This window comes from Callithrix jacchus, chromosome 20, assembly GCF_049354715.1.
Source record: "Callithrix jacchus isolate 240 chromosome 20, calJac240_pri, whole genome shotgun sequence".
Lineage (NCBI taxonomy): Eukaryota > Metazoa > Chordata > Mammalia > Primates > Cebidae > Callithrix > Callithrix jacchus.
The window spans coordinates 420,516-492,604 of record NC_133521.1 but is presented as its reverse complement, the minus strand read 5'-3'; the positions used below and the strand labels follow the sequence as shown (position 1 = coordinate 492,604).

Genomic DNA, 72,089 nt, shown 5'->3' with positions numbered 1-72,089 from the left:
CCATTCGTCTGTGGATGGACACTTAGGTTGCTTCCAAATCTTAGCTATTGTGAATAGTGATGCAATAAGCATGAGAATGCAGATATCTCTTCCGTGTACTAATTTATTTCTTTTGGGTATATGCCTAGCAGTGGGATTGCTGGATCATATGGTAGTTCTATTTAGTTTTTGAGGTACATCCATATTGTTATCCATACTAATTCACATTCCCATCAGCAGTGTAAGAGGGTTCATTTTTTTTCTACATTCTCACCAGCATTTTTTATTGCTTGTCTTTTGGGTAAAAACCGCTTTAACTCAAGTGAGATAATATAACATTGTAGGTTTGATTGGAATTTCTTTAACAGTCAGTGGACGTTGAACACCTTTTTATGTAAATGCTTTCCGTTTGTATGTCTTCTTTTGGGAAGTGTCTATTCCAATCATGTGTCAGTTTTTAATTTGGATTATTAGATTTTTTTCTATTGAGCTATTTGAGCTTCTTACATATTCTGGTTATTAATCCCTATCATGTGGATAGTTTGCAAATATTTTCTCCTATTTAGTCAGTTTCTCCTCACTTTGTTGATTGCATTATTTACTGTGCAGAAGTTTTAAAATTTGATATGATCCTATTTGTCCATTTTTGCTTTGGTTTCCTGTGCTTGTGGGACATTATCCAAGAAATACTTGCCCAGGTCAATGTCCTGGAGAGTTTTCCTAAGGTTTCCTTTTAGTAAATTTATAGTTTCATGACTTAGGTTTATGTCTTTAATCAGTTTTATTAGATTTGTATACATGGTGAGAGATAGGAGTCTTTTCATTCTTCTACATATGGATATCCAGTTTTCCTAATACCATTTATCAAAGAGACTCTTCTTTCCCAAACTATATGCTCTGGGCCCCTTTGTGAAAAACGAGTTTACTGTACATCCCTGAATTTATTTCTGGGTTTTTTGGTCTGTTCCATTGGTCTGTGTGTCTGTTTTCATGCCAGTACCATGCTGTTTTGGTTCTTGTAGCTCTGTATTATAATTTGAAGTCAAGTAATGTGATTTCTTCAGAGTATCCAGAATACTCAGCATTTCTTAGAATAATCTGGGTCTCTTGTGAATACATGTAGATTTTAGAATATTGTTTCTGTTTCTGTGGAGAATATCATTGGTATTTTGATAGATATTGAGTTGAATACATAGATTGCTTTTGGTGGTATGAACATTTTAATGATATTGATTCTTTGAACTCATAAACATGGAATCTTTTTTTGCTGTCCTCTTCAATTTCTTGCATCAATATTTTATAGTTTATTATTTATTGGTTTTTAGTACTAAACTAACCTTGGATTTCTAGAATAAATGCCAATTATTTAAATCTATTATCTTTTTATATACAAATGAACTGTATTTGTCAAGATTAAAACAAAAACTTTATGCACTATGATTACTTCTAAATGAAATTCTAGAAAATGTACAACTATAGCAACTGAAAACAGATGAGAGGTTGCCAGGGCTGAGGGGTGAGGGTTATGAATGGACTTAATAGGGTTTAGAGGGAAAGCTTTAGAAATGTTCCATATGGTGATCATGATGGTGATTACATTACTATGCACATTTGTTAAGGTTCATCAAATTGTGCACATAAAATTGTTGACTTATTACATGTAAATATTCTTTCATAAAGCTTGCCAATTAACATATATAGATTTTTATTAGTAAAAAGCAAGTGGAGAATGTATTTTGTTTGTTTGTTTGTTTGCTTGCTTGCTTCTTTTTGAGATGGAGATTCACTCGTCACCCAGGCTGTTGTGCTATGGTGCAATCTTGGCTCACTGCAACCTCTGCCTCCCAGGTTCAAGTGATTCTCCTGCCTCAGCCTCTCGAGTGGCTGGGGTTACAGGCACCTGACACCATGCCCAGTTATTTTCTTTGTATTTTCAATACAGACAGGGTTTCACCATGTTGGCCAGGCTAGTCTAAAATTTCTTACCTCAGGTGATCTGTCCGCCTCAGCCTCCCAAAGTGCCGGGATTACAGGCATAAGCCACCACACCCAACCATGAATGTGTTTTTAAGTTTAATACCTCCACATTTGTATATATAAAATATTTTTTTAATGTTTGAAATCATAAAAATAGGGAAAAGAAAGAAAGGGGATGGGAAGTGGGTAATAGTCAAATGGAATACTATCTTTTATTTCAATAGTTCAGTTGTTAAGAAAAGTTTATTTGCACACTCACTAGTTGTACAATGAAAATTACATTTAATTATGGCAGTACAAAATAATTTATGCAGCTATGCACATGACAGAAACTAACGTATAATTTACTCTTTTTGTGTTGTCTTTGCCGGGTTTTTGTTGTTGTTGTTGGGTTGTTTGTTTGTTTGTTTGTTTGTTTGTTTTGAGACCATCTCACTCTGTCAACAGGGTGGAGTGCATAGTGCAATCATGGCTCACTGCAACCTCTGCCTTATGGGTTCAAGGGATTGTCTTGCTTCAGCCTCCCAAGTAGCTGAGGTTACAGGCCCATGCCACCAGGCCCAGCTAATTTTTTGTATTTAGTAGAGACGGGTTTTGCCATGTTGGTCAGGCTTTTCTCAAACTTCTGACCTCAGGTGGTCCACCTGCCTGGACCTCACAAAGTGCTGGGATTACAGGGGTGAGTCACCATGCCCGGCCTGTCAGGTGTTTATATTGACATTGTATCTGACGTCATAAAATACATTGGAAAAAAATTCCTCCCTCTTCTGTTTTGTAGAGAGTTTGTGTACATTTTCCTTTATCTACTTTTTGATAGAATTCAATAGTGAAATCAGCAGGGTCTGAAGATTTCTTCTTGAAAAAAATTTTTATTACAATTTCTTCAACAGATATATGACTATTTGGATTGCCTGTTTCCCATTGTGTCATTTTTATAATTTGTTTTTTACAATGAAATTTATCTATTTTCAAGTTTGTTGGCAAAAAAATTATTTCAAATTTATTGGCAAAATGTGTTTATTATAATTTTGATATCTGTGTGGGCTGCAGTAATATTCTTTCATTTCTGCTGGAAGTAATTTGTGTTTTGGGTGTTTTTATTAGTCTAGCTAGGTTTTAATTATCTTTGCAAAGCAGCAAATTTCAGCTGGAGTTTCTGCTTTTTTTTTTTTTGAAATGGATCCTCCTTCTGTCATACAGGCTGGAGGGCAGTGGCACGATTTCAGCTCACTGCAAACTCTCTCTCCCTGGTTCAAGGGATACTCCTGCCCCAACCTCATGAGTAGCTCTGATTACAGGCACCCACCCCTATGCCCGACTAATTTGAGTATATTTAGTAGAGACAGGGTTTCACTATGTTGGCCAGGCTGGTCTTGAACTCCTAATCTCAGGTGATCCACCTTCCTTGGTCTCAACGTGCTGGGATTACAGACATGAGCCAGCATGCCTGGCCACGTTTTCTGCTGCTATTTTCATTTTATAATTTTTGTTTGTCTCCTGAGATTTTTGTCTCTTTTACTTATTGTATATGCATATTTTCCTTTATGTCTCTGCACATTTATGATTGCTGTTTTAAAATTTTTTAGTAGATTGGGCTCAGTGGCTCACACCTGCAATCTCAGCCTTTTGGAGGCTAAGGCAGAATTATTTGAGCTCAGTAGTCCAACACCAGCCCAATCAACATGGTGCAACCCTGTCTCTACCAAAAATACAAAAATTAGCCAGCATGGTGGCTCATTCCTGTAATCCCAGCACATTAGGATGCCAAGGCAGACAGATTATCTGAGATTAGGAGTTTGAGACTAGCCTAGCCAACATTGTGAAAGCCCTTCTCTACAAAAAATACAAAAATTAGCCAGGCATCATGATGCATGCCTATAATCCTACCTACTCAGGAGTCTGAGGCTGGAGAACTGCTTGAGCCTGAGTTATGGAGGTTGCAGTGAGCTGAGATCTCTGCCTCCTGGATTCAAGTGATTCTCCTGCCTCAGCCTCCTGAGTAGCTGAAATTGCAGGCACCTGACACCATGCCCGGCTAGTATTTTTAGTAGAGACAGGGTTTCACCAAGTTGACTAGGTTGGTCTCGAACTCCTGACATCAAGTGCTTCTTTTGCCTTGGTCTCCCAAAGTGCTGGGATTACAGGTGTGAACCACTGTGCCTGGTGGGTTAGCATGCTCTTGTTTTATAAAGGTACAAAATAAACGTGGACAACATGTACTTAGCTGATTGTTGCTACTTCCACCTTAGCAACTTTCCTACTCATTCAGAATTTCTTTATTCTCACATATGCTAAAATATGTTTGAAGTGTGTTAATTTGGATAAAAAGGCATTTTGTATTCCTCATAGAATAGTGTTAAAAACTGTGAGGTATGCTAAGCTGTCATGGCAAAGTGGTATTTAATGTGCCTGTATGTGTGGAGGAGTTATATAATTCCCATTTTTAAAATAAAAGTGCTTAGAAATAAAAAACGAATTATCTTTTAACCTTTTGAAAATGATTAGTTGGTAACTTTGTGTATAATATTGATGGATTTCTAATTTTCCAGAATGGTGTCATAATAGTAGCTTTCTTTGATATAACACAAGTCCTCAGAGGGTATATAACCAATTTGAAGTCAGTCATTTGGTTTTTTTAAAATTTCAAATTGATTTAGGTTTCCTGATATATATATGTAGAGGATATTCAGCTTACAGTCATTCAACTTAAAGTTTTGACTCTGCGATTGTGCTGTTTTTCATTTTATTTGAGAAATTGCATGAGATATTCAACACTTTATCACAACATAAGCTTTGTCTTAGTTGATTTTGCCTAACAGTAAACTAATGTATTGTGAGAATATTTAAGGCAGGCAAGGCTGAACTATAATGTTCAGTTATGTTAGATGTATTAAATGCGTTTTTGACTTACAGTATGTTCAACCTATGATGGGTTTCCTGGGACATAGCCTCATCATAAGTTGCAAAGCATCTGGATTAACATGTGTGAGATTTTCTCAACATATTAACACGCAAGAGCACAATGAAAAAATGTTAAAATTCTTTTTTTCTTAGGGAAGAAATAAATTATTATGTTGGAGTAATACATTAGAGTTTCTTGTAGTATGTCATTAATTCCCTATTTATTTATCCAAGATGGAGTTTGACTTTTCACCCACGCTGGAGTTCAGTTGTGCAATTTCTGCTCATTGCAACCTCTGCCTCTCCGGTTCAAATGATTTTCATGCCTCAGCTTCCTGAGTTGCTGGGACTACAAGAGCGAACCACCATGCTCAGCTAAATTTTATATTTTTAGTAGGGACAGCGTTTCACTATGTTGGCCAGGCTGATCATGAACCCCTGTCCCCAAGCTATCCACCCACTTTGGCCTCCAAAAGTGCTGGGATTACAGGCGTAAGCAACCATGACTGGCCCCTATTTCTTTTAATATTTAGAAACAGAGCCTCTTTTTATTTAATGCATTTTAAATTTTGGGGTACATGTGAAGAACATGCAAGATTGTTGCATACACATACAAACATGGCACTGTGATTTTCTGCCTTCTTCCCCATCAACTATATCTGGTATTTCTACCCATGCCATTTCTCCCCAAATCCCCATCTGCCTCTATTTCCCCAAGACAAATCCCAGTGTGTGATGCTCCCCTCCCTGTGTCAATGTATTCTCATTGTTCAACACCCACCTATGAGTGAGAACATGTGGTGTTTGATTTTTTGTTCTTGTGTCAGTTTGCTGAGAATGATGGTTTCCGGGTTCATCCACGTTCCTGACAGATGAACAAAGGACACGAACTCATCGTTTTTTGTGGCTGCGTAGTATTCCATGTTGTATATGTGCCACATTTTTCCTGTCCAGTCTATCATCGATGGGCATTTGGGTTGGTTCCAGGTCTTTGCTATTGTAAACAGTGCTGCAGTGAACATATGTGTGCATGGGTTCTTATAGTAGAACGATTTATAATCCTTTGGATATATACCAAGTAATGGGATTGCTGGGTCAAATGGTATTTCTATTGCTATGTCCTTGAGAAATTGCCACACTGTGCTCCACAGTGGTTGACCTAATTTACACTCCCACCAACAGTGTAAAGGTGTTTCTAATTCTCTGCATTCTCTCAGGCATCTGTTGTCTCCAGATTTTTTAATGATCGCCATTCTAACTGGAGTGAGATGGTATCTCAATGTACTTTTGATTTGCATTTCTCTAATGACAAGTAATAATAAGCATTTTTTCATTTGTTTGTTGGCCTCATGTATGTCTTCTTTTGTAAAGTGTCTGTTCATATCCTTTGCCCACTTTCAAATAAGCTTATTTGTTTTGTTCTTGTAAATCTGTTTTAGTTCTTTGTAAATTCTGAATATCAGCCCCTTGTCAGACGGGTAAACTGCAAAAATTTTATCCCATTCTGTTGGTTGCTGATTCATTCTAATGACTGTTTCTTTTGCTCTGCAGAAGCTGTGGAGTTTGATGAGATCCCATTTGTCTAGTTTGGCTTTTGTTGCCAATACTTTTGGTGTTTTGGTCATGAAGTCCTTGCCTACTCCTATGTCCTGAATGGTTTTCCCTAGGTTTTCTTTTAGGGTTTTTATGGTGTTAGGTCTTATGTTTAAGTCTCCAATTTAGCTGGAGTTAATTTTAGTGTAAGGTGTCAGGAAGGGGTCCAGTTTCTGCTTTCTGCACATGGCTAGCCAGTTTTCTCAACACCATTTATTAAACAGGGAATCCTTTTCCCATTGCTTCTTTTTGTCAGGTTTGTCAAAGATTGGATGGTTGTAAATATGTTGTGTTGCCTTCCAGGCCTCTGTTTTGTTCCATTGGTCTATATCTCTGTTTTGGTACCAATATCATGCTGTTTTGATTACTGTAGCCTTGTAGTATAGTTTGAAGTCTGATTGTGTGATGCCTCCCGCTTTGTACTTTTTGCTTAGAATTGACTTGGCTATGTGGGCTCTCTTTTGGTTCCATATGAAGTTTAAGGTGTTTTTTTCCAGTTCTGTGAAGGTCATTGGTAGCTTGATGGAAATAGCGTTGAATCTGTAAATTACTTTGGGCAGTATGGCCATTTTCACGATATTGATTCTTCCAAACCATGAACATGGAATGTTTCTCCATCTGTTTGTGTCCTCTCTTATTTCGTTGAGCAGTGGTTTGTAGTTCTCCTTGAAGAGGTTTTTTACGTTCCTTGTTAGCTGTATTCCTAGGTATTTTATTCTCTTTGTAGCATTTGTGAATGGTAGTTCATTCTTGATTTGACTCTCTTTAAGTCTGTTATTGGTGTATAGAAATGCTTGTGGTTTTGCACATTGATTTTATATCCTGAGACTTTGCTGAAGTCGCTTATCAGTTTCAGCAGATTTTGGGTTGAGACGATGGGGTCTTTTAAATATACACTCATGTTGTCTGCAAATAGGGACAATTGGACTTTTTCCTTTCCTGTTTTAGTACCTTTATTTCTTTTTCTTGCATGATTGCTCTGGCTAGAACTTCCAACACTGTACTGAATAGAAGTGGTGAGAGAGGGCATCCTTGTTTAGTGCTAGATTTCAAAGGGAATGCTTGCAGTTTTTTGCCCATTCAGTATGATATTTGCTGTTGGTTTGTTGTAAATAGCTTTTATTATTTTGAGATATATTCTGTCAATCCCTAGTTTATTGAGGGTTTTAAGCATAAAGAGCTGTTGAATTTTGTCAAAAGTCTTCTCTGCATCAATTGAGCTAATCATATGGTTTTTGACGTTGGTTCTGTTTATGTGGTGAATTACGTTTGTAGATTTGTGTATGTTGAACCACCCTTGAATCCAGGGGATGAAGCCTATTTGATCATGGTGGATAAGCTTTTTGATGTGCTGCTGCAATCGGCTTGCCAGTATTTTATTGAAGGTTTTTGCATCTATGTTCATCATGGATATTGGCCTGAAGTTTTCGTTTTTTGCTGAGTCTCTGCCAGGTTTTGGTATCTTGATGATGTTGGGTTCATAAAATGATTTGGGAAGGATTCTCTCTTTTTGTATTATTTAGAATAGTTTCAGAAGGAAGGGTTCCAACTCCTCTTCATATGTCTCATCGAATTTGGCTGTGAACCCATCCGGACCTGGGCTTTTTTTAAGTGGTAGGCTCTTAATTTCTGCCTCAACTTCAGGCCTACTTATTGGTCTATTCAGCGTTTCGACTTCTTCCTGGTTTAGGTTTGGGAGGTTGCAAGTGTCCAGGAATTTATCCATTTCTTCTGGGTTTACTAGTTTATGTGCATAGAATTGTTTGTAATAATCTCTGATGGTGGTTTATATTTCTGTAAAATCTGTGGTGATATTCTCATTATTGTTTTTTACTGCATCTATTTGATTATGATGTCTTATCTTTTTTATTAATCTGGCTAGTGGTCTGTCTATTTTATTGATCTTTTTGAAGAACCAGCTCCTGAATTTATTGATTTTTGAAGGGTTTTTCTTGTCTCTATCTCCTTCAGTTCTGCTCTGATCTTAGCTACTTCTTGTCTTCTGCTAGGTTTTGAGTTTTTTGATCTTGCTCCTCTAGCTCTCAATTTTGATGATAGGGTGTCGATTTTAGATCTTTCCTTGCTTCTCGTGTGGACATTTATTGCTATATATTTTCCTCTAGCAACTGATTCAAATGTGTCCCAGAGATTCTGGTATGTTGTGTCTGTTCTCGTTGGTTTTGAAGAACATTTCTATTTCTGCCTTCATTTCATTGCTTATCCAGTCAACATTCAAGAGCCTGTTGTTCAATTTTCATGAAGCTGTGCGGTTCTGAGTTAGTTTCTGAATTCTGAGTTTTAACTTGATTGCACTGTTGTCTGACAGAGCATTTGTTATGATTTCTGTTCTTTTACCTTTGCTGAGGAGTGATTTACTTCCAATTGTGTGGTCAATTTTAGAATACGTGTAATGTAGTGCTGAGAAGAATGTATATTCTGTGGATTTGGCGTGGAGAATTTGGTAAGTGTCTGTTAGGTTTGATTGGTCTAGGTCTGAGTTCAAGTCCTGAATATGCTTGTCAATTTTCTGTCTTATTGATCTGTCTAATATTGACAATGGGGTGTTAGAGTCTCCCACTATTATTGTGTGGAAGTCAAAGTCTCTCTGTAAGTCATTAAGAATTTGCTTTACAGATCTTGCTTTATGTATTAGGGTGCTCCTATATTGGGCGCTTATATATTTAGGATCATTAGCTCTTCTTGTTGCATTTGACCCTTTTACCATTATGTAATGTCCTTCTTTGTCTCTTTTGATCTTCCTTGGTTTGAAATGTATTTTATCAGAGACGAGGATTGCAATATCTGCTTTTTTTTTTCTCTCTCCATTTGCTTGGTAAATCTTCCTCCATCTCTTTTGTTTTGAGCCTTTGTGTATCCTTACATGTGAGATGGGTTTCCTGGATACAGCACATCGATGGGTTCTGGGTTTTCATTCAATTTGCTCATCTGTGTTTTTTAATTGGGGTGTTTAGCCCATTTACGTTTAGAATTAATATTGTTATATATGAATATGATCCTGCTGTTTTGATGCTATCTGACTGTTTGGCCTGTTAGTTGATGCAGTTTTTTCATTGTGTCGATGCTCTTCACCATTTGGTATGTTTTTGGAGTGGCTGGTACTGGTTGTTTCTTTCTATGTTTAGTGCCTCTTTCAGGAGCTCTTTTAAAGCAGGCCTGGGGTGATAAAATCTCTGAGTACTTGCTTGTTCGTAAAGTATTGTATTTTTCCTTCACTTATGAAGCTTATTTTGACTGGATATGAAATTGTGGGTTGAAAGTTCTTTTCTTAAAGGATGTTGAATATTAGCCCCCACTCTTTTCTGGCTTTTAGGAATTCTGCTGAGAGATCTGCTGTGAGTCTAATGGGTTTCCCTTTGCAAATAACCTGACCTTTTCTCTCTGTCTGCCCTTAGCATTTTCTCTTTAATTTCAACCCTGGTGAATCTGACAATTATATGCCTTGGGGTTGCTCTTGAGGAATATGTTCGTGGTGTCCTCTGCATTTCCTGGACTTGAATATTAGCCTGCCTTTCTAGGTTGGAAAAGCGTCTCTAGGTAGTATCCTGAAGTGGGTTTTTCAGCTTGGATTTATTCTCTCTGTCACATTCAGGTACACCTAACAAACATAGATTAGGTCTTCACATAGTCCCATATTTCTTGAAGACTTTGTTCATTCCTTTTTTTTAATACCCTTTTTTCTGTAATCTTGCCTTCTCATTTTATTTCATTGAGTTGATCTTCGACCTCGATATCCTTTTTTCTGCTTGGTCAGTTCGGCTGTTGAAACTTGTGTATGCTTCGCGAAGTTCTTGTGTTGTGTTTTTCAGCTCCATCAGTTCACTTACATTCCTCTCTAAGTTGTTTATTCTTGCTAGCATTTCATCACATCTTTTTTCAAGGTTCTTAGTTTATTTGCATTGAGTTAGAACATTTTTTTTTATCTCACAGAAGTTTCTTATTATCCACCTTCTGAAGCCTGATTCTGTCAGTTCATCACACTCATTCTCCATCCAGCCTTGTTCCCTTGCTGGTGAGGAGTTGTGATTACTTGTAGGAGGAGAAGCGTTCTGGTTTTGGGTGTTTTCATCCGTTTTGCACTGGTTTTTTCCATATTTGTGGATTTATCCACCTGTCATCTTTGTAGTTGTTGACTGTCAGATTGGGTCTCGGAGTGGACATCCAGTTTGTTGATGATGAAGTTATTTTTTTCTGATTCTTATTTTGCCTTCTAACATTCAGGTCCCTCTGCTGTAGAACTGCTGAGGTCCACTCAAGGCCCTGCTTGCCTGGGAATAACCTGCAGTGGCTGCAGAACAGTAAGGGTTGCTGCCAGTTTCTTCTTCTATCTTTGTTTCAGAAGGACACCAGCTAGATGTCAGTCTGAGCTCTCCTTTATGAGGTGACTTTGGATATATGGGGGTCAGGGAGCTGCTTGAGAAAAGAGTCTGTTCTTTATAGGAGCTCAAGTGCTAAGCTGTGAGTTACATTGTTCATTCAGAGCTACTGGGCAGGTACATTTAAGTCTGCTGCAGTAGAACTCATAAACCCCCCTGTTTTCCCCCAGGTGCTCTGTCCTGGGAAGTTAGAGCTTTATTTATGAATTTATGTTGTGTTGCTGCCTTTTTTCAGTGCTGCCCTGCCCAGTGAGGAGGCAGCCTAGTCACTGTCTGCCTGCAGAGGCTTTGCTGAGCTGCTGTGGTCTCCACCCAGCTGCCCTGTAAACTTCCCTGCAGTCCTGTTTATATGGGTATAGTTAGAACTGCCTCAGCAATGGTGGCCCACCTGTGTAATGGTGGCCCACCTCTGAATGTCAGACTCTCTCTGTAATGGCAGGCTGCCTTGGCAATGGTGGACTTCCTTGGCAATGGTGGGCTGCCTCAGAAATGGCAGACTACCTCCAAAGTGGTGGACTGCCTCACTAATGTCAGATGCCCCTCCCCCACAGAGCTGTACCATCCTGGGTTCAGCTGTGCTTGCTGTGAAACTCTCAATCCAGAGCGTTTGAGATTGCTGTTTTTTTGTGGGGGTGGGACCAGCCTAGCCTGATCACCTGACTCCCTGTCTCAGAGCTTTTTTTTTTTAAATTTAGTTGAATGGGCAACTCTGTCTCCTTGGTGTTCCAGTCACCTGTTGAAAAGGCACCGGGATCTGTGTGATTTCCCATACGGTGACCCACTGCACCAGCTGAAACAGCTACACTGAGATTCATGGTGCTTTTTTGCCCAGGAATCTCCTGACCTGGCTCCCTGTTTTCATCCTCCTTTATATCAGTAAAATGGGCCAGTGAAAACTGCGCCCAGACCAGTGTATTTTGTGTGGAGAACTGCTGCACCTGGCCAAAACAGCCATGCTCGCAACCCATGGGGCTCTTCCACCTGGGAATCTCCTGGTCTGTGGGCCAGAAAAAGCCATCTGGAAATGTGGAGTCCACTCACCCTCAGCACTTTCGCTGGGAGCTGCAATCCTGAGCTGCTCCTAATCAGCCATCTGGAATCAGTCCCCTGGAAATTTATTTTTTCACAGTCTTGAAAGCTAGAAGTCCAAAACCAAAATGTCAGAAAATGTGGTTTCTACAAAAATCTTTCTTCTTGTCTGGCCTTACGTCTGTGTTCTCACATGGTGTTTTTCCTGGTGTCTCCTGTGTGTTCACATTTTATCTTCTAATAAGGGTGCCAGTGAATTTGGATTGAGCTGCACTATAACAGTCTCACTTTTCTTTCTTTTTTTTTTTAATGCCCAGGCTGTAGTGTCATGGCATGATCTTGGCTCACTGCAACCTCTGCCTCCCAGGTTTAAGTGATTCTCCTGTCTCAGCCTCCTGAGTAGCTGGGATTACAGGAATGCACCAACACACCCAGCTAATTTTTGTATTTTTAGTAGAGACAAGGTTTCACCATTTGGGCAAGGTTGGTCTTGAACTCTTGACCTCAAGTGATCTGCCCTAATCGGCCTCCCAATGTGCTGAGATTACAAGTGTGAGCCATTACACCTGACCCAGTCTCACATTTTAATCATCTCTTTAAAGGCTTAATCTCAGTTAAAGTCACACTCTGAGGTACTGGGGGTTAGGGTTTCAACATAAATTTTTTGGTTGTGGGAGGAGGAGGTTTACATTTGATAGATTTCAACCTTGACTTACCTTCCAGATTATGGCCATTTGCCTATGGTAGTAGTTGTCTTGGGGGTAAGTTCCAAGACCCCCAGTGGATGTCTGAAACCCTGCATGATGCAGAGCCTGGTATGTACAATGTTTTTTCTATGCATACTTACCTATGATAAAGTTTTATTAATAAATGAGATGCAGTTCTCTTTTATTATAAGTTACTATTGTTAGCTTCTTAGCTGCAAACTGAAGATAACAATAGTAACTAATAACAAAGTAACAATTATAAAAATACACTATACTAAAAGTTATGTAAATGTTGTCAGCGTCTCTCAAAATATTTTTTTTAAGACAGAGTTTTGCCCTAGTTGCCCAGACTAGAGTACAGTTGTGTGATCTCAGCTCACTGCAACCTCTGCTTCTTGGGTTCAAGTGATTCTCCTGCCTCAGCCTCCCTAGTAGCTGGGATTACAGGTGCTCTCTGCCATGCCTGGCTAATTTTTTGTATTTTTAGTAGAGACAGATTTTCACCATGTTGGCCAGGCTGGTCTTGAACTCTTAACCTCAGGTGATCCAACTGCCTCGGCTTCACAAAATGCTGGGATCACAGTCTGGAGCTGCCATGCCTGGCCTCAAAATATCTTATTGTACTGTGCTCACTCTTCTTATGATTATGCGAGATAACACAATGCCTATGAGATAAAATGAAGGGAATAGTGTGATAATTCATATCCAGGCTGCGATGGGGTGACATGACATGACATCACCATACTTAGAATAGCATACAATTTAAAACTTTTACATTGTGTATTTCTAGAATTTTTTATTTAATATTTTTGAACTGCTGTTGATTATGGGAAATTGTGAAAAGTAAAAGTGGGCTGGGCTCTGTGGCTCATGCGTATAATCTCAGCACCTTTGGAGGCCAAGGCAGGAGGATTGCTTGAGCTTAGGAGTTCAAGACCAGCCTGGGAAATGTAGCGAGACCCCATCTCTAAAAAAAAATACAAAAATTAGCAGGGATGGTGGTGTGCACCTGTAGTCCCAGCTACTGGGAAGGCTGAAGTGGGAGGATCACTTGAGCTCAGGAGTTCGAGGCTGCTGCGACTCAACATCATGTCAGCCTGGGAAATACAGCAAGTCCCTGCCAAAAGAAAGAAAGAGAGAGGAAAAAGAAGGAAGGAAAGGAGAGATGGGCAGGAAGGGAAGGGAAGAGAGGAAGAAAGAAAGGGAAGGAAGAGAGGGAGGGAAGGAAGGAGGAAGGATAGAAGGAGGGAAGAAGGGATGGAAGGGAGGAAGGGAGGGAGGAACAGAGGGTGGGAGGAAGGAAAGAAAGAAGGAGGGAGGGAAGGAAGGGAGATAGGGAAGGGAAGAAAGAAAAGGGAAGGAAAGGAAGGAAGGGAGGAGGGGAGGAGGAAGGGAGTGAGGGAGAGAGGGAAGTAAGGCAGGAATAAAGAAGAAGGAAAGAAAAATAAAGGGAAACTTAATAATGGGGGATGCCTGTATTTTTAAAATAAAATTTACTATATGATGCTATAAAATAATCTCACTGACGTTTGACTATTACCACTGATGATGTGAAACAGAAGGTGTTTATGGTCCTGGATGCAGATCCTATCAGAGAAGATTCAAAATTCAAGAGCCTGCAGGCAGCTACATCTTGTTACATAGAAATAGATAAGAAAAGCATAAAACTTGGGACACATGAGGACTTCCTTTCAATAGGCTGCTTAAGCCCCATGGTTTCAGCAAAATCTTAAAACTGATATGAGACTCTGTTCATTTTATTAATTTTTCTAATTATTCAGCAGTTTTTTGTAGTTCAGTTTAATTGTACATAATATGTCTGTTGAATGTCTATGAAATCCAGAACATGCAATATTGTAGTTTTGTCTTTACAGAAAGAATTTTAATTTTTTTATATATAAAGGTCACAGGACTTATCAGTGGAAGTGGCTTTTAAATATTTGCTGTATCACTTGCTAGGTGTCTGTGACCTTGGGATAAATGTCTAGAACCGTCTGCGATTAAAAGCATGGGCAGGGCCAGGCACAGTGGCTCACACCTGTAATCCCAGCAATTTGGGAGGCTGTGGTGGGTGAATCATCTGAGGTCAGGAGTTTGAGAACAGCCAGATCAACATGGTGAAACCCCATCTCTACTAAAAAAAATACAAAATTATCCAGGTGTGGCGACAGATGCCTGTAATCCCAACTACTCTGGAGGCTGAGGCAGGGGAATTGCTTAAACACAGGAGTCAGAGGTTCCTGTGAGCCAATATCACGCCATTGCCATCAAGCCTGGGCAACAAGAGCAAAACTCCATCTCAAAAAAATAATTAGCAGTGGGTTCAAGCTGCCTGCTTTCACAAACCTGACCCTATTACTTGCTAGCTGTGTGTCCTTGGGAATTTTATCATGCTTCAATTTTTTTTCTGTAATCTTCATGCAAGTCTTCCATAAGTCTAAAATTATTTTTTATAAAAAATTTAGAAAGGCCAGACATGGTGGCTCATGCCTGTAATCCCAGCATTTTGGAAAGCTGAGGAGGAAGGATTGCCTGAGCCTGGAAGTTGGAGACCAGCTTGAACAGCATAGTGAGGCCCTGTCTCTACAAAAAAATAAAAAACAAATGGCTGGGCATGGCAGCATGTGCCTGTAGTCCCAGCTACTGAGGAGAATGATGTTGGAGGATCGCTTCAGTCTGGGAGGTTGAAGCTGCAGTGAGCTGTGACCACACGCCACACCACAGACAGGGCCACAGAGCAAGACCATCTCTCTAAAAAAAAGGTTAAAAGTGTATCTTTTTTTTTTAAACTAGAGGGCCAAGATGCATATAAAGAAAATTGTTATATTATCAGATTCTATTCTGCACTCATCCCTAATAAAACATGCTGTCTTCAGCTTTACGTAGTTGAAGACAACTTCATTTAGTCTTTAAATTTATTTAATTAAAGAGAGAATATGTTCCAAGTGGGGCTCCCTTTATCCAAGGAGTCTCGAATTTTACTATGTATTGTTCAAACTGAAAAGAGACTTTGTACATGATCTCAGATGTCATGAAGTAGTTGAAATAAGTTATATTTCTAGTTAAATTAAATTAAGAGTTGCTTCAAGTACTTAATTAGCAGTACATTCAATAGTCAAGGATATACACTCCTAATTTTATGGCCATCTATTATTATCAAGCCATTTTCCTGAAATATAAAATCTCTAATTTTCATAAAGACCATTATATAAAGATGTAGGCAAGAGTATGTAGCTACTGTCTTTTTCTCTTTTCTTTTTTTGAAACAAGGTTTCACTCTGTTGCCCAGGCTGGAGTGTAGTGGCATGAACAAGGCTCATGGCAGCCTCAACCATCCTGGCTCAAGGGATCCTCCCGCCTTAGCCTCAAGTAGCTGGGACCACAGTGTGTGGGACTATGGGTCTGTGACCACATGCCTGGCTAATTTTTAACTTTTTGTAAAGATGGGGGTCTTGCCAAATGGTCATGGTGGGTCTGAAATTCCTGGGCTCAAGTGATCTTCTGGAATTAGCCTTTAAAATGCTGTGATTACAGGCATGATCCACTATGCCCTGCTTGTATTCTTTTTCTTTTTTTGAGATGGAGTTTTACTCTTGTTGCCCAGGCTGTGGTGCAATGATGCCATCTTGGCTCACTGCAGCCTCTGCCTTTTGGGTTCAAGTGAGTCTCCTTCTGCAGCCTCCTGAGTAGCTGGAATTACAGGCACCTGCCAACACACCTGACTAATTTTGTATTTTTAGTAGACATGAGATTTCACCATGTTGGTTGGGCTGGTCTCGAGCTCCTGACTTCAGGCAATCTGCCTGCCATGGCCTTCCAAAGTGCTTGAATTACAGGTGTGAGCCACTGCACCTGGTTGTCTTCTTCTTCTTTTTTTTTTAATTTTTTATTGCATTTTAGGTTTGGGGGTACATGTGCAGAACATGCAAGAGAGTTGCATAGGTACACACACGGAAGTGTGTTTTGCTTCCTTTCTCCCCTTCACCCACATTTGGCATTTCTCCCCAGGCTATCCCTCCCCACCTCCCCCTCTCGCTGGCCCTCCCTCTTCCCCCCAATAGACCCCAGTGTTTAGTACTCCCCTCCCTGTGACCATGTGTTCTCATTTTTCATCACCCGCCTATGAGTGAGAATATGCGGTGTTTCATTTTTCGTTCTTGTGTCAGTTTGCTGAGAATGATGTTCTCCAGATCCATACATGTCCCTACAAACGACACGAACTCATTATTTCTGATTGCTGCATAATATTCCATAGTGTATATGTGCCACATTTTTCCAATCCAGTCTATCATCGATGGGCATTTTGGTTGATTCCAGGTCTTTTCTATTGTAAACAGTGCTGCAATGAACATTCTTGTGCATGTGTCCTTATAGTAGAACGATTTATAGTCCTTTGGATATATACCCAGTAATGGGATTGCTGGGTCCAATGGAATTTCTATTTCTAAGGCCTTGAGGAATTGCCACACTGTCTTCCACAATGGTTGAACTAATTTACACTCCTTGTCTTCTTTTTCAAGTTGATCAGTTCTTGCTATGATTGCCTTCCCCTTAAATCTGAACATCTGAGGAATTATTGACATAGGAAGTTTCAATTTCTTTCGTTTTTTTTTTTTTTTAAGACAGAGTCTCTCTCTGTCAACCAAGCTGAAGTGCAGTTATGTTGTTCAGGCAAAATCTTGGCTCATTGCAACCTTCACCTCCTGGGTTCAAGCAATTCTCCCGCCTCAGCCTCCTGAGTAGCTGGAATTACAGGCATGAGCCACCATTCCCTGCTAGTTTTTGTACTTTTAGTAGAGATGGGGTTTTATTATGTTGGAGAGGCTGGTCTCAAATCCTGATCTCAGGTGATCCACCCACCTCGGCCTCCCAAGGTTTTGGGATTCTAGGTTTGAGGCACTGTGCCAAGCCAGCCAAAAGTTTCCATTTCTGTTTGCGAATGATTTACCATCACTATGTTATGTCATATCAACTTCAAGCCTGGCTGGAGCTGCCCCAAAAGTGGCAGCAGGGGAATTCCCACAGGGTAATATTTCAAATGGTCCTGAGATGAGGCTTGTTGGAATTGAACAGGCCAAAGTACTAAAATGTAAGGGTAATCATTCCAAGGTGTTTATGAGGGAGTTAACAAGTGTTGCTCAGTCCTCGTGATGGACAGTGGGAGAAAAGAGGTTTCCTATCAAGCTTTGTTCACAGCGAGTTCAAATTATGGAGTTTTTTGTTGTTCTTTGGTTTTTGTTTGTTTTTGTTTTTCATCAGATCATGGCTCACTGCAGCCTCGACTTCCTGGGCTCAAGTGATCCTCCCACCTAAGCACCTGGGTAGCTGGGGCTGCAGGTGCTGCCACCACACTTGTCTAATTATTTTTTTCAGATGGAGTTTTGCTCTTGTTGCCCAGGCTGGAGTGCACTGGCATGATTATGGCTCACTGCAACCTCCACCTCCAGGATGCAAGTGATTCTCCTGCCTCAGCCTCCCAAGTAGCTAAAATTACAGGCACCCATAACCATACCTAGCTAATTTTTATATTTTTTGTGGAGACAGGGTTTCACCATGTTTGCCTGGCTGATATTAAACTCCTGAACTCAGGTGACCCACTTGCCTTTGCTTCCCAAAGTGCTGGGATTACAGGCATGAGTCACCATGCTTGGCCCTAAACCTGGCTAATTTAAAAAAATTTTTTGAAGAGACAAGGTCTATGCTGCCAGGCTGATATTACACTCCTAGCCTGAAGCAATCCTCCTTGGCTTTCCAAAATTCAGGTTATGGAGTTTTTATGAGGGTTTAAGAAATTTGGCTCAGGGCTGGGGACCAGTCTCTTGCAGTGTTTTTGGAACAATCTAGATACGTTGGTTAGTGGCTGGCAATGTTCAATAACCTGGTTTTGGTTCAAGCCTGCTGGGAAAACTCTGCAGCTGGCTGGGTCACAGAGAGGCCAAGGCGCTCTGTGATTTTTGGTCAGGAAAAGAAAGAAGGCAGGGGGAGCTGAAAGGGACCCAACACACTGGAGTATGTCTTTTCCAGCTTTCTAATTAATATCACCCCAAACATTTATGTTAGGCCTGAATCTACTTTAGCAGTTGTCTGATCCTTACTGGAGAAGCTTTTAGTTTTGGATATTAAAGCTTTCACAATTTTGAACGCCTATGCTATAATATTACAGCCCTGGATTTGTCCATGGATTTTTTTTTTTTAGATGAAATTTTGCTCTTCTTGCTCAGGCTGAAGTGCAGTGGTGTGATCTTGGCTCACTGCAACCTCTGCCTCCCAGGTTCAAGCAATTCTTTTGCCTCTGCCTCCTGAGTAGCTGAAATTAAAAGCACCTGCCACCAAACCTGACTAATTTTTGTATTAGCAGAGACGTAGTTTCATCATTTTGGCCAGGCTGGTCTTAAACTCCTGACCTCAGGCGATCCACCCACCTTGGCCTCTGAAAGTGCTGGGATTACAGACATGAGACACCACTCAAGGCCTGTTCATGAATTTTTTTTTAAAGATGTGCTTTGAGCAATCTAAAACAAAAGCACTCTGCCTAACATTTGTATTTATGTATTTCTACTATATTGGAGCTTTAATTAAGATATTTTAAATAATAAAACACTTTTAAATCTTGTATATTGTTATTTTTCTACAAAGTTTATATTTAAGTTCAAATGCAAAAGATAGGAGTAACCATATCAAAGAACTAAGAAAAAATTTTGTGGGTAAAAGTTCGACCTCAAATATGCAAATACTCAACTCCCAATGTGGAAATAATGTCTTTTTACAAAAGAAAAATAAAATATTTGTTTGAAAGGTGCTCTTACACACACACACACACACAGACACGCACACACACGACCTTTAGAATAAAGTAACCAGGCTGGGTGCAGTGTCTCACCCCATAATCCCATCACCTTTGTAGGCCTAGGTGGGCTGATCACCAGAGGCCAGGAGTTTGAAACCAGCCTGGCCAACATGGTAAAACCCCGTCTCTACTAAAAACACAAAAATTAGGTGGGGGTTATGGCAGGTGCCTGTTAATTCCAGATACATGGGAGGCTAAGGCAGGGTACTTGCTTTAACCCATGAAGTGAAGGTTGTAGTGAGCCTAGATTGTGCCATTGCATTCCAGTGTGGGTGATGGAGCAAGACTCTGTCTTAAAAAAAGAAAAGAATATGGTCCCACTGAACCAGCTGAAAGGGCCATGCTGAGATTTGTGGCACCTTTTTGCCCAGGAATCTTCTGGCCTGGCTCTCTGCTTCAGTCCCCTTTTTTATCAGTTGAATGAGTGACCTTGTCTCTCAGAAGCTCCAATCACCAGCTAAAATGGCTCCCAGACCCGTGTATTTTGTGTGGAGACCTGCAGTGCTGGGGTGCCAGCAAAAACAGAGATGCCAGCCAAAACAGCTGTGTGGACCAAAACAGCCATGCTGGCAACCCGTGGGGCTCCTCCACCTGGGAATCTCCTGGTCTGTGGGCAATAAAAATCCATCTGGAAATGCAATATTTACTCACCCTCTGTGCTTTCACTGGGAGCTGCAAGTCTGAGCTGCTCCTAATCAGCCATCTTGGATCCCAGAATTTTTGGATTGAAAGAATCAGTATTATTTCAAAGACCATACTAACCAAAGGAGTCTACATATTTAACACAATTCCAATCAAATTACCAATGTCATTTTTCATAAAATTAGAAAAAAAAATGATCCTAAATATCATATGGAACCTAAAAAGCATCCAAAAATTAGCTGGACGTGGTGGTGGGCACTTGTAATCATAGCTACTCAGGAGGTTCAGGGAGGAGAATCACCTGAACCCAGGAGGCAGAGATTAGGTTCAGAGAATCACTTGAACCCAGTGAGCCAAAATCATACCACTGCACTCCAGCGTGAGGGACAGAATGAGATTCCATCTCAAAAACAAACAAACTGCAATAAGATATCATCTTACACAGAATGGCTAGTACTACAAATACAACAGATGTTTTTGAGGATGCAGAGAAAAATGAATGCCTATTCACTGGTGGTGGGAACATGAGTGAGCACAACCGCTATAAAAAACAATATAGAGATTTCTCAAAGCATTAAAAATAGAGCTACTATTTAACCCAATCATAAAACTACTGGGCATCTACCTGAAAGAAAAAATAAATAATTATATTAAAAAGTCACTTTCACTCATATGTGTATTACATTCCTACTCATAATAGTAAAGTCTTGGAATTAACCTAAATGTCAATTAGCAGTGGACTGGATTTATATGTGTGGTGTATGTACACCATGGAATACTATGAAGCCATAAAAAATGAAACCATGCTCTATGCAGTAACATGGATGGATCTGGGGGCCATTATTCTAAGTGAAATAACTCAGAAACAGAAAATCAAATACCACATGTTCTCACTTACAAGCGAAAGCTAAACAATGAGCACAACAGAATATAAAAATGGAAACAATAGATAGTGGGACTCCAAAAGGAGAGATTGGCAAAAGGTTGATGGTCAAAAAATTACCTATTGGTAGTGAGCTGTGATCATGCCACCACACAACAGCTAGGGTGACAAAGCAAGAAAATGTCTCAAAAAGAAATCTGTTGAGCACAATGTTTACTGTTTCAGGGACAGGTTCACTAGAAGCCAAACCTCACCAGTATGCAATATATTTATTTGACAAATGTGTACATATACCCTCTGAATCTAAAATAAAAAACAGGAAGTTTATAGTAGTAAACACATACATCTTAGAAAAAAAATCTCAGCCAGGTGATGGCTCATGCCTGTAATCCCAGCACTTTGGGAAACTGAGGTGGGCAGATTGCTTGAGGTTGGGAGTTAAAGACCAGCCTGGATAACATGGCGAAACCCCATCTCTACTAAAAATACAAAAAAGTTAGCCAGGTGTGATGGCGCATGCTTGTAGTCCCAGCTATTCTGGACTGACACTGAGGCTGAGACAGGAGAATTGCTTCAACCCAGGAGGTCGAAGTTGCAGTGAGCCAAGATTACAATGCTGCACTCCAGCCTGGTGGACAAAGGAAGATTCCCCCTCATAGAACAAACAAACAAAAAATGTCAAATAAACAACCTAACTTTATACCTGAAAAAATGAGGCGGGGGGCTAAACCAATAATTAGCATAAGGAAAGAAACAACAAAGATTAGAGAATAAATAATGAAATACAGAATAAAAAACATTTTAATTGGCTGGGCCCACTGGCTCATGCCTGGAATACCAGCACTTTGGGAAGCAAAGGCAGTTGGATCTCTTGAGGTCAGGAGTTTGAGACCAGCCTGACCAAAATGGTGAAACCCTGTTTCTACTAAAAATACAAAAATTAGATGGGTGTGGTGGCCAGCACCTGTAATTCCAGCTACTTGGGAGCTTGAGGCAGGAGAATTGCTTGAACCTGGGAGGTAGAGGTCACAGTGAGCCAAAATATTTCCACTGCACTCCAGCCTGAGTGACAAAGTGAGGCTCTGTCTCAAAACAAAACAAAATTTAATCAATGAAGCTAAGAGCTGATTTTGAAAAAAATCAAAGTCAAAGCCCTTACCTAGACTAACAACAGAAAAAGAGAATATGTTACTAATATAAGAAATGAAAGAGACAACATTACAACTTGTCTTACAGAAATAAACAGAATTACAAGAAACTATTAAGAACAGTTATACACTAACAAATTCGACAATTTAGAAGAAATGAGAAAAGTAGTAGAAACATATAACCTACCAAGATTGAATGAATAATAAATGGGGAGCTTAAGGAGACCAATAACAAATAGAGGACCTGAAGAAGTAATGTTTCAAACTCCAAAATATAGCCTAGGACCAGATTACTTCATGGGTAAATTCTACCAAACATTCAAAGAAAATTTAATATAAAACATACTCAACATCTTTGAAAAAATAGAAAAAAGAGGTAACACTTTCAGAGTCATTTTATAAGGCCAGCTTCCCCTTGATATCAAAGCAAGAAAATATACTTCTGAGAAGAAACTTATAGGCCAATATCCTTAAGAAATATGGTGTATAAATTTAATCTAAATAAATCTGTATACAAAGTGTCAATTCTCAGCAAAAGTTTTTTGAAATCAACAAATGAAACTTCTTTCATACTGGATTTTAGTTAAAACTCATCTATACCATCTGTCAGATATTGTTACTGAAGCTTATCATAATTGGAGTTCACTCGAGCAGTAGTTTGTTCATCCGTTGGGAACTGATATATCTGAATGCCAATGCTAATCAACTCACTCGTTACTTCCCCTTAAACGTCTGGAAATCGTTTAAGAAACCGTGTCTCCTTTGGCAATCAGTGGTATAATGTTCACCTATTAAGAAAGAAGACAAACAAAACCTCAGCACTGAGGATTCATGGTTCATCCTGTAGTTTTTATAGTAAAGCCCTCACAATCTCTGACAACAAATTGTGTAACTAGATAATCACTGACTGGCATGCCTTTCTTTAAAATTATTTTCCAAAATTATCAATTCTTTTGAAGATTCACCTTCTATCTGAATTCAGATTTAGGAATTTCAACCTTGTTTCTCTTTTAAAAATCCCTTACACTTCTACACATATGGATTAGTAAAACGTAAATCATAGGACAACTTAAAGTATCTGATTTACTTGCAATTTTATTTCTTATTATCCTGAGTGATAAAAGACAAAATAGAAGATCTTTCATCAAAATGGTGGAAAAAAATTTTTTCTACTTTTTAGATCACATTTTTCATCAATCAATCTTCATTAATGTTCCATTTTCACACACTCTTGCCCCACCTACATGTGTTTGCAGATAGATTTGCTTTTGTTTTTCAAAGACCACTTGAAAAGAATATAAATATTTTCAGTTACCATATTCCTGTTTTGTTTTTATTTTATTTTGAGACGGAGTCTCACTCTGTTGCCCAGGCTGGAATGCAATGGTGCAATTTAGGCTCACTGCAGTATTTGTGTATTTGATGTTGAGTTTTTACCCACAGAGTTCTTTCCTAGTGCTTCAATATTATCTATCACTCCTGTCTTTTGCATTTGTGCTTATTTAAGTAAACTTTCTAGAAAATAACAATATTCAAGAATATACAATGTCTTATTACCTTTAAAAACCTTATTAAACTATAGCTCCACAAAAACAATATCTGTAATATAGTAGAAATACCTAAATATAAATTTTAGGCCTACTGCTTTTGTTTTAGAGTGCTCAAAGCACATCTTTTAAAATATCCATGGACAGGCCCGGTGTGATGGTTCATGCATGTAATCCTAGCACTTTGGGAGGCCAAGAACGGTGGATCACCTGAGGTCAGGAGTTCCAGGCCAGCCTAGACAACATGATAAAACCCTGTCTTTCCAAATAATACATAAATATTAGCCAGGTATAGTGGTGCATGCCTGTAATTTTAGCAACTCAGGAGGCTGAGGCAGGAGAATTGCTTGAACCTGGGAGGCAGAGGTTGCAATGAGCTGAGATTACACTATTGCACATCAGCCTCATTGACAAGAGCAGAACTCCATGTCTCAAAAACAAAAAAGAAATCCATGAACAAATCTAGGGCTGTAATATTATAGCATAGATGCTCAAAATTGTATAAACTTTAATATCTAAAAATAAAACTTTCTCCAGTAAGGACCAGAAAACTCCTAAGGTATATTCAAGCTGAGATTGCACCAATGAACTCCAGCCTGGACAAGAGCAAAACTCCATCTAAAGAAAGAGAAGGAAGGAAAGAAGGAAGGAAGGAAGGAAGGAAGGAAGGAAGGAAGGAAGGAAGGAAGGAAAAGAGGGAGGGAGGGGGAGAGGGAAGGAGGAAGGTAGGGAGGGAAGGAGGAAGGAAGGAAAGAAAGAGAAAGAAAGGAAGGAAGAAAGAGAGGAAGGAAGGAAGGGAGGGAGGGAAAGAAAGAGACAAGCAGGGCATAGTGACTCATGCCTGTAATCCCAGCACTTTGAAAGGCTGAAGACAGCAGAGTGCTTGAGTCCAGAATTTCCATATCTGCACAGGAAATATGGCAAGACCCCCGCCTTTACAAAAACCTAAAAATTAGCCAGGTGTGTGGGCATGTGTCTGTGGTCCCAGCTACTCAAAGCTGAGGTGGGAGGATCCCTTGAGTCTGGAAGTTCAAGGCTGCCATGAGTCTCGTTCATGCCACTTCACTCCAGCCTGGCCAACAGAGTGAGACCTTTTCTAAAATAAAGATAAAATAAAAAGAGGTTTCAGTGAGTCAAGATTGCACCACTGCATTCCAGCCTCAGCCTGTTCAACAAAAACAACCTCTCCCACAAAAAAATATTTTGAGGGGCACAGACAGCATTCAAATAACTTTTAATAGTGTATTTTTATAATTTTTCTATTTTATTATTTTTACTATTGCTAGCTTCAGTGTGAACCTAAGAAACTAACAATAGTAACTAATAATAAAAAAAGACTGCTTCTCATTTATAAATAAAACTTTATCATAGGTGAGTATGCATAGAAAAAAACATAGTAGGCAAGACACAGTGGCTCACACCTGTAATCCCAGCACTTTGGGAGGCCGAGGCAGGCATATAACAAGGTCAGGAGATGGAGACCATCCTGGCTAACATGGTGAAGCTTCATCTCTACTAACTATACAAAAACAAAATTAGTCAGGCACGGTGGCATATGCCTGTAATCCAAGCTACTCAATAGGCTGAGACAGGAGATTTGCTTGAACCCAGGAGGTGGAAGTTTCAGTAAGCTGAGATCGTGGCACTGCACTCGAGCCTGGGTGACAGAATGAGATTCTGTCTCATAAAAGAAAAGAAAAGAAAAAAGCATAGTATATATCAGGTTCTGTATTATGCATCATTTCAGACATCCACTGGGGGTCTTGGAATTTACCCCCAAAGGGGCCATTCTACAGGCAAATGACCATGATCTGGAAGGTAAGTCAAGGTTGAAATCTATCAAATGTGAATTGTCTCCCCCTACAATCAAAAATTTATATGTTAAAGCCCTAAACCCCAGTACTTCAGAATGTGACCTTAACTGAGATAAAGCCTTCATTACTGTGATTAAAAAGTGAGACTGGGCTGGGCATGGTGCCTCACACCTGTAATCCAAACCCTTTGGGAGGCCAAGGTGGGCACATCACCAGAAATCAGGAGTTTGAAAACAGCCTGGCCAACATGATGAAACTCCATCTCTAGTATAAATACAAAAGTTATCCAGGCATGGTGGTGCACCCCTGTAATCCCAGCTACTCAGGAATCTGAGGCAGGAGAATTACATGAACATGGGAGGTGGAGGTTGCAGTGAGCCAAGATCATGCCATGACATTCTAGCCTGGGCATCAATAAAAAAAGATGAGACTGTTACAGTGGGGCCCAATTCAAACTGACTGGCATCCTTAAAAGAAAATAAAATGTGGACAGCCAGGAGACAACAGTAGAAACACCATGTGAAATCACAGAGATAAGGAGGTCATCTGCCAGACAAGAAAAAAGATTTCAGAAGAAACTACATCTTCTGACACTTTGATCTTGGACTTGTAGTCTCCGATGCTGTAAGAAAATAAATTTCCTTTGTTTAAAGCACTCAGCCTATGCTATTTTGTGATGCCAGCCCCAACACACTAAAGCAAATGCCTTAAATATTAACGGAAAAAAACAATTAGGATATATACATATATTACAAAATAACGGGGACAGTCAGGCACCACATAATAGTATTTCAGTAATGATGGGCCAGATATATGATGGTGCTTCCTTAATAGTATAATACTGTACCTTTACTTTTTGTTATTTTTATTTATTTAAACATGTATGTATGTATGTATTTTGAGACTGAGTCTTGCTCTGTCACCCAGGCTGGAGTGCAGTGGTGTGATCTCAGCTCACTGCAACCTCTGCCTCCCGGATTTAAGTGATTCTTTTGCTTCAGCCTTCCAAGTAGCTGGGATTACAGGTGCTCACTACCATTAGTTAATATTTTGTATTTTAGTAGAGATGAGGTTTGTCTTATTGGCCATGCTGGTCTCGAACTCCTGACCTCAGTGATATGCCCGTCATCTCTGCCTCCCAAAGTGCTGGAATTACAGACATGAACCTCTGTGCCCAGCCTTTTATACTTCTATATATTTAATTTCTGAATTGAGGGGATCTATGTGCAGGTTCGTTACTTAGATATATTGCATACTAGAATTTGGCTTTCAGTGTGCACCTCAACCAAACAGTGAACATTGTACTCAATAGGTAATTGTTCAAATCTCAACCTCCTCTCACCCTTCCCCCTTATAAAGGGCCCAGTGTCTATTACTTCTGTCTAATACTGTACCTTTTTTCATGTTTAGATACACAGATATGGCCAGGCATAGTGGCTCACGCCTGTAATCCCAGCGCTTTGGGAGGCCAAGGTGAAAAAAAAAAGGTGAGTGGATCACTTGAGGTCAGGAGTTTGAGACCAGCCCAACATGTTGAAACCCCATCTCTATTAAAAATACAGCCATGCATAGTGATGCAGCACTGCAGTCCCAGCTACTCGGGAAACTGAGGTGGGAGAACAACTTGAACCCAAGAAGCAGAGATTGAAGTGAGTCAAGATCATGCCACTGCACTTCAGCCTGGGAAAGAGTAAGACTCCATCTCAAAAAATATATATATAAATTTAAATAGATAAACAGATATGTACCATTGTGTTAGAATTCTACAGTATTCTGTGCAGTATCATGCTGTCTAGGCTTGCAGCCCAGGAGCAACAGGCCATACAATAAAAGACTATAACCTAGGTGTGTAGAAGGCTATATCACCTAGGTCTGTGTAGGTTCAGTTTGGAATACTGGATACCAGAGGTTGGGGGAGCAGGGAGAGAAGAAATGAGGAGCTGTTTCTCAAAAAGTACAGTTTTTGTTTTTTACTTTTATTTTAGGTTTGGGAGTACACACAGAGGTTTGTTACATAGGTAAACTCATGTTGTGAGGGTTTGTTGTACAGATTATCTTGTAACTGAGGTGCTAAGCATAGCACCCAATAGTTATTTTGTCTGATTCTCTCCTTCCTCGAAACCTGCACCCTCGAGTAGACACCAGTGTCTATTATTCCTTTTCTTGTGTCCATGTGTTCTCAACACTTAGCTCCCAGTTGTAAGCGAGAGCATGGTGTACGTTCTCAGCCAAAACAAAAGAATGAGATCATGTCCTTTGATCTCATAGAGAGAGCTGGAGGCCGTCATTTTTAACAAGCCAACAGAGCTTACTATTATTACTATTCACAATAGCAAAGACATGGAATCAACCTAAATTCTCATCAATGATAGACTAGATAAAGTAAATGTGGTACATATACACCATGGAATACTACACAGCCATGAAAATGAAAGCGATCATGTCCATTGCAGGAACATGAATGGAGCTAGAGGCCATTCTTAGCAAACTAACAGTTTAAACAGACAGGGGAAATAATTTTTTAGATCTATTACACAGCATTGTGACTATAGTCAATGTATTGTATATTTCAAAATAATCAAAAGAGTAAATTTCAAATTTCCCATTATAAAAATGACAGGTAAGCCACTTAACAGATAAGTTAATTTTTTTGATTAAATCATTTCACATGGTAAACATATATCAAAACATCATGTTGTATCCACACATGTATATAATTACTATCCTTCAATTAACAATAATATTTGGCTATACTGCCCAACGTAATTTACAGAATCAATGCTATCCCCATCAAGCTACCATTGACTTTCTTCACAGAACTGGAAAAATCATCATGAACTTCATATGGAACTAAAATAGAGCCCACATAGCCAAGTCAATTCTAAGCAAAAAGACCACAGTGGGGAACATCACACTACCGGATTTCAAACTATACTACAAGGCTACAGTAATCGAAACAGCATGGTACTGGTACCAAAACAGAGATACAGACCAATGGAACAAAACAGAGGCATCGGAGGTAACACAACATACCTACAACCATACAATATTTGATAAACCTGACAAAAACAAGCAACAGGGAAAGGATTTCCTGTTTAATAAATGGTGTTGGGAAAACTGGCTAGCCATGTGCAGAAAGCAGAAACTGGACCCCTTCCTGACACATTACACTACAATTAACTCCAGATGGATTAAAGACTTAAACATAAGACCTGGCACCATAAAAACCCTAGAAGAAAATCTAGCCAAAACCATTCAGGACATATGAGTAGGAAAGGACTTCATGACCAAAACACCAAAAACATTGGCAACAAAAGCCAAAATAGACAAATGGGACCTAATCAAACTCCACAGCTTCTGCACGGCAAAAGAAACAGTCACTAGAGTGAATCGGCAACCAACAGAATGGGAAAAAATTTTTGCAGTTTACCCATCTGACAAAGGGCTGATATCAAGAATTTACAAAGAACTCAAACGGATTTACAGGAGAAAAACAAACAAGCCCATTCAAAAATTGGCAAAGGATATGAACAGACACTTTACAAAAGAAGACATACATGAGGCCAACAAACATATGAAAAAATGCTCATCATTACTGGTCATTAGAGAGATGCAAACTAAAACCACATTGAGATACCATCTCACACCAGTTAGGATAGTGATCATTAAAAAAATCTGGAGGCAACAGATGCTGGAGAGGATGTGGAGAAATAGGAACACTTTTACACTGTTGGTGGGAGTGTAAACTAGTTCAGCCATTGTGGAAGACAGTGTGGCAATTCCTCAAGGCCTTAGAAATAGAAATTCCATTTGACCCAGCAATCCCATTACTGGGTATATATACAAAGGACTATAAATCGTTCTACTATAAGGACACATGCACACGAATGTTCATTGCAGCACTGTTTACAATAGCAAAGACCTGGAACCAACCCAAATGCCCATCAATGATAGACTGGATTGGGAAAATGTGGCGCATATACACCATGGAATATTATGCAGCAATCAAAAAGGATGAGTTCGTGTTGTTTATAGGGACATGGATGAATCTGGAGAACATCATTCTCAGCAAACTGACACAAGAACAGAAAATGAAATACTGCATATTCTCACTCATAGGTGGGTGATGAAAAATGAGAAAACATGGACACAGGGAAGGGAGTACCAAACACTGGGGTCTATTGGGGGGAAGAGGGGAGGGCCAGTGGGAGGGGGTGCTGGGGAGAAATAGCCTGGGGAGAAATGCCAAATGTGGGTGAAGGGGAGGAAGGCAACAAAACACATTGCGATGTGTGTACCTATGCAAATGTCTTGCATGTTCTGCACATGTACCCCAAAACCTAAAATGCAATAAAAAAATAAAAAATAATATTAATTTTAAAAATAAATAAAGGGGGGAAGTACTCAAGATGGCGCTGTGAGAACAACCCAGGATTGGAGCTCTCGTTGAATCCGCAAACAGGTGAGTCAGAGCTGCATTTCCAGACTGATCTTTGTTGCCCACAGAACGGGGAAACTCCCAAGTATAAAAAAGACACGGGACGCCAGGCAGTAGGTCTGCCTGGCGAAGCCGGCAGCCGGGGCAGCGGCGGCCGGCCCTACCCAGCAATCCCCACAGGGCGCGCTTGTCCGGGTGCCCTGTTGAACCGGCAACCTGAGACTTGAGAGGGCTGGACTTGAGACTGAACGAGACTTGGACAGTAGGCCAGCCCAGGGGATTGCAGGGACAAATCGTTTGGGATACCCAGTGTGACGAACAAAACCGCGATTTCAAACTATCCCGAGCAGACGGTCCCAGATGCTCTGTGGGGGAGGGGCGTCCATCACTACCGAGGCAACCCACCCCAACTGAGATACATTCCCACTGCTGATGCAGCCAGCCGTTGCTGAGGCAACACATCCCTACTGAGATACACGCCCACTGCTGACGCAGCCTGCCATTGCCGAGGCAACACGCTACAATGAAGAGACTCCGCCGCAGGGCGTGGCGGAGACCACAGCAGAGCCTGCAGGAACAGGGCGAATCACAGAACAGCAGGGCGGAGCCTCGGCAGCCAAAGAGTGGTTAGTCTGCCTTCTAACTGGGCATGACACCTCAACGGACATCGAAAAATAAAGCCCGAACCCCCCAACACAGAGCATTTTAGAAAAAAAGTGGTTTTTTTTAATGAGCTCTGTTGCAGCAGAATCAAACATAGCAGCCTAACAGCCCTGAATGAACAACAGAGCTCACAGCTCAGAAATTGAGCTCCAAAAAAGTACAGACTGTCTCCTCAAGCAGCTCCCTGACCCCTCTATATCCAAAAGACTGACATTTGGCAGGCATCATCCTGGGACAAAGATAGCAGAAAAAGAAACGGGTAGCATCCCTCACTGGGCCACAGCTGCTAGAGGTGCACCCCAGACAAACAGGGCCTGGAGTGGACCTCAGCAGTCATACAGCAAAGAGGCTAGGCTGGTAGAAGGAAAACCAAGTAACAGAAATACTTCATCATCAACAATCTGGGTGTCCACTCAGAGACCCAATCGAAAAGTCAGCAACTACGCAGACGACAAGCGGATAAACCCACAAAGATTGGAAAAAAACAGCGAAAAAAGGAGGAAAACACCCGAAACCAGAACACCTCGCCTCCTAGAAAGGACCAAAACCCCTCACCAGCAAGGGAGCAAAGCTGGACGGAGAATGACTGTGACGAAATGACGGAATTAGACTTCAGAAGGTGGATAATGAGAAACTTTTGTGAGCTAAAGGAACATGTATTAAATCAATGCAAAGAAACTAAGGAACTTAAAAAAACATATGAGGAAATGATAACAAGAATAGATAACTTAGACAGGAATATGAATGAATTAAAGGAGCTGAAAAACACAATACGAGAACTTTGCGAAGCATGCACAAGTTTCAATAGCCGAATTGACCAAGGAGAAGATAGAATATCTGAAGTCGAAGACCAACTCAATGAAATAAAACAAGGAAACCAAGATTAGAGAAAGAAGCGCAAAAAGGAATGAACAAAGTCTCCAGGAAATGTGGGACTACGTGAAAAGTCCTAACCTACATTTGATAGGTGTACCAGAAGGGGACGAAGAGAATGAATCCCAGCTGGAAAATACTCTTCAGGACATCATCCAGGAAAACTTCCCCCACTTAGCAAGACAGGCCAACACTCAAATGCAGGAAATACAGAGAAAACCACAAAGATTTTCTGCAAGAAGAGCAACCCCAAGGTACATAATCGTCAGATTCAACAAGGTTGAAATAAAGGAGAAAATACTAAGGGCAGCCAGACAGAAAGGTCGAGTCACCCACAAAGGGAAGCCCATCAGACTCGCAGCAGATCTCTCGGCAGAAACACTACAAGCCAGAAGAGAGTGGGGGCCAATATTCAACATTCTTAAAGAAAAGAACTTTCAACCCAGAATTTCATCTCCAGCCAAACTGAGCTTCAGAAGTGAAGGAAAAATAAAATTCTTTGCGAACAAGCAAGTACTCAGATTTTGTCACCACCAGGCCTGCTTTACAAGAGCTCCTAAAAGAGGCACTACACATAGAAAGGAACAACCAGTACCAGCCATTCCAAAGTAACACTAAAAGTTAAAGAGCATCAACATAATGAAGAATCTACAACAACCAACAGGCAAAACAGCCACTTAGCATCAAAATGGCAGTATCAAATTCACACATAACAATATTAACCCTAAGTGTAAATGGACTAAATGCACCAATGAAAAGACACAGACTGGCAAATTGGATAAAAATCCAAAACCCATCAGGGTGCTGTATCCAGGAAACCCATCTCACATGCAAGGATACACAAAGGCTCAAAATAAAGGGATGGAGGAAGATTTACCAAGATAATGGAGAGCAAAAAAAGGCAGGAGTTGCAATTCTCATCTCGGATAAAATAGACTTTAAAGCAATAAAGATCAAAAGAGACAAAGAAGACCATTACATAATGGTAAAAGGATCGATACAACAAAAAGAGCTAACGATCCTAAGGATATATGGACCCAACGCAGCAGCACCCAGATACATAAGGCAAGTTCTTAATGACTTACAAAGAGACTTAGACTCCCACACAATAATAGTGGGAGACTTTAACACCCCACTGTCAATATTAAACACATCAACCAGACAGAAAATCAACAACGATATCCAGGGCTTGAACTCAGACCTGGAGCAAGCAAACCTGATAGACATTTACAGAACTCTCCACCCCAAATCCACAGAATATACATTCTTCTCAGCACCACATCACACCTAATCGAAAATTGACCACATAATTGGAAGTAAAGCACTGCTCAACAAATGCAAAACAACTGAAATCATAACAAACAGCCTCTCAGATCATAGTGCAATCAAGTTAGAACTCAGAATACAGAAACCAACCCAGAACCGCACAGCTTCATGGAAACTGAACAACTGGCTCTTGAATGTTGACTGGGTAAACAATGAAATGAAGTCAGAAATAAAGAAGTTGTTCAAAACCAATGAGAACGAAAACACAACATGCCAGAACCTCTGGGACACATTTAAAGGAGTCTCTAGAGGAAAGTATACAGCAATAAGTGCCCATATGAGGAGAATGGAGAGATCCAAAATTGGCACCCTATCATCAAAATTGAAAGAGCTAGAGGAGCAAGATCAAAAAACTCAAAACCCAGCAGAAGACAAGAAATAACTAAGATCAGAGCTGAACTGAAGGAGATTGAGACACGAAAAACCCTTGAAAATATCAATAAATCCAAGAGCTGGTTTTTTGAAAACATCAACAAAATAGACCACTAGCCAGATTGATTAAAAATAAAAGAGAGAACAACCAAATAGATGCAATAAAAAGTGATAAAGGGGAAATCACCACAGGTTCCACAGAAATTCAAACCATCATCAGAGAATATTACAAACAACTCTATGCACATAAACTAGTAAACCTGGAAGAAATGGATAAATTCCTGGACTCCTGTGTCCTCCCAAGCCTAAACCAGGAGGAAGCTGAAACTATAAATAGACCAATAACAAGGTCAGAAGTCGAGGCAGCAATTAAGAACCTACCACACAAAAAAAGCCCAGGTCCAGACAGGTTCACAGCCGAATTCTACCAGACACACAAAAAGGAGCTGGTACCATTCCTTCTAAAACTATTTCAAACAATCCAAAAAGAGGGAATACTTCCCAAATCATTTTACGAGATCAACATCATCCTTATACCAAAACCCGGCAGAGACCCAAGAAGAAAAGAAAACTTCAGGCCAATATCCATGATGAACATAGATGCAAAAATCTTCAATAAAATATTGGCAAGCCGAATGCAACAGCAAATCAAAAAACTTATTCACCATGATCAAGTAGGATTCATCCCTGGGATGCAAGGCTGGTTCAACATACGCAAGTCTATAAACGTAATTCACCACATAAACAGAACCAAAAACAAAAACCACAGGATTATCTCAATTGACGCAGAGAAGGCATTTGACAAAATTCAAGAGCCCTTTATGCTAAAAACCCTCAATAAACTCGGTATCGATGGAACGTATCTCAAAGTAATAAAAGCTATTTAGGACAAACCAACAGCCAATATCATACTGAATGGGCAAAAACTGGAAGCATTCCCTTTGAAATCTGGCACTAGACAAGGATGCCCTCTTTCACCCTTCCTATTCAATATAGTTCTGGAAGTTCTAGCCAGAGCAATCAGGCAGGAAAAAGAAATAAAGAGTATTCAAATAGGAAAGGTGGAAGCCAAATTGCCTCTAATTGCAGAAGACATGATAGTATACCTAGAAGACCCCATCACCTCAGCCCAAAAACTCCTGAAACTGATAAGCAACTTCAGCAAAGTCTCAGGATATAAAATCAATGTGCAAAAATCACAAGCATTCGTCTACACCAATAACAGACTTAAAGAGAGCCAAATCAAGAACGAACTGCCATTCACAATTGCTACAAAAAGAATAAAATACCTTGGAATACAACTCACAAGGAACGTAAGGAACCTCTTCAAGGAGAACTACAAACCACTGCTCAACGAAATCAGAGGGGACACAAACAGATGGAGAAACATTCCATGTTCGTGGTTAGGAAGAATTAATATCGTGAAAATGGCTATACTGCCCAAAGTAATTTACAGAATCAACGCTATCCCCATCAAGCTACCATTGACTTTCTTCACAGAACTGGAAAAAACCACCATGAACTTCATATGGAACCAAAAGAGAGCCTGCATAGCCAAGTCAATTCTAAGCAAAAAGAACACAGCGGGGGGCATCACACTACCGGATTTCAAACTATACTACAAGGCTACAGTAATCAAAACAGCATGGTACTGGTACCAAAACAGAGATATAGACCAATGGAACAAAACAGAGGCACCGGAGGCAACACAACATATCTACAACTATACAATCTTTGAAAAACCTGACAAAAACAAGCAAGGGGGAAAGGATTCCCTGTTTAACAAATGGTGTTGGGAAAACTGGCTAGCCATGTGCAGAAAGCAGAAACTGGACCCCTTCCTGACACCTTACACTACAATTAACTCCAGATGGATTAAAGACTTAAACATAAGACCTGGCACCATCAAAACCCTAGAAGGAAATCTAGGCAAAACTATCCAGGACATAGGAGTAGGCAAGGACTTTAAGAACAAAACACCAAAAGCATTGGCAACAAAAGCCAAAATAGACAAATGGGACCTAATGAAACTCCACAGCTTCTGCACAGCAAAAGAAACAGTCACTAGAGTGGATCGGCAACCAACAGAACGGGAAAAAAATTTTGCAGTTTACCCATCTGACAAAGGGCTGATATCCAGAATTTACAAAGAACTCAAACGGATTTACAGGAGAAAAACAAACAAGTCCATTCAAAAGTGGGCAAAGGATATGAACAGACACTTTACGAAAGAAGACATATATGAGGCCAACAATCATATGAAAAAATGCTCATCGTCACTGGTCATCAGAGAGATGCAAATCAAAACCACATTGAGATACCATCTCACGCCAGTTAGAATGGCGATCATTAAAAAATCTGGAGACAACAGATGCTGGAGAGGATGTGGAGAAAAAGGAACACTTTTACACTGTTGGTGGGAGTGTAAATTAGTTCAACCATTGTGGAAGACAGTGTGGCGATTTCTCAAGGCCTTAGAAATAGAAATTCCATTTGACCCAGCAATCCCATTACTGGGTATATATACAAAAGACTATAAATTGTTCTACTATAAGGACACATGTACACGAATGTTCATTGCAGCACTGTTTACAATAGCAAAGACCTGGAATCAACCCAAATGCCCATTGATTATAGACTGGATTGGAAAAATGTGGCACATATACACCATGGAATATTATGGAGCAATCAGAAATGATGAGTTTGTGTCGTTTGTAGGGACATGGATGAATCTGGAGAACGTCATCCTCAGCAAACTTACACAAGAACAGAAAATGAAACACCGCATATTCTCACTCATAGGTGGGTGATGAAAAATGAGAACACATGGACACAGAAAGGGGAGTACTAAACACTGGGGTCTATTGGGGGCAAAAGGGGAGTGCCAGTGGGAGGGGGAGGTGGGGAGGGATAGCCTGGGGGAAATGCCAAATGTGGGTGAAGGGGAGAAGGAAAGAAAAGCACACTGCCAAGTGTGTTCCTACGCAACTGTCTTACATGCTCTGCTCATGTACCCCAAAACCTAAAATCCAAAAAAATAAATAAATAAAGGGTCTTAAATACTTCAAAGATGGGTAGTGTTAAAAGTGTACATGCTAGCCCTGATTCTCTCAGTTATTAACATAACAGAGAAATAAAGTATACACTCAGTGGACAGGCATCATGGCTCATGCCTGTAATTCCAGCACTTTGGGAGGCCACAGAAGGTGAATCATGAGTTCAAGAGATCAAGACTATCCGGGCTAACATGGTGAAAACCTGTATCTACTAAAAATACAAAAACTTGCTGGGTGTGGTGGCACTCACCTATAGTCCCAGCTACTCGGGTTGCTGAGGCAGAAGAAATGCTTGAAGCCAGGAGGCAGAGGTTGCAGTGAGCCATGATGGTGTCACAGCATTGCAGTCGGGTAACAGAGTGAAACTTGGTAAAAGAAAAAAGAAAAGAAAAAAAGACTTTTAAGAGCACAGAAATGTTTCAATTTTTAAAAATTATCACAGGTTGGGTGTGGTGGCTGATGCCTCTAATATAGCACTTTGGGAAGCTGAGGTGGGTTGACTGCTTGAACGTAGGAAGTTGAGGCTACCATGAGCCATGATCACACCATTGCACTTCAGCCTGGGCAACAGAGTGATACCCTTTATTCAAAAAATATATAATATGGCCATGACAAAAATCATTGTAATTATAAAGATATATTTGAATTAATAGCATGAGTGTTACACTGCTTAAGATAAGTTGAAATGAACATTGGAAAAAATGAAGAAATAGTTCAAATGAGATGTTTGACACCCACACAAAGAATATTAAAGGTGAATCCCAGTTGGGTAAATCTGTCCACCAACTGATTGGATTAACATTTGAAACCAAAATGTTCAAACGTAGTTAAACAATGAATATTATTTTCTTTTTGCTTAAATTAAAAAAATTTGGAGTTTTTTAATGAATAAAAAAGTCATTTGAGAGGAAAATTATATCAAAGAAATTAGAATTATCATTTGATTATTATAACTTGGACAAGATGCAAATATATTAAGTAAATCTGTGAAAATAGAAGTCTGTATTCAAACACATAGATTTGGTTACTGTTTTTATAAAGAAAGTTAATCTATCCCTCAGCACACTTAAAGAGGCTTTGTTTCTAAATTTAAAAAAATAAGCCTGTAATCCCCGCACTTTGGGAGGCCGAGGCGGTTGGATCATGAGGTCAAAAGATCGAGACCATCCTGGTCAACATGGTGAAACCCCGTCTCTACTAAAAAAAAAATACAAAAAATTAGCTGGGCACGGTGGTGTGTGCCTATAATCCCAGCTACTCAGGAGGCTGACGGAGGAGAATTGCCTGAACCTAGGAGGCAGATGTTTCGGTGAGCCAAGATCGTACCATTGCACTCCAGCCTAGGTAACAAGAGCGAAACTCTGCCTCAAAAAAAAAAAAAAAAAAAAAAAATAGCGGCCAGGCACAGTGGCTCACGCCTATAATCCCAGCACATTTGGAGGCTGAGGTGAGCCAATTGCTTGGTGTCAGAAGTTTGAGATCAGCCTGTCCAGCATAGTGAAACTCTGTCTCTACAAAAAATACCAAAATTAGTTCGCTGTGGTGGTACAACCTTGTAGTCCCAGCTACTCCAAAGGCTGAGGCACAAAAATTACCTCAACCCAGGAAGCAGAGGTGGCAAAGAGCTGAGATCTTGCCACTGCACTCCAGCCTGGGCAACAGAGTGAAACTCAGTCTCAAAAATTAAAAAAATAAAGAGAAATAGGGATTTAAGAATATACTACAAGAAATTCTAATGTATTACTCTAACATACAAATTATTTCTTTTATAAGAAAAAGGAAAAAACTTTAATATTTTTTCATTCTGCTCCAGCCTTGCCTGCCTTACATGTGCTCAGAGCACTTACATTAGCCTACAGTTGGGCAAAATCAACTAAGACAAAGATTATGGTAAAATAAAGTATTGAATGTCTCATGCAATTTATTGAATAAAGTGAAAAACAGCACTATCGTAGGGCCAAAAATTGAAGTTGAGTGATTGTCAGCTGGAGATTCTCTACATATGTGAGAAAACCGAAATTAATTTGAAATTTTTATAAAATCAAATGACTTTGACTTCAAATTTGTTACATAGCCTCTGAAGTCCTGTGGGATATCAAATCTACTACTGATAACACCATTCTAGAAAATTAGCAATCCATCAATATTATACTCAAATTTACCTATTGATCATTTTTTAGGGACTATTAAGCAGTCATTCAATATAATTTTCATGGTTGTAATAAAATAATAAACATTTTAAAACAGACTAAAGTATCATAATTATTTTTATCTTTGGTGATTTATGAAGTTCACTCCTTTTGTTTAAAAAAAAGTAGAATTTCCTTTTGAAATCACTGAATTATGTAGCCATTACAATTGAGATGTAGAATATTTCCACCCACCCACTCCACACATTTCTTCAAGCTTTTTTAATAGTCAAAGCCTGACTGTACCCCAGGCATTGAAACCACTGATCTCTCTTTGATCCTACAGTTTTTCTTTATCCATAATAGTATAAAAATACAATCATAAAGTATATAACCTTTCTTTAAAACGTTTTTCTTGTGTTTTGAGGTAATTGTAGCCTTCCCATTCAGTTGTGATAATACAGAGGGATCCTCGGTACTCCAGCCAGTTTCCTCAAGGGTAACACCTTGCAACGCCATAATAACACATCACAGCCAAAATATTGACGTTGATGTAACAAGGAACAGAACATTTCCCTCTCAAAATTTTCTCATGTTGCCATTTTACAGAAACACTCAAGGTCCAAAAACCTCCTTAACCCCTGGCAACTAATCATTTGGTCTCCACATGTATGACTTTTGTCCTACTGATCATTTTTAAAAAGTTAAACATAATTCATTTTTTATTTTTAAGCACTTTTATTTAAAAAATGGAAATTATACAACCCCTCCAAACCTATGAGCACGTTAAATACCATTTTGCCATGACAGCTCAGCAGACTTCAGAGTTCTTAACACTACTCCAAGAGGAATATATATGCGGTTTTATCCAAATTAACACACTTAAAAATGTTTTAGTTTATGTAAAAATAAAGGAATTATGAATCAGCAGGAAAGTTGTTAATGTAGAAGCATCAACAATCAGCTCAGCAGATGTCTACATTTAATTTGTACATTTATAAAATAAGAACCTATTAACTGGCAAGGCACAGTGGCTCACACCCATAATCCCAGCACTCTGGGAGGCAAGTGGATCTCTTGAGGTCAGGAGTTCAGACCTCCAACCCGGCCAAGTAGGTGAAAACCCATCTCTACAAAAATTAGCCAGGCATGGTGGCAGGTACCTGTAGTCCCAGCTCCTTGGGAGGCTGAGGCAGGGGAATCACTTGAACTTAGGAGGCAGAGATTGCAGTGAGCTGACATCTCAGCTCACTGCAACCTCCATCACCTGGGCCATTCTCCAGCCCCAGCCTCCCAAGTAGCTGAGACTATAAGCATGCACCACCATGCCTGGCTAATTTTTACATTTTTTGTAGAGATGGTGTTTCGCCATGTTGACCAGGCTGGTTTTGAAGTCCTGACCACAGATAATCTGCCTGCCTCAGCCTCCCATGGTGCTGGGATTGCAGGTGTGATCCACCACACCTAGCTAATTTTTGTATTTTTGGTAGAGACAGGGTCGCACCATTTTGTTCAGGCTGGTCTTGAACTCCTGAGCTCAAACGATCCTTGTGCCTTAGGCTCCAAAGGTCTGAGATTACAGGTGTGAGCCACTGAGCTCAATCTGCTAACAGAGATTTAAAAATAGCTATGATAAATGTGCAGAGGCATAAAAGAAAGTGTGAATATGGAATGAGTAAAAAGACAGAAATCCCAAGAGAAAACAAAAAATATAAAAATTAAGATAAAAGCAGAAAGCTTGGCTGGGCACATTGGCTCATGCCTGTAATCTCAGAACTTTGAAAGGCCAAGGTGGGTGGATCACCTGAGGTCAGGAGTTTGAGACCAGCCTGACCAACATAGTGAAACCCTGTCTCTACTGAATATACAAAAATTAGCCAGGCATGCTGGTGGGCACCTGTAATTAAAGCTCCTTGGGAGACCGAGCAAGAAGAATTCCTTGAACTAGGGAGGCAGAGGTTGCAGTGAGCCAAAATCATGCCACTGCAATCCAGCCTGGGTGACGGAGTGAGATTCCAACTCAAAAAAAAAAAAAAACAGAAAGCAAAGAAACAGGAAATAAACAGCTCTTAGAGAAAATTCAGTTAGCAAAATTTGCTGCTTTGAAAAGACTGATGAGACTGATAAACTCCTAGCTGGATTAATAAAAACATCCAAAACACAAATTACTCATAGCAGAAATGAGAAAATATCATTATGGAAAACACAGATATCAAATTTATAATAGAATACTATAAACACATTTATAAACACATTTTGCCAATTAATTTGAAATTACTCTTTTGGCAACAAACTCGAAAATAAATAAATTTTATTGAAAAAAGCAAATTATATAAATGACAAAACAGGAAATACAAAACCTAGTCATATATCTTCTGAAGAAATTCTAGTCAAAAACCTTTCCACAAAGAAATCTTCAGGCCCTGCTGGTTTCACTACTGAATTCTATCAACATGCAGTTGAAGAAAAATTCACACAAACTCTCTACACAACAGAAGAGGAGGGAATTTTTTCCAGTGTATTTTATGAAGCGAGATGTCATGTCAATATAAACACCTGATAGTCCAGATGTGGTGGCTCACGCCTGTAAACCCAGCACTTTCTGAGGTCACGGCGGGTGGATCACCTGAAGTCAGGAGTTTGAGACAGGCCTGACCAACATGGTGAAACCCTTCCTCTACTAACTACAAAAAATTAGCTGGCACAATGGCATATGCCTATAATCCAAGCTATTTGGGAGGCAATCCTAGTCTCTGATAAAATTGACTTTAAACCAACAAATATCAGAAAAGACAAAGAAGGGCATTACATAATGGTGAAAGGATCAATGCATCAAGAAGAGTTAATGATCCTAAATATATACACACTCAATACAGGAGCACGCAGGTACATAAAGCAAGTTCTTAGACAAAGACACTTAGACTCCCACACAATAATAGTGGGAAACTTTAACATTCCACTGTCAATATTAGAGAGATCAACGACAGATAATTAACAAGAACATCCAGGATGTGAACTCAGATCTAGACCAAGCAGACCTAATAGATATCTACAGACTTCTCCACCCCAAGTCCACAGAATATACATTCTCAGCACCACATTGCACCTACTCTAAAATTGACCACATAATTGGAAGTCACTCCTCAGTAAGCACAAAAGAACAGAAATCAACAACAAGTCTCTCAGACCAAAGTGCAATCAAATTAGACCTCAGAAATCAGAAATTAATTCAGAACCACACAACTTCATGGAAATTGAACAACCTGTCGACTGGATAAACAATGAAATGAAGGCAGAGATAGAGATGTTCTTTGAAACCAACAAGAATGAAGACACAATGTACGAGAATCTCTGGGACACATTTAAAGCAGTGTCCAGAGTAAAATTTATAGAAATAAATGCCCACCAGAGAAGTAAGAAAAGATATAAAATCAACACCCTATCATCAAAATTGAAAGAGCTAGAGGAGTAAGATCAAAAAAACTAAAAAACTAGCAGAAGACAATAAATAACTAAGATCAGAGCAAAACTGAAAGAGATGGAGAAAAAAAAATTCTTCAAAAAATTAATAAATCCAAGAGTTGGTTTTTTGAAAAGATCAACAAAATAGACCACTAGCTAGATTAATAAAACAGAAAAAAGAATAATCAAATAGATGCAATAAAGAATGATAAAGGGCATATCACCACCCATGCCACAAAAATACAAACTACCATCAGAGATTACTACAAACAACTCTATGCACATAAACCAGTAAAGCTGGAGGAAATGGACAAATTCCTGGACACTTGCAACCTGCGAAGCCTAAACCAGGAAGAAGTTAAAACCTTGAACAGACTAATAACAAGGGCTGAAGTTGAGGCAGCAATTAATTAACCACCCAAAAAAAGTCCACGTCCAGATGGGTTCACAACCAAATTCTACCAGACATATAAACAGGAGCTGGCACGATTCCTTCTGAAACTATTCCAAACAATACAAATAGAGGGAATCCTTACCAAATCATTTTGAGACCAACATCATCCTGATATGAAAACCCAGCAGAGACTCGACAAAAAAGAAAACCTCAGGCCAATATCCATGATGAACATCAATGCAAAAATCTTCAATAAAATACTGGAAAACTGATTGCAACAGTACATCAAAAAGCTCATCCATCACAATCAAATAGGCTTTATACCAGAGATGCAAGGCTGGTTCAACATACACAAGTCTATAAACGTAATCCACAACATAAACAGAACCAGAGAGAGAGTCCGCCAACACAGAGGGGGGCTGAGGCAGTTCTAACTACCCCCATATAAACAGGACTTTAGGGAAGTTTACACAGCATCTGGGAAGAGCCTGCAGCACCTCAGCAAAGTCTCTGCAGGCAGACAGTGACTAGGCTGCCTCCTTGATGGGCAGGCCAGCCCTGATAAAGAAAAGGCAGCAGCACAGTGGTATCTCATAAATAAAGCCCTAACTCCGTGGGACAGAGCACCTGGGAACAAAAAGCGGTTTATGAGTTCTGCTGCAGCAGACCTAAACGTACATGCCCAGCAGCTCTGAATGAACAACGGAGCTCTCAGCTCAGCACTTGAGCTCCTATAAAGGACAGACTGTCTCCTCAAGCAGCTCCCTGACCCCGTATATCCAGAGTCACCTCATAAAGAAGAGATTACACTGACATTTGGTGGGTATCCTTCTGGGACAAAGATAAGAGAAGAAGAAACTGGTAGCAACCCTTACAGTTCTGCAGCTGCTGCAGGTGATCCCCAGGCAAGAGAGCCTGGAGTGGACCTCAGCAGTCCTACAGCAGAGGGGCCAGACTGTTCGAAGGAAAAATAAGAAACAGAAATAACTTCATCATCAACTGGACATCCACTTAGAAACCCAATCTGAAAATCAGCAACTACAAAGACGACAGGTAGATAAATCCACAAAAATGGGAAGAAACCAGCACAAAAAGGAGGAAAACACCCGAAACCAGAACACCTCTCCTCCTACAAGAAATCAGTTTCTCACCAGCAAGAGAACGAGGCTGGATGGAGAATGAGTGTGATGACATGACAAAATCAGACTTCAGAAGAAGAAGGGTAATGAGAAACTTCTGTGAGTTAAAAGAACATGTTCTAAGCCAATGCAAAGAAACTGAGAACATTGAAAAAAGATTTGACAAAATGCTAATGAGAATGGACAACTTAGAGAGAAATATAAATGAATTAATGGAGCTGAAAAACACAACATGAGAATTTCGCAAAGCATGGACAAGTTTCAACAGCCGAACTGACCAAGCAGAAGAAAGAATATCAGAGGTCGAGGATAAACTCAATGAAATAAAAAGAGAAGGCAAGACTAGAGAAAAAAAGCATAAAGTGTTCCAAGAAATATAGGACTATGTAAAAAGACCTAATCTACGTTTGATAGGTGCACTTGAATGTGACGAAGAGGATGAATCCAAGCTGGAAAATACTCTTCAGGATATTATCCAGGCGAACTTCCTCAACCTAGCAAGGCAGGCCAATATTCAAGTCCAGGAAATACAGAGAACACCACAAAGATATTCCTCAAGAAGAGCAACCCCAAGGCACATAATCGTCAGATTCACCAGGGTGGAAATGAAGGAAAAAATATTAAGGGCAGTCAGAGAGAAAGATCAGGTTACCGACAAAGGGAAGCCCACAGACGATCTCTCAGCAGAAACCCTGCAAGCCAGAAGAAAGTGGGGGCTGATGGTCAACATCCTTAGAGAAAAGAACTTTCAACCCAGAATTGCATATCCAGCCAAACTAAGCTTCAAAAGTGAAGGAAAAATAAAATCCTTTGCAAACAAGCAAGTACTCAGAGATTTTGTCACCACAAGACCTGCTCCACAACAGCTCCTGAAAGAGGCACTAAACATAGAAAGGAACAACCAGTATCAGCCACTCCAAAAATATACCAAATGGCAAAGAGCATAAACAAAATGAAGAATCTGCATCAACAAACTGGCAAAACAGCCAGCTAGAATCAAAATGGCAGGATCAAATTCACACATAACAATATTAACGCCAAATGTAAATGGACTAAATGCCCCAATCAAAAGACACAGACTGGCAAGTTGGATAAAAAGCCAAAACCCATCGGTGTGCTGTATCCAGGAAATCCATCTCACATGCAAGGATCCACAAAGGCTCAAAATAAAGTGATGGAGGAAGATTTACCAAGCAAATGGAGAGCCAAAAAAAAAGCAGGAGTTGCAATTCTCATCTCTGATAAAATAGACTTTAAAGCAACAAATATTAAAAGAGACAAAGAAGGACATTACATAATGGTAAAAGAATCAATGCAACAAGAAGAGCTAACGATCCTAAACATATAGGCACCCAATATAGGAGCACCCAGATACACAAGGCAATTTCTTAATGACATTCAAAGAGACTTAGACTTCCACACAATAATAGTGGGAGACTTTAACACCCCATTTTCAATATTAGACGGATCAACCACACAGAAAATTAACAAGGATATACAGGACTTGAACTCAGACTTGGAACAAGCAAACTTAATAGATATTTACAGAACTCTCAACCCCAAATCCACAGAATATACATTCTTCTCAGCACCACATCACACCTACTCTAAAATTGACCGCATAATTGGAAGTAAATCACTCCTCAGCAAATGCAAAAGAACAGAAATAATAACAAACAGTATCTCAGATCATAGTGCAATCAAGTTAGAACTCAGAATTCAAAAACTAACTCAGAACCGCACAGCTTCAGGGAAACTGAACAACTGGCTCTTGAATGTTGACTGGATACACAATAAAATGAAGGCAGAAATAAAGATGTTCTTTGAAACCAATGAGAATGAAGACACAACATACCAGAATCTCTGGGACACATTTAAAGCAGTCCCTAGAGGAAAAATATATAGCAGTAAGTGCCCGCATGAGAAGGAAGTAAAGATCCAAAATTGACATCCTATTGTCAAAACTGAAAGAGCTAGAGGAGCAAGATCAAAATAACTCAAAACACAGCAGAAGACAAGAAATTACTAAGATCAGAGCTGAACTGAAGGAGATTGAGACACGAAAAACCCTTCAAAAAATCAATAAATCCAAGAGCTGGTTTTTTGAAAAGATCAACAAAATAGACAGACCACTAGCCAGATTGATTAAAAAGAAAAGAGAGAACAACCAAATAGATGCAATAAAAAATGATAAAAAGGAAATCACCACAGACTCCACAGAAATTCAAACCATCATCAGAGAGTATTACAAACAACTCTATGCACATAAACTAGTAAACCTAGAAGAAATGGATAAATTCCTGGACTCCTGTGTCCTCCCAAGCCTAAACCAGGAGGAAGCTGAAACTATGAATAGACCAATAACAAGGTCAGAAGTCGAGGCAGCAATTAAGAGCCTACCACACAAAAAAAGCCCAGGTCCAGATGGGTTCACAGCCGAATTCTACCAGACACACAAGGAGGAGCTGGTACCATTCCTTCTAAAACTATTCCAAATAATCCAAAAAGAGGGAATCCTTCCCAAATCATTTTATGAGACCACCATCATCCTGATACCAAAACCCGGCAGAGACCCAAGAAGAAAAGAAAACTTCAGGCCAATATCCATGATGAAAATAGATGCAAAAATCTTCAATAAAATATTGGCAAGCCGATTGCAACAGCAAATCAAAAAACTTATTCATCACGATCAAGTAGGATTCATCCCAGGGATGCAAGGCTGGTTCAACATACGCAAGTCTATAAATGTAATTCACCACATAAACAGAACCAAAAACGAAAACCACAGGATTATCTCAATTGACGCAGAGAAGGCATTTGACAAATTTCAACAGCCCTTTATGCTAAAAACCCTCAATAAACTCGGTATCAATGGAACGTATCTCAAAGTAATAAAAGCTGTTTATGACAAACCAATAGCCAATATCATACTGAATGGGCAAAAACTGGAAGCATTCCCTTTGAAATCTGGCACTAGACAAGAATGACCTCTCTCACCACTCCTATTTAATATAGTACTGGAAGTTCTAGCCAGAGCAACCAGGCAAGAAAAAGAAATAAAGTGTATTCAAATAGGAAAGGTGGAAGCCAAATTGTCTCTATTTGCAGACGACATGATAGTATACCTAGAAGACCCCATCGCCTCAGCCCAAAAACTCCTGAAACTGATAAGCAACTTCAACAAAGTCTCAGGATATAAAATCAATGTGCAAAAATCACAAGCATTCGTCTACACCAATAACAGACTTAAAGAAAGCTAAATCAAGAACAAACTGCCATTCACAATTGCTACAAAAAGAATAAAATACCTAGGAATACAACTCACGAGGAACGTAAGGGACCTCTTCAAGGAGAACTACAAGCCACTACTCAACGAAATCAGAGAGGACACAAACAAATGGAGAAACATTCCATGTTCATGGTTAGGAAGAATTAATATCGTGAAAATGGGTATACTGCCCAAAGTAATTTACAGAATCAACGCTATCCCCATCAAGCTACCATTGACTTTCTTCACAGAACTGGAAAAAACCACCATGAACTTCATATGGAACCAAAGGGAGCCCGCATAGCCAAATCAATTCTAAGCAAAAGGAACACAGCGGGGGGCATCACACTACCGGATTTCAAACTATACTACAAGGCTACAGTAATCAAAACAGCATGGTACTGGTACCAAAACAGAGATATAGACCAATGGAACAAAACAGAGGCACCGGAGGCAACACAACATATCTACAACTATACAATCTTTGATAAACCTGACAAAAACAAGCAATGGGGAAAGGATTCCCTATTTAACAAATGGTGTTGGGAAAACTGGTTAGCCATGTGCAGAAAGCAGAAACTGGACCCCTTCCTGACACCTTACACTACAATTAACTCCAGATGGATTAAAGACTTAAACATAAGACCTGGCACCATAAAAACCCTAGAAGGAAATCTAGGCAAAACCATCCAGGACATAGGAGTAGGCAAGGACTTCATGAACAAAACACCAAAAGCATTGGCAACAAAAGCCAAAATAGACAAATGGGACCTAATCAAACTCCACAGCTTCTGCACGGCAAAAGAAACAGTCACTAGAGTGAATCAGCAACCAACAGAATGGGAAAAAATGTTTGCAGTTTACCCATCTGACAAAGGGCTGATATCCAGAATTTACAAAGGACTCAAACAGATTTACAGGAAAAAAACAAGCCCATTCAAAAGTGGGCAAAGGATTTGAGCAGACACTTTACGAAAGAAGACATATATGAGGCCAACAATCATATGAAAAAATGCTCATCGTCACTGGTCATCAGAGAGATGCAAATCAAAACCACATTGAGATACCATCTCACGCCAGTTAGAATGGTGATCATTAAAAAATCTGGAGACAACAGATGCTGGAGAGGATGTGGAGAAAAAGGAACACTTTTACACTGTTGCTGGGAGTGCAAATTTGTCCAACCATTGTGGAAGACAGTTGGCGATTCCTCAAGGGCCTAGAAATAGAAATTCCATTTGACCCAGCAATCCCATTACTGGGTATATACCCAAAGGACTATAAATCATTCTAATATAAGGACACATGCACACGAATGTTTATTGCAGCACTGTTTACAATAGCAAAGACCTGGAATCAACCCAAATGCCCATTGATGATAGACTGGATTGGGAAAATGTGGCACATATACACCATGGAATATTATGCAGCAATCAGAAATGATGAGTTCGTGTCGTTTTTAGGGACATGGATGAATCTGAAGAACATCATTCTCACCAAAGTGACACAAGAGCAGAAAATGAAACACCGCATATTCTCACTCATAGGCGGATGATCAAAAATGAGAACACATGGACACTGAGAGGGGAGTACTAAACACTGGGGTCTACTGGGGCAAAAGGGGAGGGCCAGTGGGAGGGGGAGGTGGGGAGGGATAATCTGGGGAGAAACACCAAATGTGGGTGAAGGAGTGAAAGCAAACAAAACACACTGCCATGTGTGTACCTATGCAACTGTATTGCATGCTCTGCACATGTACCCCAAAACCTAAAATGCAATAAAAAAGATAAGAATAATAAAGAAATAATAATAATAATAATCTGAAATAATTAAAAAATTAAAAAAAGAAAATTTCTCTCAAGGTACAGAACTGGGCGATGCAACAGCAGCAATGCTGGCAAGAAACTCTACTCAGACCTTTCTCCTCTACAGAATAAAAGAGCCTTTATCTGTGGTTGAAGAACCAAGAAGCACTCTCTTTGGGCTCTGGTGAATGCACATTGCTGCCAGAAGTAGGGAATATACATAAAAAGCCTGAAACCCTAGAGGATGTGCAGAAATTCACAAGGAATTCAGAGCCATGTCAGAAGAAGAGAATAAGAAGGCCATACCCCTGGGGCTCAGAGGCACAGTGCTTGCCTTAAAGTGGCAATCAGATAAAAAAATTCTGACCTACCCTCATCACAAGACTAACTGCTGTCAAGATACATATTATTTGCAAGAGACATACTCTTTCTTAGGGATAGAACAGAAGGAAGACTTAAGTTTGAGGGTAAAATTATCACCAGAAAAACATCCTCTGGCAAACCAACACCTACCCTCTACATAAGGTATTACCAGAGGCATTCAAATCCCATAAAGTAGACTGAGCATTGTGGCTCATGCTTGAAATCCCAGCACTTTGGGAGGCTGAGGTGAGTGGATCACCTGAGGTCAGGAGTTCAAGACCAACCTGACCAACATGGAGAAATGCCATTTTCACTAAAATACAAAATTAACTGGCTGTGGTGGTACATGCCTGTAACCTCAGCTGCTCAGGAAGCAGAGGCAGGAGAATTGCTTAGACCCAAAAGAGAGAGATTGCAGTTAGCTGAGAACAAACCATTGCACTCTACCCTGGGTAACAAGAGCCGAACACCATCTCAAAAATAAATAAAGAAAGAAAGAAAGAGAAAGAAAAAAGAAAGAAGGAAAGAAAGAGAGAATGAGAGGAAGAAAGAAATGAGAAAGAATGAGAGAGAGAAAGAAAGAGAGAGAAAAAGAGAAATAAAGAAGAAAGAAAGAGAAAGAGACAAAGAGAAAGAAAGAAGAAAGGAAAAAAGGAAGGAGAAAGACAGAAGGAAAGAAAGAAAAAGAAGAAAGAAAGAAAGAAGAAAGAAAAGAAGAAAGAAAGAAAGAAAGAAAGAAAGAAAGAAAGAAAGAAAGAAAGAAAGAAAGAAAGAAAGAAAGAAAGATCCCATACGGTAGTTAAAATCACGATCTAGCAAAATCACATCTCAAGCCCAGCTTTACTCAGAGAAATACAAACACCTATACTAAAGGCCCAGTAAAAGAAAAGGCATCTCAGTTTTAAGACATAAAATCTACTTATCTTGGTTTCTATATGGACATCTAATATGTCCAGATTTCAACCCCAAAATTACAAAGCTTAAAAAGAGAGGAATAAAGATATCTTGGGAGGCAAAAGAAGACAAAGATGAGAGCAATTGTGAAATCAGCCTCACATGTGACACAGATGTTGCAATAATCTGATACAGAACTTAAAATACGCATATGTTAAAATCCCAATAGAAATATGTGCAAGACCAGATAACTAATTTCAGCAGAGAGACGGGAACTCTAAGAAATTTATGTGAAAATGCTAGAAATAAAACACCTTGATAGATATAAATAATACCTTTTTATGAGTTCATCAGCAGACTCAACTGTATTGGAAGTATCAGTGAACTTGAAGGTAAGTCTGTAGAAATCAGAGAAAAACACACACAAAATACAAAAAGAGTGGAGAAAAAGACAGAACTTTTTTTTCTAAGTTGACAGATTGGAGGCAGTGTTAGTGTGCCTCTTCCACTTGGAAGAACAGAATAGTGTGTACAGATTCACACTGAATTTTCTTTCCAAGAACAAATGCAGGAACGCAAAAGAAAAACTGAAAGAATCCACAGAACCTTTAAAAGAAGCAGCAGGCTACAGCCTGCTTTCTGAGATAGGCAATAAACTGGAAGTCCCCAGAATGTGAGAGATAGAGAGTCTGCCTCCAGAGTACACATCCCCACTAGGGAATCTGAAAATTCAGGCCATGGGAGAAGGCCTTTACCCTACCCAGAGCTGGAAGTGCTTCAGGGAGTAGTGTGAAATATAAAAGTAGAAGCAGCAGTTCAGTCTGGGTAACAGGGTGAAAAAATGTCTACAAAAAAATACAAAAACCAGCCAGCTGTGGTGATGCATACCTGTAGTCGCAGCTATTCAGGAGGCTGAGGAAGGGGGATCACCAGAGTCCAGGAGGCAAAATTTCGGTAAGCTGAGATTGCACCACTGGACTTCAGCCTGGGGGACAAAGCAAGACCCTGTCTCGAAAAATAGAAACAAGTAAAAGTAGCCATGGGAAGTGCCCTGAAGGTATTCCCAGTCTCCAACATTAACTAAGGGAAGTCATTTATGACTGTATCTAACAGAGGCCCTCAGGGAAATCAGCCAAAAAGCTCAGGGCAGGGTGACAGGGTAAAAGAAGCTCCTAACTGAATTTTGTGATATAATCTCCAATAGGGATAAGCTTCCGTGATTAGAAAGCAGCAAAAGGGGATTAGGGGTGGGTAGTCAGCTGCAGATACTAGTGCAGGAGCAAGGCACCTGGTTCTGTTGGCAGATGGAGAGGGGCATGGCCTAAAACTTGTGCTTGCTATCCCTGTAGGAAAGATTATGGCCTGGGGCAGGTCTGAGCTCTGTGCAGACTACCTGAATCTAAATCCTGCATTATTAGCAGAGCACTGTGAGAGTGAGGTCAGTCTCACCAACTGCATGGAATCTGGGTGAGGCTTACTGCCACCCACTACTCCCCACACACTTTGCCAACTCTCCAGTGCAGCAGAGACAGTATTACTGCCCTCTGGAACACTGCCAAAGTGGCCTGAGAACAACATCGCAACCACCACAGGGGTGATGTTCTTTCCTGCCCAAGGAGAGTCAGAGCATACACCCACCTCATCCTTTCCCCACCTGGTGGTAGCCCTCCACGCACCCTAGTAGCTTAACAAAAAGGACACAAACTTTTGGGAGCTTAATAGCCCCCTGCTTACTTGAGGAATCAGAACACTTCCCCTGAGCAACTTAGGGCAAGCTCAAGTCCCACTGCTAGTACCACAGCTGGTGTTCTTTTGCAAGTACCACCCCCTGGTTGGACGCCAATAAACACAATTCATTACAGTCCCTCTAAGTAGAATAACACTGCACCAAGGAAGGAGACAACGGCTCCGTGATCTCATCTATTACCACTGGGTACAACACCCTGGCTAGCCAGAGGTCCTGAGTCTATCCAAATGACAAGTTTATTACAACTATAACCAGAATTTATGAAAGCCAGCACATGAAGTCTATCTACAATCAAGGAATCTCAGAGTCTTCATCACTCCCCTGCCACCTCCATAAGAAATGGTGCTAGTATCCCAGCTGGGAGACCTGGAGACAGGTCACATCACTGGATTTCTTGCAGACATTCTCCAGCACAAGCCCAGAGTCTGGTAGCACCACTAGGTTGCTAGACCCAGAGGAGCAATAACAATCACTGTTATCTGGCTCTCAGGAAGTCCCATTTCTAGGAGAAGGGAGAGAGCGCCGTATCAAGGGACCACCCCATGGGACAAATGAATCTGACTGGCAGGCCTTGAGTTTCAGGTATTTTCACTTGCAGGAAGGTTCTTACAGCAGAGACACAATTGCAGTGTTGGAGGCAGTAGGAAAAGCCTGCATCTTTACTCCAACAGGTAGAGAGCCTCCGTGATCATACAGGATCTGGGCCTGCATCTCCACTCCAACAGGTAGAGAGCCTCCGTGATCATACAGGATCTGGGAGAAAGGGTTCTTGTTCACCCCTGGTACAACACTGCAAACTAAACAGCAGCTGCTCCCATGGCAATACACCACAGATGTAGCTATAGACACCCTTCCCGGAACAATTCGGGGTAATTGTATCCCCATAGGACACTTCCCTGGATTCAGGCTATCACAAGAGGCAGAGTCACAATTTCTCCCTACTTGAACATCAACAGTTCTAGAGATGAAACGTGGTGCCTGTCTAATCCGAACAGCTAGAACACTGGGATGGGAGTGAGGCTGGGAGCAGATAGCTTTCTTGCTGGCCTGGCAGGAAAGCTGATGTAGCTCCCATGCTTTACCTTAATAAAACCTCACTACATATAATTTAGAGCTCTCCCAGCCACTTCTATCAAGGCTAGAACCTCTGCCCTCCATTGGGTATTACACCTACCAATCTACTTTAGCTACAACTGGTGTGTACCGAGGGATACTTCCCCTATTGGCCTGAAGCCTCAATCGGCAACTCAGTAAATAAAATACTGGGAAAATTAAATAAATTCAAAAAGTGTACACCATCGTAGAATGAGAGAAGCTTCAAGAGATCCTTGACATTTCATCCCCATAGGAGGTAGTAAAGTAAACTTGCCTACACACCAAGTACATAACCAGCATTTAGAAAATCCAGTGCACAAAGACTCTCTATAACAAAGAAACTCACACAGAGCCTTAACCCCTAAAAGCACCAAGAATCAAGTTAGATCGTAATAAACTACGAACAGTAAAGTCATATCCTTAAGAGAAAAAAATTTTTTTAATTACCATCAAATAAAAAATAAATTCAAAAACTGTTTGAAGAAATAGTCTATCCAAAAGAGAAAGAGCCAAAAAAGTCAGTCTAGTAATATGACAAAATGGGGTTCTATACCACACCTAAAAGAACACATGAGCTCCCCAACAATGGATCCAAACCAAGATGAAATCTTTAAACTACCAGATAAAGAATTCATAAGGTTATTAAGTTACTCAAGAAAATACCAGAGAAAGGTGAAAACATAAAGAAATTTTTAAAATCCAACATATAAATGAAGAACTTACTAGAGATAGACATTGCAAAGAAAACCCAGTCAGAACCTATGAAAATAAACATCACATTCAGAGAAATACAAAATGCTGTGGAAAGTTTCAACAATAGACTAGAACAAGTAGGAAAAATAATTTTAGAGCTAAAAACAAGTCTTTCAAATTAGACTGATTAGAAATGATAAAGAAAAAAATCTAAATAAAACAGTCTGAAAGGATATAGGATTACGTAAAAATGGCCAAACTTGAAGTTCACCATTCTAACTGGCATAATACGGAATAAAACTGGAAATCCACTCCAAAAGAAACCCTCAAAACTATACAAATACATGAAAATTAAATAACGACTCTAGAATGTTTTTTTCTATACAGAGTTTTGCTCTTGCAGATTACAGGTGCCCATCACCACACCCAGCTAATTTTTTGTACTTTTAGTAGAGACATGATTTTACCATATTGGCCAGGCTAGTCTTGAACTCCTGACTTCAGGTGATCCACGCAAGGTGGGGCTCAGGCATGAGAGGAAAGTCACATCATGTATGTACTGGGCAAATGAATAGGTCACAGTCTTTACTGTGAGCAATCCATAGGAAGAAGTAGAGAGTCACACAGTCTAAGTGATGGGCCCAGAGGTATTTGAAAGTGACCCCTGTAAGTAGGGGCCAGAAAGAAGAATCACATCACCTGTGTGCTGTGCCCAGTTATAAGTCACACTTCTTTCAGTGGGCATGACTTGGACAGGGGAGAAGAGTCACATTATCCCAGTTCTAGACCCAGAAATATGTCACCATCTCTCTTATGGACAATATTCAGGTAAGAGAGAAGAGTCACATCATCTAAGTGATGAACCCAGAGGTACATCACAATGTCTTCTGTTAACGATCCAGGCAGAAGATTCACATCAACTTGGTGCTAAGCCCAGTAACATGTCAAAATCCCTTCTGTGCAAAGGGACTAGGCAGGAGAAGAGAATCACATTACCTGGTGATGAGCACAGAGATATGTCATAATGCCCCTTGTAGGCAGGGCCCAGGGAGTAGAGTTACATCGCCTGGGTGTTGGATATACCAAAGTGTCCCTTATGGGAAGTGCACAAGCAGGTGAGTCACATAACCTGGGTGAGGCAAAGCCAGATACAACAATGCTTTCTGAGGGCAGAGACAAGAAAGGAAAGGAGACTCACATCACCTGGTTGCAACGTCTAGTGATATGTAAAAATGCTCACTGTGGGCAGTGCCAAGGAAAAAGAACAGAGTTACATCTTCAAGGTGCTGGATCCAGCAATATGTTAATATCCCATCTGTGGGCTAGGTCCATGCAAGAGCATCAAGTCACTCAGGTGCTAAGCACTGGCAGATTTCACAGTCAAACCTGCAGAATGGCCCAGAAATGAGATGAACAATCCCACAACTGAGTTCAATACTGAGTATGGCATTCAATACCTCCTGTATGTTGGGTGTAAGCCCCAGAGTAACCAGCTCAACAGCCAACTGGATTTTTGCATGACAGCATCAATTTCTGTGCAGACTGTGTCTCCTTAGGGAAGTCACAGTCTCACAGGTGTGCTGCATCTTGATCTGAGAGTCACCAACCTACATGTATCTATGTATGACTCAATTATTGCGTCTTTGACTGACTATAGGTGTGAGATTCAGAACCTCAACAGTGATGTGTGTTTATGTCAGAGGATGACAATAATTACTGTTGGCTGGGTGTGCATATGAGTGTCACAATCTCACCTGTTGTGCTTGGCCCGGTTAGCACACTCTGTATACTATCCCGTGCCTTATACAGTATGAATGAGAGTTGCAATCAATTTTGAGACCTTCCTGCTGGTATGGACTCATTATTGTACCTGTGGCATTAAGTTTGGGTATGAGAGTCAACATCACTACAATTAACTAGGTCAAGATAGGAGAGTTCTCTCTTGCCTGTGAGCTGGGTTTAGAAATGAGTCACCCTGGCTAACGCCTGTAATCCCAGCACTTTGGTAGGCCAAGGCAGGCAGATCATGAGGTCAAGAAATCGAGACCATCCTGGCCGACATGGTGAAACCCCGTCTCTACTAAAAAAATACAAAAATTAGCTGGGCATGGTGGCACGTGCCTGTAGTCCCAGCTACTCAGGAGGCTGAGGCAGGAGAATTGCTTGAACCCAGAAGGCAGAGATTGCAGTGAACTGAGATTGTGCCACTGCACTCCAGCCTGGTACCTGGTGATGAAGTGAGACTCTGTCTCAGAATAAAAGAAAAAACAATGAGTCACCCTATCAACTGTGGTTGAATGTTTACATAGAAACATGGGCTTAGCACCAAGGTGATGTGAGTCTTTGGCCTAGACACTTCAAGCAGGAGGCAGTGGAACATATCTCTGGGCCTATCTGAGCTTTCCCCATGAAACAGATGTGACATATGTCTAGACCCGGCACCTAGGTGATGTGACTCTCCTTTTTTGACTAAGCCCTGTGTATTTTGGGCATTCTAACATATCCCTGGACCTAACATCTGGAAGATAAGGAGACTCTGCATGGGCTATACCTAAAAAGTTTCTTGTAACATATTTCTACATTAATCACCTTGGAGATGACTCTCCTCTCTTACCTGGGCTTTGCCCATAAGAGAGATTGTTACACACATCTGCACCAATCACCTAAATGCTGTGACTCTTCTTTCATTCCTGGGTCATGCCCACAGATGAAAGAATAACATCGCTGTGTCCAGCACACTGGTTATGTAATTATTCTGCCTGATTTCTGCTCACAGGCGGCATTGTGACATATCTCTGGGCCCAGAAACTATTTAATACGACTCTCTTCTATGACCTTAACTTTGTGCATAAGGTAAATTGTGACATTTCTCTGGGTCAGCACATAGGTGATGTGACTCTCCTTTTCTGCATGGGCTATGTTCACAGGAAAGAGACTGACTTGTTGCTGTGTTGACAGCTGATGTGATACCTCAGTTCTGGTTCTCTTAGTTTAGTGCACATGTGCAGTAGCTTTACATGCTTCTTCATATGTTGTGTGTCTCATCAGCATCTTAGATCTTCACCCAGGAGTGTATGTTTGTTGTTTGTTTGAGATGGAGTCTCACTCTGTTGCCCAGGCTGAAGTAATCTCCGCTCACTGCAACCTCCATCTCCTGAGTTCAAGCGATTCTTGTGCCTCCTGAGTAGCTGGGATTACAGGCATGCACCACCATACTCGGCTGGTGTTTGTGTCTTTAGTAGAGATGGGGTTTCATCATGTTGGCCAGTCTAGTCTCGAGCTTCTGGTTTCAAGTGATTCACCCTCCTCAGCCTTCCAAAGTGCTGGGAGTACAGGTCTGAGCCACTGTGCCTGACTGGGGGTTGCAGTTTTTGCTATTAAAATAAGCAGAAGTTAAGTTTGAGGACAGGCAAAATCAAAACGCACATGTTCTCTAGAGCAGAGAGTCCTTAATGAAGATAGCTTTGCTTGAGTATGCCCGATGGGAGTGCTAAGGCTTATTGTGTTGGCTGTGCAGTCACCACGGTTTCTATATCCCGAGATCATGGCTATTTTCTTGACTATCTTTTCTGCTTCAATTTCCCTTTAAGAGATCTTAGAGCCATAATCACACTGGAGGTTGAGGGGCTAGGTCATTTTTACTGGAGCTGTTTTCTGCTGAGTGGGTGTTACTTCTGCCAAGCCTGGGCCCTAGAGTTTCTTCCTGTGTGATCTAACAGGGTGTAAACCATGTCATTTATGGAACCAGCCGGTAAGATGTTGGCAGCCAAACGTTGAAAGCCTCGCAAAACCGTCATACAAAAAAGGAACTGCTGTAAGTAAGACAGCAAGAAATCAGTTAACATTTTAAACAGAGTTGGAACAAAAGTTAAAGCCGAAAGTATAGTAATGACTGATTCTATTAAAGACAGCAAGGCGGGTAATAGACATTGCTTTCATGTTCCAGTGAAAGTTCGTAGAGATTCAATTTTGTCTGTCTGGGTGGTGATATTATTACTATTTTCTTGGAATGAACTAGACTAATTGATTTCAAAAACAGCATTCTTCTTTTAGATACAAACATGTTTCTCACAGCCTGGCTGCGAGAAGATCCCAGGCTCTTTGGTCTGTAGGACTACAGTGGCCACCAAGCACAGACGTTGTTGAAGTCTACTGAGTCCCTCTGCTGCTGTTGGGAAGCCATTGTGGTTTCCTGAGATCTTTTATACTAGATTCCCAAGGCTCCACCTTATGGTGACATTTGTGCTGAAAAAGTATTTTGCATTAAAGTGGTGAATGCAGTGAAAGTTTTAGTGTTTTCTGTTTTTTTGCCAATAAGCAAAAGTTTTGTGCAGCCAAGTTGACAGCAGTAATTGGGTCTGTTTATGGATGATAAAGCTGAGTGATGGACAAAGAAGTCTTCAGTAAACACACTGAAGTTCTCTAAGAGCCATCAGAGTTGTTTTTTACATTGGATTAGATCATTTATTGAGAATAGAACATGCACTCTGATGGTCCTCTCTGCATTTGGGACTTTCTGTAGGAGAAGCAATTTTGCTGGCCCTGGATGGTATGAAGTCCCACTGTGAGTATTGCAGCTGGGCTGGTCTCTATTGTACCTGACAAAGGCCTTTAAGGAAGAGTGTAAAAAGGAGGTGAAACAAGATTAGATTCTACAGGAGGCTCTGATAGTGTGTGGGATGGTGGGGATTCTAAAAAAGACATGGGCTCCTGAGAGCCCCTATCTGGAGCTGGTGTTAGGCTCTGAGATCTGGAGTCTCTTCCCCTTAATAAGAATGGGTCCTCTAATGGGTCTGAGAGGCTTTCTTTTTTACTAGGCTTTAGCCCACAGGTGCTGCATAGAGCTGGGTTTTGTTCTCAGCCATAAAGGCTTGCACATAAGATACTTCAGACGATCTTCCCTGATTTCTACAGAAAAGATCTTGCTGTAGGATGCTATTAAAATTCACAGTCTAATTCTCCAGTCATGTTTTGTTAGCTAATCTGTACACAGGCTAAATAGTGTTACAAAAGAATATAAGCCTTTTCTTAATTCCTCTAGCCAAAAGCCGTTCCAGTAATATCCCAGTGGTGTTTCAATGAGAGTAGAGGTAAAGGCTCCCCACAGTGCTGAGAGAATCCAGCAAAGACAGAACATGTACTGAAGTTTAGGAGGCCACGGGCATCGCCATGAGCCAAGTGGGACCACCAAGGTGTCCAGAGCATCCCTTCAAAACCCACTAACTAAAGCTCTAGGAGGTCATAGGCATTTGCCACACACTTTCCTACTTCTCACCAGTGCTGGACATTTCCAGCCCTACTGAGATGACTCCCACTGCTGGCTCTGGGGCAGATGTCTGGCTGACAAGTCTTTTCTTAATTCACTGGTTTGCCATTTGTGATGCTCAATTATTAATACCTGGAACGCTCAGATGCAATCCCCACGTCCGGGCATCTACATGACTGCACTTTTTGTTCAGCAAAGAAAGCCTGTTGAAAAACAATGTTAAGGAGCTGGAAAATGCGTAAAGCCCAAAGGGACAGGGTGCTCTTATTCTGCCCCTCAAAACAAAACAAAAATTTTGTATACAGAAAACCTGATCAGAAAATAAATTACAATAGCCACTAGGTGGCGATCGAGTATTGCTGAAGGAACAGCAAACGGTAAGCCGAGTCTGAAGTGTGGCCAGAAAGATGTGAAACTAAGCACCAATGTAGCCCGAATATGAAATGTTGAGAGTGACCCGTGTGGTTAGTGTATTTATGGATAGTACAGAAGTAGCAGCTAGAAGGAGATCAAACTTATATTCTCTCTCTAAGGAATATTGGTGACTTAAAAACCTTTCCCTCGGAACTTTACTGAAACGGCACTGGAACAAGCAGTGATAGTGAACCGGGTAGTCTGGAACTGCTATAGTATTCACTGCAAGTAAAGGGAAAGTGAAATTAATGAAGCTGACAAACCTCTCACCGGGCCATGGCACCAGAAACATTGATGGCTGATGTAATACCTTGGTTCTTATCTTCTTAGTTTAAAAGAATTTAAACAAGACACACAGCAAAAGAATTATAGCATAGAGTAATTTATTGAAGAAAAAAAGAATATTTTGAAAATTAAATGCAGAATAGACAGTACACTCTGATAAAGAAATTCCAGGGCTGCCTGCTCATAAGGGTGAGATAGCATTAATTATTGGTGGAGAACCCCTCTTTATGGGGAGTTTTACATGATTATTCATAGGAAGGTGGAAAGAAGTGTTACACTAAGCATGTTCTGCCTGGTCTTCTCTGTGCACATGTGCAGCAGCTCTACATATTTGTGCATACATTGCCTGTCTCATTGGCATCTTAAATCTTCCCCCAAGAGTGGGTTTTTTATTATTAAAATGAGCAAAGCGTCAGCTTGAGGACAGGTAAAATAAAAATGCACGTGCTCTCTAGAAGTAAAAGTCCCTACGGAAGACAGGTTTCAAATGACCCCCAACTACTCCACATCTTAAAAGTCGCTACCACAAAGCTGGAAAGCTGTCTGTTCCTGAAGGATCAGATCCCAATTGTGTCTCTGAGACACTGGCAAATCACGCCCTACTTGAGATGGACCGATGATTTCAATTGTAAAATGCCTAAGTCGTCAGCAGCTTCAGGTTGCATTTTGGAGCTTGTCCACTCTAATGAGTTAATAAAAATGGCTCACAAGACTCCTGCCTCAGAAATGGGGCTTTCTTCTTTACTTTTAACAGATTTTGTGCAACCCTACACTTAACCTTCCTAATGCCTCGACTTTCACATTCATGAAAAAACCGCCATTGAGAGTGACATTTCCAGGAAGTCACAGTCCTGGTCACTGCTCTACAGAGCTCTGAAGCTGTTCATAATCAGGCCAGGTGGAAGATTTCTCTCAAAAGCAGTTGAGCATGCGCTCTGGCTAGAGGAAAAAGAGGGTCGTGGCACAATGGAGAGTGTCTCGGATATCAGGACAGTTTCCCCAACAGTTTAGGAAAGAAGGCAGCGCCCTGAGCTGCAGAAGATGCAATGCTCTGGAAAGAACCCTGGGTGCAGGTGAAAGAGAAAATCGAGCAGGACAGGACCAATCGGGTGAGAACAACCCGCCCTATTTGGGCAAAGGTAAGGTATCTTTGTAGGGTAATGCCCTCCTCAGTGCCCAGCCCAGACCTTCCCTTAACGTCCACATTTGTACTCACTATCCTTGGCAAAGAGTCGGCAAGGATTCAGAGTCCAACAGTACTTTGTACACCAAGAAGTCAACACCGGTCTGCCCCTCCCTCCAGGGCTATGCACTCCAGATCCTGGGACATGGTGGGATTAGAGTTCTAAAGCCTACCTACAAACAGGCTCAGAGCAGTTAAGGAACTAGAGCTCCCAGCATATGACTAGGTGGGATGCGACCACTCTGCTCCTCTTTCCAGAGCTGCGCAAAGCCCTGGAGCCTGTTGCATGCTGGGATTGTAGTCCTGCAGCTGCTTGACCAAAGGGCTGGGAGCGTTTATAAGCATACATCTCCCAGCAAGCCTAGGGAGGCGCACACAACCCCATCTCTTGCCTTGTCCCTGAGACTGGTGCATGCTAGAATTGTAGTCCTGCAGCCCTGTGACCAAAGGGCTGGGAGTGTTTATGAGCATATATCTCCCAGAAAGCCTGGGGAGAGCCACACACAGTCCCGCCTCTTCCTCCAGTGATGATCACTATCACTGGCCCAGGTGTATACTGGGATTGTAGTCCTTCAGCCCTCTAACCAAAGGTCTGGGAGTCTTTATAAAACTACAACTTCCAGCAAGGAGAAGGAGGCACTCACTGTTCTTCCGCTTCTTCCTGTAATGCACACTGTTCCTGAGCCGAGTGCATGCTGGAATTGCACTCCTGCAGCCTTGTGGTAAAAAGGCTGGGAGTGTTTAAGAAACTGCATCTCCCAGCAAAACCAGCCAGGTGCGCACAGCCTCGCCTCTTTTTCCAGTGACTAGAGAACTGTCCCTGAGCCCCCTACATGCTAGGATTATGGTGCTGCAGCTCTGTGACCAAAGTTGAAGGGAGAGGCCATGAGACTACATCTCCCAGCAAGCCCAGCAAGGCTCACAAAGCCCTGCCTCTTTCCCCAGTGATTGGTACACTGTCCCTGAGCAGGGTGAATGTTGGGATTGTAGTTCTGGAACACTGTAACCAAAGAGCTTGGAGTGTTAATGAGACTACATCTCCCAAAAAGCATAGTGAGAAGTGCACAGCGCTTTCTGTTCCTCCAGTGACGTGCACTGTCCCTGACCCTGTGTTAAAGTATTCCAGTCGTATGACAAAAGGGCTGGGAGTGACCTAGCAAGACCAAGGAGGTGTACGCAGCCCCGCCTCTTCCTCCATTGATGTACATTGTCCCTGAGCTCGGTGTATGCTGACATTGTGGTGCTGCAGCCCTGTGACCAAAGGGCTGAAAGTGTTTATGAGACTACTACATCTCCCAGCAGGCCAAGCGAGGCACATGCCGTTCCGCCTCTTTCTCCTGGGACACCCACTATTCTTGATCTTGGTACAGAAGGGAATTGTAGCCCTGCAGCCCTGTAATGAAAGGGCTGGGAGTTTTTATAAAACTACACCTTCTAGCAAGATGAAGGAGGCACGCACAGCCCTGCCTCTTCCTCCAGTCACACACACTATTCCTGAGCCGGGTGCACGTTGGGATTGTAGTCCAGCAGCCCTGCGACCAAAGGGCTTGGAGTATTTATGAGACTGCATCTCTTAGCAAGAAAAGCGAGGCATGCAGAGCCCCGCCTTTTCCTCCAGTGATGCACACGATCCCTGAAGAAGTGTTCATGAGATGGCATTTTTCAGTAAGCCCAGCAATTCACTCACAGCCCTATTTCTTTTTCCAGCGATGTGTACTGTTCCTGATTCCAGTATATGCTGGAATTGTGGTGCTGCAGCCCTGTGACCAAATGGCTGGGAGTGTTTGTAAGACTACATCTCCCAGCAAGCCCAAAAGGTGCTTATAACCTCTCCCCTTTTCTTCCAGAGAGGTGCGCTGTCTGTTAACCCGGTGCGTGGTGGAATCAGCCTGTAGCCCTGTGACAAAAGGGATGGGAGTAATTATAAGACTACATCTCCCAGCAAGCCTAATGACATGCACACAGCCTCGCCTCTTCCTCCAGTAATGCACATTGTCCTTGAGCCCGGTCCATGCTGGGATTGTAGTCCTGCAGCCCTCTGACCAAAGGACTGGGAGTGTATTCTTATAGATCTGTTCACTTGTCGTGATAATATTTTTCTTTACCCAATGAACATACTTACAATAGCTTTCTTCAAGACTGATATACTGATTACAGCATCCTGGCCATGTTGAGAATAGGTTCTGTTGTCTACTTTTTATCTTGTGAATTGATTGCACTTTCATGCTTCTTCACACATCTCATGAATTTTTAAATTGTGTAATAGGAACTACAGGGACTCTGAATTCTGTTGTATATCTTTGAAAATTGTTATTATTTTAAGAGGGAGTTAATTTGAATAGATTCAAACTTCAATTCTTACATCTGTTACAGTGACATAGTTGAAATCCTCATTCAGTTATTCCTAACATGCCTATTATATATGTATTTTACATAGATGTGCACTTCTATATAGCAAAATATAATATTTTATTAAGCTTTATTATAGTTATCTGTGAAATAGTTATTCAACAAACTACTTCAATATTACTGGAAGTCAGAACCTCAGTTTTGTTCACTTTTTGGATTTTATGTAAGTGAAATATAATATGCACACTTTTACATCTACTTTCTTTTATACAACATTATATTTATGCTATTGCAGATAGATATAGTTTATTCATTTAAAAAATTATTTTTTATGTGGGCTCTTTCTGTGAAAAAAGTCAATGGTAGCTTACTGAGGATAGCATCGAATCTATACATTACTTTGGGCAGTATGACCATTTTCACAATATTTATTTTTCCTATTCATGAGCACGGAATGTTTTTCCATTTGTTCGTGTCCTTTCTTATTTCCTTGAGCAGTGGTTTGTAGTTCTCCTTAAAGAGGTCCTTCACATCCCTAGTTAATTGTATTCCTAAGTATTTTATTGTCTTCATAGCAATTGTGAATGGGAGTTCGCTCATAATTTGGCTCTCTGTCTGTTATTGTTGTATAGAAATGCTTGTAATTTTTCCACATCGATTTTAAATTCTGAAACTTCTGAAGTTTCTCATCAGCTTCCGGAGGTTTGGGGCTGAGATAATGGGGTTTTCTAAATATAAAATCATGTGATCTGCAAACAGAGACAATTTGACTTCCTCTCTTTCTATTTGAATACACTTCATTTCTTTGTCTTGCCTAATCGCCCTGGCCAGAATTTCCAATATTTTGTTGAATAGGAGTGGTGAGAGAGGGCATCCTTGTCTTGTGCCAATTTTCAAAGGAAATGTTTTTGCCCATTCAGTATGATATTGAAATTTTTGCCCATTCAGTTTGTTAGAAATAGAGCTTATTATTTTGAGATATGTTCCATGAATACCTAGTTTATTGGGAGTTTTTAGCATGAAGGGCTGTTGAATCTTCTTGAAGGCCTTTTCTGCATCTATTGAGATAATCCTGTGGTTTTTGTCATTGGTTCTGTTTATGTGATTGATTACATTTATTGATTTGCATATGTTGAACCAGGTTTGTATCCCAGAGATAAAGTAGACTTGATCGAGATGGATAAGCTTTTTGATTTGCTGCAGGATTCAGTGTGCCAGAATTTCATTGAGGATTTTCGCATAGACATTTATCAGTGATATTGGCCTGAAATTTTTGTTGTTGTGGTGGTGTCTCTGTTATATTTTGGTATCAGGATGATGCTGGCCTCATAAAATGAGATAGAAAAGGAGTCCCTCTTTTTCTATTGTTTGGAAGAGTTTCAGAAGGAATGGTACCACCTCCTCTTTGTACCTCTGGTAGAATTCAGGTGTGAACCCATCTGGTCCCTAACTGTTTTCTGTTGCTAGGTTATTAATTACTGCCTCAATTTTAGAATGACTGCCTCAATTTTGTTATTGGTCTATTCAGGGATTCAACTTCTTCCTTGTTTAGACTTGAGAGGGTGTATATGTCCAGGAATTTATCCATTTATTCTAGATTTTCTAGTTTATTTGCATAGAGGTGTTTATAGACCAATGAAACCAAACAGAGGACTCAGAAATAACACCACACATCTACAAACATCTAATATTTGACAAACCAGACAAAAGCAAGCAATGGGGAAAGGATTCCCTATGTACAAACAGTGTTCAGAATCTAGCTAGCCATTTGCAGAAAACTGAAACTGAATCCCTTCCTTACACTTTATACAAAAATTAACTCAAGATGAATTAACGACTTAAATGTAAGATTTAAAATTATTAAAACCCTAGAAGAAAACCTAGGCAATATTATTAAAGCCATAGGCATGGGCAAATACTTTATGACTAGACACCAAAAGCGATGGCAACAAAAGTCAAAATTGACAAATGGGATCTAAGAAAACTAAGGAGCTTCTGCACAGAAAAAAAAGCTATCATCAGAGTGAACAGGCAACCTACAGAATGGGAGAAAAATTTTGCATTCTATCCATCTGACAAAGGGCTAATATCCAGAATCTACAAAGAGCTTAAATTTACAAGAAAAAAACAACCCCATCAAGAAGTGGGCCAAGGATATGAACAGATACTTTTAAAAGGAAAACATTTATGCAGCCAACAAATATATAACAAAAAAGAGATTATTATCACTAGTCATTAGAGAAATGCAAATGAAAACCACAGTGAGATACCATCTCATGCCTGTTAGAATGGTGATCATTAAAAAGTCAGGAAACAACAGATGCTGAAGATGATGTGGAGAAATAGAAATGCTTGTACACTTTTGGTGGAGTGTAAATTAGTTAAACCATTATGGAAGACAGTGTGGCAATTTCTCAGGGATCTAGAAACAAAAATACCATTTGACCCCACAAATTCATTACTGGCTATATACCCAAAGGACATTAAATTTTTCTACTATAAATACACATGCACATATATGTCTATTGTGGCACTGTTCACAATAGTAAAGACATGGAACCAACCCAAAGCCCGTCAATGATAAACTGGATACAGAAAATGTGGCACATATACACCATAGAATACTATTCAGCTATAAAAAAAGAATGAGTTTATGTCTTTGGCAGGGACATGGATGAAGCGGGAGACCATCAATCTCAGCAAACTAACCCAAGAACAGAAAACCAACACTGCATGTTCTCACTCATAAGTGGGAGTTGAACAATGAGAACACATGGGCACAGGGAGGGGAACATCACACTCTGGGGCCTGCTGGCAGGGGAATGGGGACTAGGGAAAAGATAGTATTAGGAAAAATACCTAATGTAGAATGAAAGGTCGATGGGTGCAGCAAACCACCATGGCACGTGTATACCTATGTAGTAAACCTGCACATTCTGCACATGTACCCCAGAACTTAAAGTATAATAAAAAATTATTTTTCACATTATGGTAAAGTATACATAAAATTAACCATTTTAACTATTTTAGGTGTGCAGCTCAGAAAAAATAAGTATATCCACATTGTATTACAACTATCATTCCCATGCATAAGGACATTCTTTCAACTTGCAAAACCAAAACTCTATATCCATTAAATAACAGCTCCCTGTTACTCCTCCTCTAGCTCCTAGGAACAGCTCTTCTACTTGGGTTTCTGGAATTTTACTGCTCCAAGTGTCTCATAAGTGGAATTATACAGTATTTGTCCCTTATGACTGGCTCATGCCACTTTGCACAATTTCCTTAAGGTTTATGCATGATATACCATGTGTCAGAATTTCCTTACTTTACTTAACTGAATAATATTCCACTGCATGTATAAGTCCCATTTTTTTCTGTTTGTTCTTAATGATGTTTCAAATAACATTTGGGTTGCTTCCACCTTTTGGGTGATGTGAGTCATGCTGCAATAAATCTAGGTGTACGTGTATTATTTTGTGTCTCTGCTTTCATATATTTTACTACATACCCAGGTGTAAAATTGCTGGGTCATACGGTAATTTTATGTGTAAACTTTTTTAGTAACTACTATGCTGTTATTTTATAGCAGCTGCAGCATTTTACATTTCTGCCAACAGTGTACAAATGTTCCAATTGCGCCACATCCTCACCAACACTTGTGATTCGGTTGTTTGTTTGCTTCTTTTTCCTTTGGTAGTAGCTGTGCTGATGGGTATTAAGTAATATGTCATTTGGGATTACATTTGTGTTTTTTCAGCGCTTATTAGCCAGTTTACATAATTTTTAGAGAAATGTCTGTTTAACTTTTTTTTCTATATTTTAAACAAGTAGTTCGTTTCATGGTTGCTGAATTTTTCTTTGTGTATTCTGGATAAAGTTCTATTTGTCTATTTTTTGTTTGTTTTTTCTTGAGTTTTGGGTGTCCTGTTAAAAAAATTACTGCCAAATCCAATGTTATAACATGTTTTACCTATATTGTAATCTAAGAATTATGTGGTTTTAGCTCTTATGTTTAAGTTTCTAATCAACTTAGTTAATTTTTTTCTTAGGGTTCAGCTTCATTCTTTTACATGTGGGTACCCAATTTCCTAGCACCAGTTGTAAGGACAGTTCCTTTCTCATAAAAATCATTTGACCATATATATGCGTGTTCATTTTTATTTTTTAATTTTTTAAAAAACATGTTAAAATATTTAATTTTTTTGTAATATATATTTCATTGCACTTTAGCATGTTTATTTATGTTGGCTTTCCATGTTATTCTGTTGGTCTATTTGTAGTATACTATTTTAGACTTTTATACTGAGTTCTGAAATCAGTAAGTGTAACTTCTCTAACTTTGGAATTTTTTTTCAAAATTACTTTTGCAATTTAGGGTCCCTTGAGATTTCACAGAAACTTAAAAATTGATTTGTTTTTAATGTCCACACTAAGTCATTGGAATTTTACTTTTTGGTTACTTCCTAAGTACTTTCTTATTTTCATGCTATTGTAAATTAAATTATTTTTATAGTTTACTTCTCAGATTATTTATGTTGCCAACTAAAAATACAATTTATTTTTCTATGTCGATTTTAAATGCTCTACTCTGCCGAATTCGTTAATTGTAATAGTTTTTGTGTGGAATCTTTAAGATTTTCTACATATAAGGATATATTTTCTGTCCATATTTTGATGCAGTTTATTTATTTCTCTGTTTTAATTTCTCTGATTAAAACTTCCAAAACTGTGTTGAATAAAAGTGGCAAGAGCAGACATTCTTGCCTTGCTTCTGAGCTTAGAGAAAAGCCTTTCGGTCTTTCCCTTTGGAATATGTTGTTTGCTGTGGGTTTTTATATGTGAATTTTACAAAGATGGTTTCCTTTTATTTCTTTAAACACAATAAATTCCTAATTTATTATAAAAATATTTTGAATTTTGTAAACTACTTTTTCTGTATTAATGAGATTTTTATAAAAACATTTGTTAATGTGGTGTATGCATTGATTAATTTTTATATGCTGAAATGTTTGTTAAGAAAGGCTAGCTAAGTGAAGCAGTGGGAGTGGAGAAGGAGTAAAGAAATTTGTAACTGGTTGCAATCAATCAGTTATAAACAGCACTGCACAGAAACCAGTCATATGCTAAAACTTTTCTGCATTCCAATAATAAATTCTCCTGGGTCATGGGGTGAAATCTTGCCAGTATGCTGCTTAATGTGGCTAGCTAGGATTTGGCTGAGTAGTTTTGGTAGAGTTTGGAAAGAATTTTTGTTCTATAAATGCTTGATATAATTCACTAGTGAAGCCAACAAATCAAAGGCTTTTCTTCATCAACTTTTTAATGACTGATTCCATTTCCTTAATAGTTGTAGGTATATTCAGATTTTGTAATTCTTTGTAATCAAGTCTTGTATACATGGAAATCTGCCCATTTAATCTCGATTTTTCAATTTATTGTCCTCTCATACTTTATAGTACACTTTTTAAAGCATTCTAACCCTTTAGAGATTATATTAATGTCTCATATTTATTTCTCTTTTTGTTATGTAAATACTCTGATTTATTTTAGTGTAACTGAAGATTTGCCAATTGTTAATTCTTTTTTGAAGAACTGAGAACTAGCTTTTGGTTTCTTGGTATTCTGTTGTTTGTATAATCTCTATTTCATTTATCTCTGCTAAAAGTTTTATTATTTTACTTTTTCTTTGAATCTAATTTGGTATTAATTTTCTGAATTGATAGGTGACAGAGTTATTATTGATTTAATGTCTTTGTACTTTTTAAAGGTTTTGTAGCTGCAGACTTCTTATCCTAGCACTGTTTTTGCTGCTTCCCATAACTTTTGATATGTTGTGTTTTCATTTTCTTCCTCTGTATTTTTCTACTTCCCTTGTGATTTCTTCTTTTACTTATTGGTTAAGAGTTTGTTGTTAAATTTATACAAGTTTGCAAATATTCTAGTTTTTTTCTATTATTGATTTAATTTGAGATCTAATATACAACCCATCCTGAAGAATGCCACATATGCATTTGAGAAGAGTGTGTACCCTTTTGTTGGAGGGAGCATCTTGTATATATCTGTGAGATCAGTTTGGTTTGTTATGTTAGTCAGGCTCTCTGTTTTCTAATTTATCATCTGTCTCATTATTCTATTCACTACTCTGAGTGAAGTATTAACATCTTCAGCTATTATTTTAGAACTGTCTATTTGTGCCTTCAATTCTATGAACTTACCCTTTCTATATCTTAATGTTTTGTTATTAGGTATGTAATTGTTTAAAATATTACTATCTTCTGGCCAAGTGAACATTTTATGACTATATAATGTCTTATTTTCTCTTGTAATTTTTAGTGTATTTTGTCTGCTATTAATATAGTCATCCCCAGTCTCTTTTTATGTTATTTGTATTTTAAATATTTGTATGAAGTATTTATACTTTCTTTTTTTATAACTCTCAAGTTATAAGGACAGCTAACAGCAGAATTACTTCATTTAAAAAGCAGAGAAAACTTAAATTAATAGGTTGAGAGGTTTGTAAAAGCATTTACTTTGAAATGAACTACACAGTGCCCCAGGAACAAAGGTATCAACTGGGCCTGAAAATAATCGTACTGAAAAGCTCTAGGAGAATAAGCTGCTGGGAATTAGGACCCTACTTATAGTCCTAATAATAGAAGAAAATGGGGATGCTCAGGGTCATGCTTCACAAAAGACCAGGAGACCCTAAGCTCTTACCTCTGTATTTGAAAGTCTGCACAAGTACAAAGTAGAGGCACTAGGGGAGTTGTAACTTCATGCCTGTTGGTAAAGGCGGCTCCAGCACACACACATAGATCCCAGGTGAAAAGATCAGAAATTTATTTTTTTGTCAGGGTTGAACAATCTGGAGTCTTACTTTCCAGTTAAGGTTTAGTAAAAATATTTGGGGAGATTTGCATTGTACAATTCATCCTGAGGCCCATCAAATCTAGATTTTGACATTTAGAGCCTTCAGTAAAGGATTAGCCTCCACCTAGAGCTATTCTTTTGGCTTTTGGACTCATAGCCATCTTGACACTATTACTGGTTACACTGATTTTAAAGTCAGCTAAGAGCTTGCCACAGAACTCCTGTCAAACTAAGTTTGACCCAATCTAGAAACAATTAGGTCTTTCTTTATGAACTGGTTGTTTAAGAGTATGTTGTTAAATTTATACAAGTTTGCAAATTTTCTAGTTTTTCTTCTGTTATTGATTCAATTTTAGATCTAATATACAACCCATCCTGGAGAAGTCTACATATGCATTTGAAAGGAGTGATTTCTTCTTCAGTTTTTCTACCTTTTAAAGATAAATCTGTATTTATCAATATTTAGGTAAATCAGAAACATGTCAGGTAAGGAATCCTGGACACAGGCCCCAGCATAGCTGGATTCTAAACTATTTCTCATCCCACTTTATGAGATCAATAATGTTGACACAAAGAGATAACTCCTTAGAATTTCTCAGGAGTGATTAGAAAAGTGTACTTCTAGAGAAGCTGGCAGGACAGGGCAGGAGTCCCAGTGAGAATAAAACCTTTCTTCCAAATTTTCAAGTCTAGCTGTGTGTGGCTGATGAATTCAGAAAAGATTCCAGATCCCTGTAAGGGATTCTTAAGAAATGATTCCTGTAGGTCAGAACACTAGGGTGGGTGTTTATCCATTACTCTCTGGGTCAGATTTTCAGGGTTAAAGTCTGTGGTAGGGCTGCAGAGCAATGCTTGCCTGTGTAGGCCTCTCATCAAGTGTAAGCTATGTGACTCTGGCATGGGGAAAAATCTATTTGACTGAAAAGCACCCGTGTTTGCGTGTGAGAGTCTGTGTCTTCCTCAGCACAGCACCACTGATGAATAATTGTTTCAGAATTATGCATAAATTGGTCTTATAATTTTAAATTTAGTAAATGTTGAAATAGAAACAAACATTTTCATCTGCTTTCAAATTGAATAAGAGCATTGGCAACTTCCAGGAAAACATCACAGAAGAAAACTCTGGAGCCTTGCCCATCCCCAGAAACCTAGGAAATCCTGATACCACCTGTAGAATTAACCTTATCAACAATTAATTTTTTGCCGTACATATTTATATTTATGAAAAATATAATTTCATTGGACTTTTATTTTGTTATATGCCATGAATAATAAATCATTTTTGTGTTAAGAGCATCACATTTTTACACCTGAAGTATTACTGATGCCACTCTCCACGTTGCTTCTATTGCTTACTAAATTGTTGCTCTGGCCTGAATGTTTAGGTCCCCTTTCAAATTCATATGTGGAGAGTATCAGGCATCTGGCCTTTGAGAGAGTGATTAAGCCAAGAGTGCTTCATCTTCATGAATGGAATAAACGCCTTTTCAAAGGAGGTTAAAGGGGACGCCTTTGTCCCTTGTGCAAGAAGTTACCATCTATGGGGAACAGGGCTCTCACCAAACACCAAATTTGCTGCTGCTTTGATCTTGCACGTTCAGCCTCCAGAACTGTGAAAAATATATTTCTGTTGTTCATTTTCACTCTGTCTAAGATATTTTGTTGTAGCAGCCTGGATGCACTATGACACTTTCATAGGCCCTTTGGTCTCTTTCTGAATTTTTAGTTCCAATTATCTATGAGTTCTTTTTTTTTTTTTTTTTAATTTTTTATTGGATTATAGGTTTGGGGGTAAATGAGCAGAGCATGCAAGACAGTTGCGTAGGTACACACATGGCAGTGTGCTTTGCTTTTCTTCTCCCCTTCACCCACATTTGGCATTTCTCCCCAGGCTATCCCTCCCCACCTCCCCCTCCCACTGGCCCTCCCCTTTTCCCCCCAATAGACCCCAGTGTTTAGTACTCCCCTTTCTGTGTCCATGTGTTCTCATTTTTCATCACCCACCTATGAGTGAGAATATGCGGTGTTTCATTTTCTGTTCTTGTGTCAGTTTGCTGAGGATGATGTTTTCCAGATTCATCCATGTCCCTACAAACGACACGAACTCATCATTTCTGATTGCTGCATAATATTCCATGGTGTATATGTGCCACATTCTTCCAATCCAGTCTATTATCAATGGGCATTTGGGTTGATTCCAGGTCTTTGCTATTGTAAACAGTGCTGCAATGAACATTCGTGTACATGTGTCCTTATAGTAGAACGATTTATAGTCTTTTGGATATATACCCAGTAATGGGATTGCTGGGTCAAATGGAATTTCTATTTCTAAGGCCTTGAGGAATCGCCACACTGTCTTCCACAATGGTTGAACTAATTTACACTCCCACCAACAGTGTAAAAGTGTTCCTTTTTCTCCACATCCTCTCCAGCATCTGTTGTCTCCAGATTTTTTAATGATCGCCATTCTAACTGGCGTGAGATGGTATCTCAATGTGGTTTTGATTTGCATCTCTCTGATGACCAGTGACGATGAGCATT

At 39.9% G+C, this 72,089-nt stretch overlaps 1 long non-coding RNA gene across 1 annotated transcript; it reads right to left on the bottom strand.

Moving 5' to 3' along the window:
- Positions 1–22,617: 22,617 nt before the first annotated feature.
- Positions 22,618–60,600, bottom strand: LOC144580515 (uncharacterized). Its single transcript, XR_013530077.1, has 3 exons — positions 60,360–60,600; positions 36,440–36,554; positions 22,618–22,888 (listed from the first exon to the last, which is right to left on the bottom strand). It is a non-coding gene; the product is annotated as an uncharacterized LOC144580515 (long non-coding RNA).
- Between the last annotated feature and the right edge of the window lie 11,489 nt (positions 60,601–72,089).